Source organism: Carya illinoinensis, chromosome 11 (genome assembly GCF_018687715.1).
Source record: "Carya illinoinensis cultivar Pawnee chromosome 11, C.illinoinensisPawnee_v1, whole genome shotgun sequence".
In the NCBI taxonomy this organism is placed as follows: domain Eukaryota; kingdom Viridiplantae; phylum Streptophyta; class Magnoliopsida; order Fagales; family Juglandaceae; genus Carya; species Carya illinoinensis.
Genome location: NC_056762.1, coordinates 7,835,418 through 7,907,506, shown reverse-complemented (window position 1 = coordinate 7,907,506; position 72,089 = coordinate 7,835,418). Strand labels below are relative to the sequence as shown.

General features: G+C 34.2%; 5 protein-coding genes and 1 long non-coding RNA gene across 9 annotated transcripts; 1 reads left to right on the top strand and 5 right to left on the bottom strand.

The window, feature by feature from the left end:
* Positions 1-4,911: 4,911 nt before the first annotated feature.
* LOC122280893 lies at positions 4,912-6,382 on the bottom strand. The gene is made up of 2 exons (XR_006230079.1): positions 5,949-6,382; positions 4,912-5,295 (listed from the first exon to the last, which is right to left on the bottom strand). It is a non-coding gene; the product is annotated as an uncharacterized LOC122280893 (long non-coding RNA).
* Positions 6,383-19,673: 13,291 nt separating this feature from the next.
* LOC122282180 (amino-acid permease BAT1 homolog) lies at positions 19,674-23,531 on the bottom strand. The gene is made up of 7 exons (XM_043094134.1): positions 23,407-23,531; positions 21,936-22,011; positions 21,721-21,815; positions 21,308-21,568; positions 20,378-20,396; positions 20,056-20,275; positions 19,674-19,948 (listed from the first exon to the last, which is right to left on the bottom strand). Exons 1-7 carry the CDS (start codon positions 23,529-23,531, stop codon positions 19,689-19,691), a joined length of 1,056 nt encoding a protein of 351 aa, XP_042950068.1. The 3' UTR covers positions 19,674-19,688.
* Positions 23,532-39,060: 15,529 nt separating this feature from the next.
* LOC122281552 (RINT1-like protein MAG2) lies at positions 39,061-46,792 on the bottom strand. Its single transcript, XM_043093139.1, has 4 exons — positions 46,365-46,792; positions 45,901-46,008; positions 41,647-41,750; positions 39,061-41,502 (listed from the first exon to the last, which is right to left on the bottom strand). The coding sequence occupies exons 1-4, from the start codon at positions 46,660-46,662 to the stop codon at positions 39,598-39,600; spliced, it is 2,415 nt and encodes an 804-aa protein (XP_042949073.1). The 5' UTR covers positions 46,663-46,792; the 3' UTR covers positions 39,061-39,597.
* Positions 46,793-48,839: 2,047 nt separating this feature from the next.
* Positions 48,840-49,403, bottom strand: LOC122282179. The gene has a single exon (XM_043094133.1). The coding sequence runs from the start codon at positions 49,401-49,403 to the stop codon at positions 48,840-48,842; it is 564 nt and encodes a 187-aa protein (XP_042950067.1).
* Positions 49,404-54,104: 4,701 nt separating this feature from the next.
* Positions 54,105-56,847, bottom strand: LOC122280747 (F-box/kelch-repeat protein At1g74510-like). Of its 4 annotated transcripts, none has more exons than XM_043091756.1 (2): positions 56,674-56,847; positions 54,105-55,825 (listed from the first exon to the last, which is right to left on the bottom strand). In XM_043091756.1, exon 2 carries the CDS (start codon positions 55,778-55,780, stop codon positions 54,431-54,433), a length of 1,350 nt encoding a protein of 449 aa, XP_042947690.1. In that variant the 5' UTR covers positions 55,781-55,825; positions 56,674-56,847; the 3' UTR covers positions 54,105-54,430. The 4 variants fall into 4 exon arrangements, with proteins under 4 accessions (XP_042947690.1, XP_042947688.1, XP_042947689.1 ...); XM_043091754.1 differs by having other exon boundaries at positions 54,105-55,829; positions 56,674-56,846; XM_043091755.1 differs by lacking the exon at positions 56,674-56,847 and adding an exon at positions 56,470-56,662 and having other exon boundaries at positions 54,105-55,829.
* Positions 56,848-67,139: 10,292 nt separating this feature from the next.
* Positions 67,140-67,750, top strand: LOC122282178 (60S ribosomal protein L14-1-like). The gene has a single exon (XM_043094132.1). It carries the CDS (start codon positions 67,140-67,142, stop codon positions 67,521-67,523), a length of 384 nt encoding a protein of 127 aa, XP_042950066.1. The 3' UTR covers positions 67,524-67,750.
* The last annotated feature ends 4,339 nt before the right edge of the window (positions 67,751-72,089 follow it).

Genomic DNA, 72,089 nt, shown 5'->3' with positions numbered 1-72,089 from the left:
GAGACAACGAAGTGTATAGCTAGGATTTTGTTTATATATATATATATGATACTGTGACTTCTATTATGTATATCTATTCATATCAATTAAGGGCGAGGCTAATGGTTGAAACATGGGTAGCCCAAGACTTGCCTGGCACTAGCGCCTCCGGCTTTCAAATGGGAGAATTAATGCCCACCCCAATGGTATGCGGGTGAAGGCCCCTGCCTGCACAAGGCTAGGGCTGGAAGGAACGGTTAGGCGGGTCAGATACGGGGCTCGCCCAATAGCCCTACGTACTCTCCATCGCATAGTAGGTCAAGGTGTTAAGTCATCGTTACCTCTTTGTCTTGCTTAACTTATCATTTATCATCTGTTTATATCATTTATCATCTTTCCATATAATCATGATTTCATCACATCCTTATCTTCATAACAATCACGATTCATCTCATTACATCATTATCCGTACTCATCATCATGATCATCTTTTAATATCATTTATCATATCATCATCTCATCATATAATCATGTTCTCATCACATTCTAATATTCATAACACTCATGACCCATCTCATTAAGTCATTTTCGATGCTCAACATTGTCTCATCATGATCTCATCTCATCCTCATCTTCATAACCATCATCCATCTCATTACATCATTATCATATTCATTGTCATCTCATAATTTTTTTAATATCATCTCGATCTTATCACATCCTCATCGTCATATTCCCTCATGATCCTTTTCATTGCATCGTTGTCCATACTCATCATCATCTCTTCATCTTTCCATATCATCATGATCTCATCACATCGTCATCTTCATAACAATCATGATCCATCTTGTTACATCATTATCCATAATCTTTAACATCTCATCATCTTTTTATTTTATTATTATCGAGACAATACTCATTAGTTTTATCATAGGCATAAATGAAATTTTTACATTGTTTGTATTTGTTAGAGAAAATTAATTCATTTTTTGGTTTTATATCATAACTGTTAGTGATATTTGTCGTTGTTGTATATTAATATTTTGCTAATTTATTAATATTTGTAAAAGATTTTGTGATGGCTGGTTATTAAGAGACAAAATTATCTTGAAGTTGTTATAAATTTATAGGTTTGATGTACTATTTTATTACTTTTATCCAATAGATATATATACATTTATAAAATCTTAAAATTAGTATTATAAAATTTTTATATTGTCATTCACATTGTCTATTATTACCATTACTTGTGCTGTTTACCTTGCTAACCATAAGTATATATGAATTATGTTGCCTCTTACATTCTTGTGCAGATGGAAGAACTTGAGGAAAGGTGATTATGTTTTTTTTATTATATCGTACAAAAATTAAAAAGAGAAATAGGCATAAGGGTTTTAGTACCATTTTACAAAAGCATCAAGTCTTGTCTAACACCAAAACAATCATACAAAATAAAGTTATAAATCTTACAAATCCAACAAATAAATGCGAAAACAAACTTATACCTGAGAAAAATCTCACAAACCCAACCAAAAACCAATTTGATCTTACACAATTACAAATCAACTTAAATAAATAAATAAAAAATCAAGTAATAATCGTACAAATTTGTGCACAAGCCCACATATCACAAGTCATAAAGTGATGTGTGGATAGACTTTCAACCTATAGATCTTTATAGCCCAGGGTCAAGATGGTCGCAGTTGTGGGCCAATAAACTCGCAAATCCATAACCCTTTGTCACAGTCGTGGTCTCTGAGTTTAGAAGTCGGCTTAAAGAATGACGAGAAGAAAATGGCAAGATAAAGGAGAAGAGACTATAGAGAGAAAAGAGCATGGTGGCCACTAGGCTTGAAAGCCTGAAATGAACGAAGGGAAGAAGAGCACAATAATTAGGAATGAGAGAAATGCTAGGGGAAACAAACAATGGTATGTATAGTTAGGATTTTGTTTATATATTATTATCAGTAGTTTATTATCTCATCATTTTTTTTTTTCATATCATCTTGATCTCAGCACATCCTCATCTTCACAACCATCAAGATCCTTCTCATTGCATCACTGTCCGTACTCATCATCATCTTATCATCTTTCTATATCATCATGATCTCATCAAATCATCATCTTCATAACAACCACAATCCATCTTGTTACATCATTATTCATAATCTTTATTATCTCATCATCTTTTCGTTTTATTATTATCAAAACCATACTCATTAGTTTTATCATAGTTATTACTATAATGCCTTTATAAATGAAACTTGTACATTGTTTTTATTTGTTAGAGAAACTTAATTAATTTTTTCTTTTTATTTGTTTTAGAAAGGGTTGTTGCTCGACATAGGATGTGGAGAGTTGTTGTGGTTGATGAGAGATTGTTGCCCTGCCACAGGATGCAGCATGCTGTTTGTTGCCAAGGAACACGTTGCCGATGAAGGTGGTGGTCAAGAACTCACTATGGCCAAGAAACTAACTGTGGCTTAGCAACAAGTATGGTGTGGTGATGTGTTGCTCGAAGTGGGTGGCCTAGTGAGATGATGCCTGCTATGGGCAATCGGGGAAAGAGAGTGCCTTTCCAGGGATTGAGAGTGCTGGTGATTTAGGTGGTGGCCGATAACAGTCCCACCAGGTTGCAGATGCTCGGCTTGAGGCTTCTTTGGATTCGCTGTGACCAACTGCTCATTTTTCTTTCTATTTTTCATGAGTCTCGTCTATGTATTTTAAATCTCTAACTTGTGTTTTAAAGTTAGCAAGTGATTTTAAATGGAGCCTAATATTTTAAAGTCTTTAAAATATTTTAAATGTCCAAAATTATTTTAAAGAGGGGTATTTTTGGTATTATTGAACCAAACATAATTTTAAAGTAAGCCTTTTATATTTAAAGCCCCAAAAATAATACAGTTTTAGGAAATCATTTTATTTAAATGATTTTATTTCTTTAAGAATACTATGTAATATTCAATATTTTATATTATGTTAAAAGCTTTGTTATTTAGATGGATTTATTTCTCTTAAAAATATTTAGTGAACTCCATTATTTTAATTATGGTGAAAAATATTGCTTTGTAATTTTAATAAAACAAAGTTTGAGTTTTAATAAAAACAAAATATTTCTATTACTTAGTTAATTATTTTTAAGTGTTTAAATCCCCACCGTTGGATTACATCTGGGGACCCTTAGATGTAGAACTAGAATTTAATCCCAAAAATTGCTAAGATCTCTTTTGGTCATACCCCAGGTTTAAACGGCTTGCCTTAATAAAACTTGTGAACTAAAGTCTTGGGACCTTTGCATGCTGGCACCTTAGTAGGATTACGGTGAAGAGTTGCTTCATCCAGAATCAACAGCAATGGCTCAAACTGAATATGCCGCAACAAGTGGGGCTCTTATGGTCATGCCCATAAAATAAGAACATTTACCAGAAAATAAAGCCAAAAATTAATCAACTTAAAGGGTTAGTAAATTTCTTCTGGTATATCCCTCAAGAAGGATTCGGCTTGCCTCCAGTTTCATAATAACAGGATATCTCCTGTTAAAACTTGAACGACCATCATTCTATATTGGCAAGTAAAATCTAACCATGCTGAAAATATACTTACAATTTTAATAAAAATAAATTTAAAGAGACCATTGTAATGTTATTTATATGTTTGTATATAAATATTAAAAAAATATATAAATATATTTGATACTAGTTACTATGTTTAATTGATAAATAGATATTTTTTTTATTATTATAAGTGTGTTTAATAATTAAATAAATAATTCTTTTTTAATTTTTTGGTTAAAAAAATTATAGTTGATGCAATGTGTTGGGCGTAAAGTTATTGAGGGCCAGCGTGGGGGACAAAACTTCTTTATTTTTAATATTAATATTTTTGCAAGTGCCAGCATAGAAGACATTGATATATTTTTGTTTTTCTACTATTTATAATAAATAATATAGTTATATATCAACACATAAATAATGTAGCAAAAACAAGAATCTTTAAAATTTATTTGCAGTAAAATTTTGACAAAAATTAACAAATAAAAAATAAATAAAACATGTGCCATCTTCAACACAGTATTAGCACCCTCTTGTTTGTTTAGAAGAAGCAATAATATCTGTTGGATCTACTAACAGGAGATGTCCTGTTACTATGAAACTAGAGGCAAGCCAGATCCTCTCAAGAAAACCTTGATTAACTTTGGAAACGTTTCCTGGCCTAGAGATTCACCTTTGTCGCCAACCCTAATCCATCTCTTTGTTTTGGGTTATCAGAATTAATAGAGTAATGCTACATATAGTCGTGGAATTGCAAACGCTGCGCAATTGCTTTGAAAAAGAGTGGAGTTTACGATTAAAAAGTTAGTTTTTTTTTTTCATGTGAGTCCCATATTAATTCATTTTTTTCAAAGCGACTGTACGCCGCTTGCACAACCACGACTGCAAATATCATTTCTCTAATTCATTAATATCAACTACTATCATCGTTTACATATATACATGATATATATATTATGACTTTTTTTTTTATACTTAATTAACACAATTATTTACCAAAAAGTATTTCCAATCCTCTTTGAAAGCTCCCATGATAAAATAGATTTAGTAATTTAGTTAATTAAGTGACCAGTATTATTAAGAAAGAGTTCTTAAATATTTGTTTTTTGCGCGCGCACATACTAGATGGCTAGGTAATTAATTATCCTAAACTTCTAACTTTAGCAGCTACTGAATGATAAAGAAATTATGAATTAATAATTAATTAAGACTATAATATATATATATATATATATATATATTTATATGCATGTGGGTGATCAGTACTGGCTGCTATTAATTATATCGCGCTACTATTAATTAATCTCAGCATTAATGTAATTATGTAAGACAAAACATCATATACGACTAGCTACCTACCTACCATATCACCAAGAAAAAATAAACAAAAACATCAAACGTTGTCTTACATATATATTTCTCAATTATTCTAATCAAACGCATGTTGGTAATTTCATGTAATGCATCACGATCATGTCCAACTGGGTTCATGCATGAAAATACTTATTAGCAAGAGAATACATATTGGTTTCCTTGTACAACTGCATGGAGTACTCCTCCTGAACAAGCAAAATAGACTAGAGAGAGAGAGAGAGAGAGAGGAGCTTTAGTGTTGCAAAAGTCTTCTAATAAAATCTACATCAACATCACCAGTGGTGTCCAGCGAATGCAGCTGTCGAGAGAGTCTTTCACTCAGGTCATCAGCCTCTTTTTGTAAGCTCTTGATATGAGTACAAATTTCATTCAAAATCTTAGAGGCTGATACCTACTCCAAATAGACATGAGATATAATCGGTTAGCATTATATATAGGTTCTAAATTATAATATTTTTTACGCAATAATTCTACAAGCATCAATGTTTGTAAGCATATTAATTCAAGCTAGCCAGCACAGATATATGTGACGAAAATCTTAGAGAGAGAGAGAGAGAGAGAAGCTGGTCACAGTTTCAGTCTTTTTTTTTTTTTTAAAAAAAAAGAGAAAGAAAAAGATTTAATGGTTACACATGACAAGAGGCCGGGAATTGTCAGCAACATCGCTAGTAGTACAGCTTAGTACTCTAGTCATTTGAAGACATGACATGATGAATATTTGATAGACAAGCTACCTATCTATTTGTCTGCATGACAATATTTCATGATCTGCATGCAGCCATCTTATAAAACCACAATTTTAGGCAGCTTGCGTTTTATTCAAATTTGAGAAAAGAAAGAACTTTAATTTGCAGATATTCTTTTTTATTTACCCAACCAACAACCTACTATTTATTCCTTAATTACTCATCTTTTAGTCGTGCTAGCTACTACGTAAATATGATCGTAATGGACATGCTCATGAATTTATAAACTCGATCGAAGAGATAAACAAATTGTAAGGAATGATAGCAAAACTACTAATTAAGAGAACCTAGTCTATACCGTTTCTTTGTTCCTTTGATTAGGCTGAGTAGGAAGCAATGACTGTAGTTTAAAAACCAGATTTTCAATGATCTCTTCATCTGCAACATTAATCGAAGTTCTTGATCTTCGGCTGGACATGATGACTGAAGTTCTCGCTCTGCAGCTTGCTTTCTCGCACTCCCCTACAGTGATCAAGTAGTACTGCTATGGCCTGAGGTGGAAGTAATGAAGATCGGGGAGGGAGAGGCAGTTTAAAAAGGGAGTGAGAGATGAAGTTTGGACAAAAACCAAAGTAGCTGGAAAAAGACATTAGTGGTTTTGATATGCAAATCAGGGCTCATCTGGTCCCACTTTGTCTGCACTACAAGGGCCACACCATTAACGGTGGAAAACTTTGGCGAATTACATTTGAAAATAACCTTTATATCCTCGGAAAGACGTGTCGACTATGTTTTGGCAGCTAGGTTGGTACTAGCCGTATATTATTATTAGGCATAAACATGCTTACGCACAACCGAAAGAAACTTCATTCCAATATTAATGTTTGTTTGATGGGAAGCTCTTGGGACGACGTTGGGGCCATCCTCCAGTACGGGTTCCTCTCTGTCTGATTGCGTCTCATTTTATTTTCTAAAATCATGTTTTATTTCTTTTGTCTTTTGGCGTCTCATTGTGCATGGACTAGGGTTCACATGCAACTCCCACGCACCTCATGCTTTAAATTAAATAGGGTTTGATTTTTGAGAGGAGGTGTAAAATTTAAGTGCTTGCTAGAGATCAGCTTTTAGTTTCATTATGATCGATCAGCTGCTTCTGTAAGATTTAGAAACTATTTAAAAAGATATGTAGAAGTTGACGAAAGGGTGAAAAATTCCAAAAAACGCTAGCTGCAAGGGCACCTCAGACTTCGACGTTGAATATCGTAATTGCGTGTGGATCATGATGAACAAAAAGGTAGCATCCATCTTAAAATTAAGTAGCGACCTTAAGTCATCACAACGACACATGATCTTGAACTGAAATTTCTTTTCTCTTTAAGTTTCTGCATAAATAACAGCCAGAGATTCTTCAGGATAGGAGTAGTACTCTTTCCTGATAATTATATAGGTTTTTTCCCCTTAGGTTCCTGGTTGTAGAATCCATGAAAAAAAAATGAAGGCGGCGCACATGATGAAGGAGCTAGCTAGGCTTAGCATGTTTAGATACCAAAATGTTTGGAAATATTTGAGAAGTGTAAGAATTTGTTAATTTGAGATTAGGTTTTTGAAATGGAATAAAAAAAAAGTTGAATAAAAATATTTTTAAAATAACTATTGTATTTGAGTTTGTGAAAGGGAATAGATAAAGTTTAAAAAAATATTTTTTTCATATTATTTTTATTTTAAAATTTGTTAAAATTATATTAATTTTTGTGTTTGAGTAATTATTAGATGAATACCCTAAATTGAAATAGAAAAGTTTTTTTTTTTATATTCGAGTAATATTTAGAAAAGAAATCATAAAAAATGTTAGAAATCTTAAGACTCGTTTGGATGTTGAGAAGATATTTTATTTTAATATATAAACATCATTTAAATATAAATACTTTTTAATTTAAAATTTTTATTTTTTTTATCTGATCATTTAATTTTATCTTTATAATATTTTTATTCAATATTTTTTCTCTTATTTTTTAAATTATTTTTATTTAAAAAGTTTCACTATTATTATCGTCATATTTTGTCATCCTATTGATCATCTCTTCTTAACGTCCAAACGAGTATGTGTTAGCTCTGAATGTGATAACATGATAACTAAACATATTCTTATGATATTTTTAAAGTTAGCATTGAACATGACAAGGGTACGTCCAATAATAATAATAATAATTATATATAAAAAAATAAAACTTTCCATATAAAATGAAACTGCGGACACATCCAAATTGGCAATAGAAATAACCTGGCTCTACTCAATATATATATTGGAGAACACCGTGACATCATGCCGTCCTCAGCAGAAATATTTAGTATTAATTAGTACTACAATTTTTTAAATTTCTTATATTTAGAAAAATGTCATGTACTGCTCGGTCACAGAGAGAGAGAGAGAGAGATAAAAGCGGAGAAAGAAAGAAAAAATCAAAAGGATCTGAAGTCATTCAGCTCTCTTTGTCGGTAAAAGGCACGCATTTTGGAACTTAAAAGCCGATGTGACAACTCAGATACAAGAAGTCGAATGACAATACTAAACACAACACGCGCATGCAAGATGGCTGAAAATGAGGAGGTGAGAGATCAGGGACCGGGGGGAGGAGTGACCTTTCAAGCCAAAGCCGACTGAAGCCAATAATTAGGGTCTTTGGCCTTATTCAACATCCCTCTGTCTGTGATTTTTCAATCCTTCAATCCGGACCCTAAATTTCCGGTCCCAAAGCCTATTGTCTGCCGTTAGTGACGTGCGTACGTCCTCTGCAACTGGTAAACTGGCATGCAATTATCGGCCTAATTTTTGCAGGGCCCCCTAGTTAGCTAGCTACTAGCCTCCCTCCCTGAACATGCACGTTGGCCTGGCTACTAGCTAGAGTTACTACATTAGTAACTGACAAACTGTCCTTTTCAATTTTTCATTGAGTAGTACGTACCCCACAATTAAAATGAAGATTTACTTACGGCTTTGTTATATACCGTCGGTAAATATAATTGATGTGTAATTGAATGTACAGAATAAATAAAAAAAATTAAATTTTTTTTTATATTAGATTTATATAAATAAAAAAAAGTTATAAAAATATTTTTTTTTTTCATATAAATCTCGTATTAATTCATTTTTTTACAGCTGACTACACGCCGACTACATCTGCCGACTGTAAAAAATATTTCTCTTTACTTATCCTTCCAAGTGATTAGGAAGTATAGCTAATAACGAGTGCACGCTGTAAGAAACTATAAATTTAACGGGATAAAAACAGATACTACAAAAAAAAAAAATTGAATTTTTGTGATTAAAATTTAATGATTAAAAGAATTACTTTTTACAAAAAATCGTAAAAAATAATTCTTTTAATCATAATTTTTTTTTTTTTTATAATGAGAGAGGCCAACTTCTTCTTCTTCTCCTTCTTTTAAATTTTAAATTTTTAGTTTTATTTAAGTAATCTTTATTTTATTATACTAAAAAGATGATATATGAAGAGAAAGTAGAGTTTTCCAATAAACATCTCAAAATAATAAATAACAGTACATTATTATAAAAAAAAATAAAGAGACCAACTTAAGCTCTCCCTCTTCTTCATTTGATTTAAGTAATATACTATAAATTAAGAAATTACAACTTTACAAGAATAAATATAGAAATATACAAAATGAAAATAAAACTTTTTAACATGATACAAGAGAAAGAAAAAATCAAGGAAACATTAATCATGCTGGTTCGGTAGGAGATTGAGTTTGAGTTGTTGCTATAGGTTTGGAATGTCCAGGAGTATCAACTATAAGTATGGAATGTCCAAAAATAGTTGGTCTAATACCCCTCTTAAAAGTGATGGGGATTAAAAATACCATTAGTTTGGACTGTAAGAAAGTAAACCGAGCAGAAGTTTGGCCCTTGGTGAAAATATTGACAATCTAATCTTGTGTAGAAATATGCTTCACTTGAATGTCTTTGTTGATGACTTTTTCTCTGATGAAGTGGTAGTCGACTTCAACATATTTGGTGCGAGCATCAAACACCGGATTGGATACTAAAGCAATGGCTCCAATATTGTCATACCAAATAGTTGGAGTGGAAGGTAGGAGTACACCAAGTTCCTTCATAAGCATATGTATCCAGTAGAGTTCAGTAGTTGCAATGGCCAAACTACGGTAGTCTGCTCTTGTGCTACTCTTGGATACGATGGGTTGTTTCTTGGCGGTCTAGGTGATGAGAGTTTGACCAAAAAATATGCCATATCCAATTGTGCTACGACGGTCATCCTAATTGCCGGCCCAATCAGAGTCACAGTAAGCTTGTAAGTATATAGCACAAATTGAAAAGTAGAATTTGTAGTTAATACTATCCTTAAGGTAGCGAAGCACACGTTTAACAGCAATCCAATGGGGTTCACGAGGATTGTGCATAAATTGGCAAATTTGATTGATAGCATATGCGATGTCAAGGCGCGAGATTGTACAATACTGAAGGGTCCTATGTACACAGCAATATTCAATGGGATCAGACAAGAGTTCACCATTTGTGGAAGAGAGTTTCGGTCTAGAGGTTATTGGACAGTTAAGAGGTTTAGCACCCACCATTTTTGTGCTGTCAAGCAAATCAGTTATATACAGGGTTTGGCGTAGGTGTAACCCATGTTGATCATGGCTAGCCTAGACACCTAGAAAAAAACTCAGCTCACCCAGATCTTTAACAAAAAAATGAATCATTGAGAGATAAAATAAATGAATCAATAACATTCTTGGCTAGAACCAATGATTAGGATGTCATCAACGTAAACCAACACATATAATTTCACTGAATCAGTAGCATAGATAAAAAGGGAATAATCAGCAATAGACTCAATAAAACAATACTCCAATAGTGATTGTGATAGATTGCGAAACCATGTATGTGGTGCTTATTTGAGGCTGTACAAAGACTTATGCAATCTGCACACATAATCTGAGTAATTCTCATCAACAAAACCTTGAGGTAGATTCATAAATACTTCTTCATCCAAGAACCCATGCAAAAAGGCATTAGAAATATCTAATTGACGTGTATTCCAGTTAAAAGAGACTGCTAAAGCAATAACCATGCAAACTGTGGTATGTTTCACTACTGGTGAAAATATTTTGGCACAGTCAATTCCATATTGTTGATCAAAACTCTTTGCAACTAGACGCATTTTATAACGCTCGATGCTACCATCAGAGAGCCTTTTGATCTTAAATACCCATTTATTTCAAACACTATACTTACCAGGCGGATGAGGGCAGAGTGACCAAGTCCCATTGACCATTAATGCGTCAAATTTAGAACCCATTGCAGCACACCATTAGGGAGAAGAAGCAGATTGTGTGTAGGTGGAAGGCTCAGCATCGGTGATCACCGTGGAAAGTACCTACAGGGGATGCCGAGTTGAGTATATAGCAGTAAAATCTGGAAATATTTAGGGTTTGGAGTTTCCGATCATGGGGTGAGTTGTGACTCGGTATGGGTTAAGATTTTGGCTGTTGGATAGGGTTGAGTCTGACATAATCGAATGTGGGATTGAAACCATTGTAGGAGGATTGGTTGGGGAGACAGGGTACTAACTGGGAATTGAGATTTTTGGAATTTTTGGTTGAGGATTAAAAAGTTGAGGATTAGGAGATGAATCTAGAATTTCTAGGTAAGGGACAGTGGAGTCGGCTTTAGAGTTGGAAGAGATCTACGTGGTTAATGGTGGAATTGAGAACAAAGAAGGAGACATACCTAGGGAAACTATACTCGGCGTGGCAGGAGAAGAGAAGTGTACATGCAAAAGTTGGTTAGGATTAGATAACTAAACGATAAGGTTTATCTTATCATTATATTTGTAATTTTTGGATAAATGTAAAATAATTATTGACTTTATCTCTAAATAATATTGAGTTTATCTAAAAGCCTTAGAGGTTGTTTAGATAAGTTATTTAGGTAAAATTTGCATCCATAAGGATCTGCATTTATCCAGAACAAAAGTTGAACAAAAATTAGTCACTGCAGTTAAGAGTTATAGCGAAATGTCAGCAATCCGTGAGGAGACGTCCTTGTAACAAATTTTATTTGTCAACAGAATTTTACTTCGACTAGAACTCTTTCCAGTTTGTTTATTTAAGAGATTCTATTGATTAAGATTTGTAGAGATTCAGATCTACATATTTTTTAGAACACTTTCTAGTGCATATTTTGGGGAGAGAATTTCTAGTGAATTTTCATATTTGTGATCTCTCTTTGAGTGTGATTGTACTTCAAGTATGAATGATTATTGATTAGATTTAAGCCATTGGAGTTTCAGGAGAGAAGTCAATAGTTTAAATATCGTTAGAGGTTCTAACTGCTACCACAGTAGAAGATAAATTGGTCATTTGTCTATACAAGTAAGAGAGTCAAGTTACAAAATTTTTGTAATTGAGAGTTTCTTAGAATTGACTTTTAAACAATAAGATAGACTTTCTTGAGTTTGGCTGTCCCGTAAAATTTTACTTTTAAAAGGTTTTTTAAAGGGTTTTTCTTTATAACCAATCGTTGTGTTATGCAAATTTACTTATTTTCTTTAAGTATTTGATTCATTCAATAATCATAATATTGAGATCTAACCAATTTGTTCAAGAAAATTAGTAGACAATTTCGTAATTTTATAGAGGTACGTTGGAAATTTTAATTGACATAAGAGCGTAGTTCACTCATTCGAGTGTAATCCATGCTCTTGTATATCATGCTAACGTCATTATATGTTCCACCACTCTTCGATGGAAAAAATTATGCTTATTGGAAAGTTTATATGTGGGCTTTCCTCAAGTCTTTGGATGAATGTGTATAGCATTCGGTTGAATGAGGATGGACTAAACCTATGACATCCATAGATGCTTGGATGAAAGATGAAATAAGCAATTACAATTGGAATAACAAAGGACTTAACGCCATTTTCATGGTAGTATCTCCTGAAAAATTTAAAAGAATCTCTATGTGTGAGATTGCTAAAGAATTTTGGGATATTGAGGAAAGTAAGGATTTAGATATAATAAAAGTTGAAGAGCTGGTTGGTTCCTTATAAACATATAAATCCTCACTTTCTCAAATAAGAAAATGTAAGTCCATTGCTTTTAAAACAGTAAAAGAGGATTAAGATGATTTTTCTGATGAACAAAATTTTAAAAATGAGGATATAGATCTCATAGTAAGAAAGTTCAAAAAATTCATGTTTAGTAAAAAGTCTAGGGGAAAGAAAAAAAAATGTAAAGAATTTTTTGCAAAGAAAAATTATTCTGAAAAATAGAATAAAGAAAAAATTGATAATAGTGATAAAGGAAAGTATTATGAATGTTTTGGTTATGGTCACCTAAGAATTGAATGTCCAACTTTTAAGAAAAGTAAAGGAAAAACTTTGAATATCACACTTAGTGACAGTTCAAATTCTGAAAGTTCAAACTCATCATCTAATGATGAAAAAACTTTTATAATTTTTTCTACTATTGTGAATAGTTTTCCTGAGATTACACTAATAAAATCTGAAAGAGGTTGTAATTACAGTAATTCGGATGTATTACTTGTTGATGTTAACCAAGAAGTAAGTTTACATAAAGCATACAATTATGTGTGTGAAGAAGTGATCAAATTAAAGAAACTCAACAAGAAACTGTACAATATATTTAATACTATGGAGAATAAGAAAAACAATATTTTTGAGACATTGAAAATTTATGGTGTTGAAGTATTAAGATTAAAATATCAAAAGGCTGTGCTAGAATAAGAATTAGAAAAGTTTTAGATGTGCAAACAAAAAACAGTAATATAGAAATTAGATGAGATGTTGAGTATTCAGAAATTGAGTTGCCTCAAAGTCAAATATTTTTGGAAAATCTCGTGGAAAATCAACATAAAAAAAAAAAAAAAAGCTTATTCGAGGTAAGTTTATTCTTACTTGTCATCATTGTGGTGTTGTTGGTCATATATGGCCATACTGCTTTAACTAGAATAAAGTGAAGAAAATTGAAAGTGAAAGAAACCTAAAAAGGAAATAGAAGAGTATAGAGAATCAAGTCAACAAATCAACTTCTTAAGTCTCAAACTTGGTGAACTAATAGATTTTTACTTTTAAAATAAAGAAAAAATCATATAAAGTGGTGCTGATGAAAAAAATAGACTAAAATTTAAAGCAAAATGAGTGGTAAAAAAAGATGTCATGTCACATTAATTGATAGGACCTTTTGCATGTTCTTGCATTCATTGCATATCATTAATCTAGGACATACATGTTATTTTTTTTTTTTTTTATTTTGCTTATGTTTCTCTTTTTCAATTTTTGAAAAAAAAAAACATATACATACTATTTTTTCTGATTTGGTTTAAAATTTTTCTTTAAGGAAAGTGCATGCTTGATATGTCAAAATTGAGCACTTGTGTTCTCACTTAAAAAATTCTTGAACCTATGCATCTCTCTACTTTGTGCAATTCATTTTGTGCATACTAACCCTATAAATTATGTTGATAAAGTTCATTTACAAAACACTGTGAGGAACTTATATGTATGCATATTATAATTAAAGTTTATATTGATGCTCACCATAGAGAGAGTTCATGCCTTGAATTGACTAAAACTAGTTGAACCTAATACATTAATAAAGAGTTCTCCCCTTACCAAAAACAAGGAGTTGATCCATATAGAAAAAGTCAATGTTAAATCATTACGAAAAAAGACTAATACTCTACACGGATCTATTTCCTTAAGTCCTTATAGAAAGAATTGTTGCTCTAATTATTGTGAAAAAAGATGAGTAACAAAAATAGACATAAAAAAATGGGGTTGTTCAAATTAGTTTTGGAGGAGATGCTCATGTATCTAGGCCCTAGTATAAAGTTTAACTTTTGAGGTGAGTGGCCCTAGTATAAAGTTTAACTTTTGAGGTGAGTGACAAACTCTTGGAAGCATCTATGAGAAGAAAATACTCATGAATAATATTATCAAAAATATATTGAAAGAAAAAAAATAAAGAGTTGCTACCTTATATAAGTTTGCTCACTTACACACTCACATGAACTTTAACATTGATGGTCTTATGAGGAGTGAACATCCATGACGATTGTTGCAAATAAGAGGGTGTATTCTATTGAATTTGTTTTATGAGTTACATTATGTTTGAACTAAGATGCATCTAAGTATGTTACTTATCTCATTCTTTATATATATAAGAAAAAGATTAATTTTTTAGTTTTTATTTTTTATTTTTTTATTGACTTATTATTTTATTTAAAATAAAATAATTAAAGTGATCAAAATATAAAATATATTTTGTGATTGAGTTAGTGTTGGATATTTTTGATTCTGAAGTAGAAGTCTGGGCCTTGGTTTTTGGTTTATTAGCATAAGTCCCGGTGGGACTCTAAGGTACAAAGCAAATGCATGGTTTAAGTGACTTAAGTCACAAAGACACGTCCAACTCCTCGACATAATTGCTCATTCACTTGTACGGGTATTTATCTAAACACACAACACTCCTCATACATGTGCCCTAGCCCTTCTTATCTCATCCATATCTCATTCGATTTTCTTGGAAGAAATACTCAATTCTGAGTTTGTTGACTAAAGATTCTCAATCATGGTAAGATTTTAAGTTTATTCAAATCATTCTCTCCTTCTAGTTCTAGGTTTCAACACATATATATAGAGATTGAGATTTTGGTTATTGTTTTGTGATGTTGGGGCTAGAATATCTTGAATACATGAATATTTGTTCATATAAGATTATTTTATGAATATATTGAGGATGAGTTTTGAGTGGGTTTTTGACATTTATCATTCGGTTTTCATGGTATGCCAACTAGGTGTTTGATCTTTTTTGTCTTAACTAAGTTGTCTCAAGCATTTGCTCATTGTTTGACATATATTCATGTTCATAGATCATGTGCATTTAATCAATAAAAAGTTAAGACACATGAGAGTTGTTCATCATGTCTTTCATCTCGGCACACATAAATAATATTTATTCTCTTATGAGTCTTGTTAGATTCGTGATAAAAAGGGAGAGTATTGAAAGAGCAAATTGAAATATGTTAGAAATATTTTGGTGTTATGAAATTTAGGGAGAGTTTCAGTAAGTGTGTTGTTGAGGGGAAGTTTAATGAACTTGCTTAAATGGATTTGTTGAAGGGGAGTTGAATGATATTTATTTATTTTCACTGGACATAAGTTTTTATTCGTGATTATTTGCTTGTTATTTATGCTATGTTTCTTGGTTTGCTGCTTGTGTTTTTGACAGGTTTTATATTATATTCATCAAGTTGGTTTTGTCACCAATCCGTCAAAGAGAGAGATTGTAAAGTTAAAAATTGGTTAGAATTATATGACTAAATGATAAGATTTATTTTAGCATTATATTTGTAATTTTTAGATGAATGTAAAATAATTATTGACTTTATCTCTAAACAATATTATGTTTATCTAGGAGTCTTAGATGTTGTTTAGATAACTAATTGAAGTAAAATTCAAGTCCATAAGGTTTTGCATTTATCCAAAACATAAGCTGAACAGAAATTAGTCATTGCAGTGAAGAGTTATCGCGAAATTTAAGAAATTCGTAAGGAGACGTCATCGTGATAGATTCTATCCGTCAGTAGAATTCTACTTCAACTAGAACTCTTTCTTGATTATTTATTTAAGAGATCCTATTGGTTAGAATCTGCAAGAATTTGGATTTACATATTTTTTAGAGCACTTTTCTATTGCATATTTTGGTGAGAAAATTTCTTAATGAATTTTCATATTTGTGATTTCTCTTTGAGTGTGATCGTGCTTCAAGTGTGAATGATCATTAATTGGATTTCAGTCATTGGAGTTCCAGGAGGGAAATCAATAGTTTGAATATCGCTAGAGATTCTGGTTGCTACTGCAATAGAAGACAAATTGATAATTTGTTTAGACAAGTAAGAGAGTCAAGTTAAAAAGATTTTATAATTGAGAATTACTTGTAATTAATTTTTAAATAATAAGATTGACTTTCTTAGGTTTGGCTGCCCCGTATGATTTTATTTTTAAAGAGTTCTTTAAAGAGTTTTCCTTCATAACCAATTATTGTGTTATACAAGTTTACATATTTTTTTAAGTATTTGATATTTGTTGTTTAATAATCATAATATTGAGATCTAACCAATTTGTTCAAGGAAATTAGAAAACAATTTCGTGATTTTACAAGAGTACGTTGGAAATTTCAAAAAGACTCCACGTTTCATAGGAAAGTCTTGTTCATTAAAAAGGACATTATGCGACACATCGACATGGCCAGTGTTGTACTCAAGACATCTATACCCACGTTGTTGGCTAGCATAGCCTATAAAGATGTGCTCTTTAATGTGGAAAGAGAGTTTGTGAGTTTCATAGGGTTTGAGTAAAGGAAAACATGCAGAGCCAAAAATTTTAAAATGTGTATATTTGAGACCGTTTTATGAAGCATATAGAAGGGTGTCAAATGATGTAAGACTTTGGTTGGAAGGCAATTTATAAGATAAAGAGATGTGAGGAAAGCATCGGGCTAATATGTATTGGGTAGGTGGGACCGAGCTAGAAGAGTTAACCTGATTTCAACAATATGATGATGTTTTTGTTCGACGATCCCATTTTGTTGGGAGTTATGAAGGCACGTTAATCGATAAAATATGCCATATTCTTGTAAAAAATATTTAAAGACAGTGGAGATAAATTCACCACCGTTATCGTTTTATAATTGTTGAATTTTACAAGAAAATACATTTTCCATGAGAGTTTTGAATTGTTTGAAAATTTCTAAAACCTCATTTTTAAATTTAATGAGATATAACCAAGTGAAACGAGAAAAATAGTCAATAAAAAGAACATGATATTTGGATCTACCAACCGAATACACAGGAGATGTCCATACATCTGAATGAATAAGTGCTAAAGGACGATTTGTTTGACTAGTTGAGTCACTATAGGGTAATTGTTTGGATTTCCCTAAAGGACATGACAAACAAAATCCTAACCCACAGGTCCCAGGATCGAACTTGGCTCTGATACCATGTAAGAAACTATGAACTTAATGGGATAAAAACAGAGAGGCCAACTTAAGCTCTCCTTATTCTTCATTTGATTTAAATAATACAGTCTACATTAAGACATTACAGCTTTACAAGAATAAATATGAAAATGTACAAAATGGAAATAAGACATTTTAGCATGATACAAGAGAAATAACAAATAAAGGAAACATTGAGCATGCTGGTTCTGGAGGACATTGAGTTGCTGCTACAAGTTTGGAATATCTAAGAGTATCGGCTACAAATAAAGGAATAGTTGGTCTAACACACAAGTTACTTGTTTGTGTGAAGTGAATTATTTAATCAATCGAACGCTTTTCAAGAAAAAAACAATTATAGTCATATACATGTTTATAAAAAAGCATGACTTTCATCACCTTGCTTATCAGCTGAGACAATGTTAGTCAGGTTCAATTTTTGGCTTGGCAAGCAGTGGTAGTATTTCACACTCAAATCCCAATTAAATAGTCTAAAATGTTCTTGCTTTCACTTCACTCGTTGCATGTCTAAAGAATGTTTTCAAAATCACAATCTTGAGTGGCCTATATACATGCACATGCGGTCACTACAAGAAATTAGCCCTTTTGCAGCGCTTAAAATCGTTGCAAATACATTCAAAAAACGCTGTAATTGATCAATTGCAGCGTTATTACCCTCCTTGCATGTTCGACAGTATAAAAGTGATATTTTTGATCAATAGCAACGTTATTGAAAAAACGCTGCAAAAGACTTCATTTGCAGCGTTTTTAAACCGCTGCAAACTCACTAATTTAACGCTGCAAAAGGCCACCCCATGTGACTGCCATGGTGCTGCATTTGATCAATTACAGCGAAATTTATCCTTGCTATATCATTAAATTTCGTTGCAATAGCCCCCAACAACAGCAGTGCTACATTTGGTTCGTTGCTTTTGCCATTTTTTGCAACACTTAAAATCGCTGCAATTGATTTATAAGCGCTGCAATTTATGTACGTCAAAAACAACATACCATTCTAGCGTTGCTTTTGATACTTTTTGCAAGGACTAAAATCGCTACAAATTTCCATAAAAATGCTGCAAATGTGCCATCTCAGAAGCAGCGCTTGCTTTTTTGTTGCATTTAACATTTTTTGCAAGGACTAAAATCACTGCAAAAAATAAAAAGCGTTGCAAATGCCCAAAAGCAACGCTTGCTTCCTTTGTTGCATTTTGTATTTTTTTCAAGGACTAAAATCACTGAAACTGATGATTTGCAACGAATTTTGGCCTAGTTGCAACGACTAAAAATCGCTGCAAATACTTAATTACAAAATTAAAAAAAAAATAATTACTACTGAAACATACAGTTTCAGTAATTAATTAATCTGTATTAGAAGCAAAGTTAGTATATCAGCTAGGATTTAATTCCCTTTACTTAATAATACAAAGGGTACATAGAAAATAACAACAAAGTACCCAAGGATGTAGAGAACTTGGAAGGCATGAAAGTTATTGTTTAAAAAACAGATAAATTCACTGCAGATTGTAGTAAATATTGATGGGTGGAAGCTCTTCTAATATTCTAATGGGATGAGATAACCAATAGTGTCAAATGTCAAATATTATTTGACCCTGTCAGTGGCAGCTTCTTACTGCATGGGAGTTTTAAGTGATCTGCATAGTATATATTTAATATATACTAGTTTTGTTTTCCTTGCCAGTTAACTCATTCATTGGACTTAACTTTGTTTTTGAGTTTGAGTCCCCACAAGCATTAATATTCATTCAAATTAACAGGCATTAATATTCATTCAAATTAACAGGCATGAAAAGAGATTATGTAAGGAAAAACAAACAAACAAACAAACAAACAAAAAAACAGAGAGAAAATCTTGGTTGTTGTGTAAATACCTTATGATACATGCCAAATAGAGTATATCACAAGAAGATATAAGACAACATTGACTCCAACAAATCAATAAATATATCTATTAGGAAATAACATCTGGAGTTCCCTTGATATGGTGTGAACAAAGCAGTGCATTATATTTATATTATATTGAGGAGATGAAAGGGGCAAAAAGAGGAAAAAGAAGAAAAAAGAAAAAAGAATAAAGAAAAAAGAAACTCACCATATGAGCAGAGGCATCATACCCAGTAAGCGTGTACTGACTCATTAGAAGGCCCAGAATGAATATGTATAATTTATTATTGATTCCATCACCATTATCGGTGTTGAAGTAAGTGAAAACGAACTTGGCACTAGCCCTTTCCGTTGCAACACAGGGAATGAGAATCATAAGAACAAATACACCTAAATATACCAAGAAACATAAGAGGTCCAAAAAAAAGATTGCCCCAAATAATAACATGGGGAAAAACTAGAAAAAGAAAAGGAAAATTCTGGTAAACACTTCATACCTACAATGTTCCATCCTGCAGCTAACTGTCCAAATAAAGATAACCAAGAGATTGGAAGACTGTTAATGATAGCATGTAGGAGTAAAATCCCCCCGTGGAAACCTATAACAACATATTTAGATGCCTCATATCCACCTCCATTCTTCCCACCTGTGCTAAGTAGAATGATCACTTGAATCAGCTGTGCAAGTGAAAAATCTACACTTGTTGTAACAGCCCACTGCAAATGAAAAAGTATCTAAAGTGGTTAACAACATCCAAAACAAACTCAATCTCCCTGTACATTTTGAAGGACATGAAACTCCAGGATACTCAGTAATACCTGACCAACAATGTTGAACCTGCATAAACATAAAAATCATGTACCGTGCATCAGGTGTTGCAGCAAGAAACTTATCCATATTTTATGATTAATTTGAGATGCTGCTTAAGCAATATATCTAAAGTTTTAGGCTCAGTGACAAGAAGAAAATGAAACTGGACATTACACTCATTGGTTCTTAGAACAATGGAACTCAATCTAATATGAGCTGGTAAAAAAAAAATGTTCTTCAATGTAATTCATTCCACAAAATCTTACATGTCAAAGAACTACTTTCATCAACGTTTCCCACTAACAACTTCTTTATTGGTGGGTTTTCCCAATTGTAGTCTAATTTTATAAGGAAAAATAAAACCAGAACATACCCTCTGCACTCCCTCTAGAAAAAGAAAAAGCAAAAGCAAAACAAAACAAAACAAAAAAGAAAGGAAAAGTCTCAAAGTTTGGACTTTGTATTCCTAAGTTTGATTACAGATCCTCAGAAACAGCGATTTATAGCAATTTTGCTTATCACAGACATTGAACACTGTAACAAGAACCTAATTACCGATTATGAAAAAGGGTGGCAATAGCAAGCAACCAGAGTAACAAATTCTGCTGTCCGCTGTGATTGAAGCTTTAGCACATTCTCTAAAGAAACAGCAAATTCCTTTAAGCACTAAAGGTTCCAAGAACACAATTCTTAAATGCCAAGCAATGCTCGAGTTTCTCAGCAAGTAATTACTTACAGTTCTAAAAGTCAACCCACTGCAATGAGGTGTCAGATAGCAAGAGAGGCAATAAAAAAATCAGATAAAAGCAATCAAGGTGTGAATAAATTATTTTTTTTCTATTTTTTCGATGAATGTTGTGGTTCAATGTTTATAGGTCAAACTATCGAAGTAATTGAAAATTGAACTTCCTGAGAAAACTAGCTAGGAAAAAGATTACCAGCCAGTTAACCATAAGGCAAAAGGTGCCCAGCTTGGGCCAGCAAGCTTAGCACTCCAATAGTAGAGTCCACCAGAGGTTGGGAAAGAGGAACAAATCTTAGCCATGGAAAACCCAACAAACATGGTGAAAGTCCCGGCTATTAACCAGCCATAAGCCAAAGACACTGGCCCACCAAACTTTAACCCAGTGTTGTAAAGGGCGGTTACACCAGTAAGCACAGAGATGATAGAAAATGAAAACGCAAAGTTGGAAATCACCCTGCAATTCCCAACAAACACCCTTAAACCAAAAAACCACAACAAAAAACACGTCAACCCATTCGACCCATTTCATATTCTGCTATGAATTGGGGATCAAACGGCAAAACCAAGCAAAAGAATATAGAGAAGGTTGCAGTCGAGAATATTTACGAGAGATCACGCTTGAGCTCTTGTTTGTAACCGAGCTCATGGAGACGGGTATGCCCTGAATCAACCAAGACGTTTCCATTTTCAAGATCCAATTTCTACACGTAGCCAAAATGTAGAAGAACTAGTAAAAAATGGTGAAAGAAAATTGCTACTTTCATATGCAAATATCTAGCAAAAGGTCTACAAAGAAAAAGCTCCCATTTTTTTAAAGCAACGAGCTCGGATGAAGGGGGAGAGAGAGAGCAATGAGTAGAATCAATACCTATGGTGCCGAAAGGTATACCCAAGTAACTGGTTCAACAATGTCAACTACCGATTCAAACAGAAATCGGTGTCCCAAATCACTCCGACAGAAATCAGACACACACAGAGCGGGATGGGGAGGAAACGGGAACCGTAGCTGCCGCGGAAGGGAAATGAAGTGGTGCACGTTCTAGGGTCCCGTTGTCGTAGTCGACGATGGAGCTAGATTTCCAGCCATGTGTATTTCTGTTAATCGGTCACCTGGGCACTGAAGGTAGGAGAAATGGGCAAGAGGCTCGAAGTGGAGATGGTACTCGCGTGGTAACAGAGTGATTTCGGGGGGAAAATGAAAATCTTCAAAGGCTTTGGTGCCCAAAGCCTATTGCAACGATATTACTCTGCTGCAATAAGTTTTTAATTATTCCAAGGCATGTTTTCGCTGCTATAGATTATTATTTCGCTGCAAAAAGTTTAATGAAGCGCCCCGCTTCATTAAACCGTATGTCGATGTGAAAAATTTGCAAGGGAAAATATTTCGCTGCCAAAGTATATCTATTGCAGCGATTTTAATTGCAACAAAATAAAAAACGCTGCAAAAGCCCTAATTTCTTGTAGTGGGTTGTGTGCATAGCTCCTTATGTCATTGTCTTCCAAGTTTCATTAGTAGAGTAAATTAAAAAGGGCATGACATGTTTTGATTTAGCATGGAGTATTAAAAAGAACTATGTATGTTAGTTCATTTTAAGGTCATTTGGACTCAAGCAAACTAGCCAGGGGATTCGAAAACAATAAGATATCGCTGCATGCACAACATGTGGTGATTGTCAGTCATGACAATAACATGTCATAGATGGGTACATAGGGGTTGATGTGGTCTGCCCTTGGCATAGGCAAGACCAACGACTTAAGTTTTCAGTGTCGAGTCTGTTCCAAAAAAAAAAAAAGTTTGTAGTGTCAGGTAATATGCATGCCCAGTGTCACCTTTGTATGTAAGAACATGGCTATAATTAAGATTGTAACTATTACGGTTACAAAAGAATCCACAAGATCCTTCTCAAATCATGCTAGTAATATTGTATCTCTTATCAAAACTCAAACCTGTGATTCTAGGCAATCCCTTGATTATAGCAATAGCTATAGATGGATATGTTGACTTTTTATGTAAATTCTTTTGCTGTAATATTCTATAAATGATGATGAGCACCACTAGTAAAACACACGGTGGTTTTTAAAACCTTCTCATGGTATCAATAGTCTTCTAGGATTTACCTCCATCAATCCCAATGGCCTCTCACACCCCGTCTCCTACTCCATCTTTCAAGACCATGGTCCACCTCTTGACCATCAGGTTATCCTCCTCCAACTATCTCCTCTGGCGTAGTCAAGTGCTACTGTTGGTACAGTGTCAAAATCTTCTTGGCTATATTGATGGCTCCATCATACCTCCCTCTGCCACTATCGATTTTGGTGACTCTACGACTGCCAATCCAAAATTTGCTGAATGGCAGTAGACCGATCAACTTCCTCAGTCTTCTACTTGCTTCGTTGATGAAAGAAGCCTTGTCCATTGTTGTCGGTCTAACCTCCTCGCATGCAATCTGGTCTACTCTAGAAACCAATTTTAATCATCGTTGTAGATGCCAGGAGCTACATTTGAAAGATGAATTGTAGCACATGAAGAAAGACGCTCGCACTGTTGTTGAATATTCCCATGAGTTCAAATCTGTTTATGATCAGCTTGCTGCCATGGGCCGTTCGATGAATTATCTCAACAAAATACACTGGTATTTGTGTGGAATTGGCTCTACTTTCTCAACTTTTTCCACTACTCAGTTATCTCTTTCACCTCTCCCTTCTTTTACTGATAATGTTCCCCTAGCGGAGAGTTATGAGAATTTTGTTAAATCCTTGGAGTTGCCTTCCACAGGATCTACTTCTAACGCCTTCACTGTCTCTCGAAATAACAAATCTGTTTTTGGCAGTGGAGCTAGTCGTGCTTCTCATGGGGGTCATGGCCGCAGTGGCGGTCGTTATCAATGCAATTGTCCTATTTGTTGTCAGATTTTCTGTGGGGAAGGGCATTACTCCACTTCCTGTCGTGACCGCTACTCCCCTTCCTCAAATGCTGCCAACCTTGTGGAGGCTTTCACCTCATGCTCCCTCACTGATAATAAGGATTCCAACGGGTATACGGATATCGGTGCCACTACGCACATGACTAATGATGCTACTCAACTGGATAAGTTTGACATGTATATTGGTAAGGATCGTGTTATTGTTAGTAATGGTGCCTCTCTTCCCATTTCCCACACCGGTACCATCTCTTCCACCTTTTCCCTTACTTTAAAAGATGTCTTAGTTGTGCCTGGTTTAACCCAAAATCTGATTTCTATTAGTAAACTTACTTCCGATTTTCCATTCTCTATCACCTTTACTAATGACTCCATTCTCCAAAGGTACTGTGGATCGTCTTAAGGCTCGTCTTGTTGCAAAATACTACACACAACAACCAGGCCTAGACTTTTTTGATACTTTTAGGCTTGTTGTCAAGGTTTCCATAGTCAGTTTTCTTTATCCTTGGTTGTCTCTAATAATTGGTCTCTTCGGAAACTTGACATTAAAAATGCATTTTTAATGGTCTTTTGTAAGAGGAGGTTTATATGGATCAACCGACTAATATGTTGATTCTCAATACCCCACACATGTTTGTTGGCTTCGCCGGGCTCTCTATGGTCTCAAGTAAGCTCCACGTGCTTGGTTTCATCACTTTAGCTCCTTTCTTTTGGTTGTTAGCTTCATTTGTAGTCGTGCCGACTCATCTTTATTTGTTCTCTCCAAGGGTGCTGACTTAATCTATTTATTACTCTATGTTGACAACATGGTCATGACCGGCAGCAATTTGGCCCTCCTTGATGGATTTATTAGCAAGCTAACTCGTAAATTTGCCTCCAAGAACCTTGGATCTTTGAACTATTTTTTGGGCTTGGAAGCCCATCACACTATTACTGGTCTTTTTCTTAGCCAAGTCAAGTATGCTCATGGGATCTTACAACATGCAAAGTTGGTTGATTCCAAACCAAGTACTCCCATGGTGGTCGCTCAACATCTCTCCATGGCTGGTCCAGATTTTGATGATCCATCCCTCTATCAGTCGCTTGTAGGTGCTCTTCAATGTCACACAATTACTTGTCCGGATATTGCTCACGTTGTCAATGATGTTGTCAGTTCATACATGAGCCATCTATTTCTCATTTTCAAGCTGTTAAACAGATACTCCGCTATGTTAAGGGGACTCTTCGATTTAGTTTATCTTTCACTCCGTCTTCTTCTTGAGAACTCCTTGTTTATTCTGATGTCGATTGAGTTGAGTGTCCAAATATGCTCCGTTCTATTTCTAGATATGCCATTTATTTCGGTGGCAATTTGGTGTCCTAGAATTTTAAGAAGTAACCCACGGTTTCCCGGTAGCTGTGAATCTATAATATCGGGCATTGGCCATTACTACCATTGAGGTTAAGTGGTTGCGGCATCTTCTTTGGGATCTTCATGTGTCTCCTCCATCTCCTCTAGTCATGGTTTGTAATAATCAAAGTTTCATTTTTCTTAATGTTAATCTGACTTCTCATAAATGTTCCAAGCACATTGATTTAAATTATCATCTTATGAGAGAATTGACTAGTGGCCTCCGAAGACCTCAAAAACCGCTATGTCCTTACTCACAAATTGCCGACTTATTTACCAAAAGTCTCAGCTGACTTACCTTCACCTTTTTTCGTTCCAAGTTTCACATCTTTGATTAGACACTAGGCTTGCGGGGGTATTAGTAATTACAGTTACAGAAGAATCCAGATTCTCCTCAAATCATGCTTGCAATATTGTATCTCTTATCAAAACTCAATTCCAATACTCTAGGCAATCTCTTGGTAATAAATAAAAGTAATACATTATTAGATGGATACGGTGATTTTATAGGTAAATTATTTTATTAGAATATTTTGTAAATGATGATGAGCACAACCAGTAAAACATACATGATTTTTTAAAACATTCTCAGTAACTTTCGTATAAATATATATATATATATATTACATATATTTATATAAATGTTATGTGAAGTTTCCATCAACAGTAAGTACTAAAATGATGAGACGTACGATTCAGAAACGTGATGACAATGATGAGGGCCAAGAGCTAGGTAGCTAGCTAGCTCGGATTTTCATCGGTCTTGCAAGTTGCAGCATGGGTTAGCTAGGATTGCTGGATAAAACAAGCTGTCTTGATCTGATCCGAGTCATCCGACTGAATCGAATCCTGCTGAATCGGAGTGATCTCTAAGAAATATGCAGTACCCGACAGAAATTCAATTCCCTCCCTAAATTTTAATTAATTTTCTTTTAAAATTTTTCATAGAAAATAAAAAGGAAAACGACAAAAACCAGCATGATCAAGTGGGCGTACGTTTAGACCCATGATAATATATAGAACCACCACTTCGTGGGGTCACCCGTGGCTATGCTAGCTGGTATCCTTTGAACACAGCCATGCATGCGCCCCTTAAGTATATAGAAAAAATATATATTTTTGTTCTGTTCCAAGAAGTTTATTGTTTTAGTTTCTTTAAAATATGTAGATTATTTTATGTATTAATGTCTCTTAAATTATGTAATAATAGATTGAACCATTAATGTATCATATAATATTTAATGTTAGAACTCTCGTCCATATCCTAAATAAATTAAGGAGGAGACGATATATAATATATAGTAGGAAATCCCAAAGACTATTTTTCTTTGTGGGTTATTCAAGATTATTGCTTTCGATTTTACTTACAATCTTACTCCTTATCTCTACACCTTCCACTATGTCTTCGTTGGAAAGCGACAGATGGGCAGATCAGGGCGATGATGTGGGTACAACAACAGATCGAAGAAGAAATAGATTAGTAAATTAAAAGAGAGGAGACTAGACGGTCCACGGAGAAGCAAATTAAGAAGAAACCGAGGCAAAACACGAGAAAATCATAAAGATGATCAGTGGTGGAATCAGGGGTCGGGGCCAAATTTTATTGTGTGTGACACATTAACATTAAGATTAAAAAAACATAAAAACATAAATATAATTAAATTAGATCTCGATAATTTGTAATATATACATAAAAATAAAATTATAAAAATACAACAACTTAATATATGTTTTAGTTTTTTGACCATAATGTTTCATGAAATAATATTTATTACTTATTATTTTTGTAGTGAAATATTTAGAAGTTATTACTTCATAGAAACTATCAGTGATATTTTATAATATCATCTTTCATTCTAGTATGTAATCTAGTTTAGTAAGTTTCATGAAATTTCTTGATATTTTTGTATTACATTAAGCATATAATACTATAATAAAGACATTAAATAAGTTTTTTCTTATTCAATGAAGTCTAGAGGATAAAATCTATCAACTATTTTCTATATAGATCACCAACTTTAAATGATTTTTCTTGTATTTTCATTTTATATTCCATATTAAGAAATTAATCTAATATTGTATAATAAACAAGTACTTTAAGATCTATATTAATAAGTTTATTATTTCTCTTAAACTTAATTTTGATTTAATTTTAGTGAGACGACACTTTTGAAAATAAATAATATGTAGAAATTATACAAAATTTTAGATCTATAAGGAAAAAAATGGAGAGACATTATATAATTTCTATCCACATATATTTGAATTTTATAAAATTTTGCAGAACATATAAACATTATAAATATTTTTGGGGGTTATTTTCTATATTTCTAAAATAATGATTAAAAACTAGGGTAAATTTTAATTTTTCAAAAAACTTTTAAAAAACGTAGTGATCCGCCACTGACGAGGATTGGGGGAGATTCAAAACTCTTCCCTGTCCCAGGACTCACCAGGATCTTCAACTTACACCGGCAACTTCCACTCTCTAACAGAGAGTGGAAGATCTTACACGTACAAGCTGGGAGTAGGGAGATGATCTTGTGGGTGAGACAGGAGGAAGGACATATAAAAAAATAAAAACTAATTTATTTTACTCGTAATACCATATATATAGTACGGCCCTAGTTTGATAAATATTAATCCAAGATTTATAATAAGAGCTCTTTCTCATTTTTTTTTTCCCACTTGACTTGAAATTGATCGAGGTCATTGTGTTTCTAATAGTTAATACATTGATATATAATTGAAAGGACCATAACATCCATATTTTCAACTAAATGAATAACATCAATTCTAATTGAATTTAAGAAAGATCATCCTTATCTTCAAAGGGTTCAAATTTCTTTGTTAAATATTACTTAATTAATGTCATAACCAATGTCGATTTGAATCTTGAAAAACAGTGTGAGTACTATATATGTTAAGGACTTGTTTTGCACCCCGTCATTAACCACCGGTTACCTGAGACAAGAAAGTTTGATGGCCCAGAGTGCCCGAAAATACCTCACATGCCTAAGTTAGTTTATACCCCAGAGAGAGAGAGAGAGAGAGATAGAGTAGATGTCCTCGAATGATACTTGTACCAAGGCTTTTAGGCTTCCCTCTTCTGGTGGGGTCACTGTTCTCCTTGTGCCTAGGGTATCTACCTCTGATATGGACAACAACATGTTGTCGCATTTAGCATGGCAACCTCTGTCATGGAGTCTTGACCCATGTTGAGCCTTTGTGCTTGGGAGTAACATCTTGTCATAAGAAGAGGCATTCCATTGCCACGTTGGGTGGTGACGAAAGAGATCATGCTGCGAGGGCAAGGAGACTCAAAGACTGAGGGAAACGTGCGGTTGCTTGAAGTTTGAGTAGGGGACTTCTTGCCCATCCGTAAAGCAGTTGTGACACGCTCCTCCATCACAGGTTGCCCAAGTCCCAGTCAGAGGAGACTATTGATTCGGATGATTTTGATGTTATTATAGCATAAGCAGACACTGATCTAGTGGTGGCATTGGACTTCGAGTTTATGGCGCCAAATGCTCAGCTCGTTTTTCCATCCTTGGATCTCCCTTCTAACCCACCTCGCAACCAAGGGCCGAAAATGGCTCTAGACCAGGACTAGGATTTAGAGATGGTGTTCTTTGAAACCATACTCAATTTGACTCTCGGGTTTCTCAAGGCCCAACTCTCGCAAAACACCTTGAAGAGGAAGCTTACACAACTGTTGGTTCGGGTGATATTGCTCATTTTTGAGGCACCTTCCATAGTCTTTAGCAGTGAGTGCGCCTTCCTAGAAGTGGTGCCACTGTCTTTTCTTTTCTTGTATGACCCTTTCTTGGTTTTCGACTCTTTCTAATGGGTCCTTTCTCCTGTGGCCTTTTTGTCCCCTTTCTCTGACCACTCTACTTTAAATCTTCTCGGGGAGGTGAAAGCTTAAAGAGTGTTCTCGACATTGAAAATATCGTCTACTTAGTCCATGGATTCTCGCAACGTTGTATGGGTCCTTCTAGCCAATTTGGCCATGAACCGGCTCCTTGGCCAAATGCTGCCTATGAGTCCTGCTAACAAAATCTTCTCATCCTGGTCATCTGTCATCAGGCTCTCCTTATTGAACTGGGAGAGATAAGATTTCAAGCTTTCATCTTCCCACTATTTCATGGTCAGGAGATAGGTGGTTGGACACCTTCTCCTCCTGCTAACCATGAATTGGGTAATGAATTACTTGCCCAGATCCACAAAACTGTCAATGGTGCTTGGCTATAGAGATCTGAACCATCCCCTTGCCATCACTCTAAGCGTTAGGGGAAAAGCTCAACATGCAATTCCCATAAAAAAACCATGGAGCATCATGTGAGCACTAAACGATTCAAGATGTTAGACTGTGTCTTTGGATATGTCATACATCTTGATCTGTGAAACTTTTGAGTTTCAGCTGGACTACCATAACCTCTGCGTTGTAAGGGAGATTCGTGCTGCTTAGCAACTAGTCGATTGAGAAAGATGCTCCTATATATCTTTTTGGCCATCTCTTTATAGTTTACCATGAGGCTACGAAGCTCAATGTGCATATTTTTCTTTACCTCTTCGTTAGCAGTGACCCCTCTTGTGTTGTGCAGCTCTGCCTCGATTTGCTCATTCTTGCTCGTGCTAGCACCTTCCTCTAATCTCATATTCCTCTACTTTAGGATCTCATTCTCTCAATGGAGATTCTCTAATTCTGATGCCATCCTTTTCATTCGCTCCTCCATTTATGCAAACCTTCTCTCTATGTTGGTCAAGGTAGCTTCCTGTTCATGGGTTGCTTGGGACCGAGTCACAGGAGGCATATGAAAGGCACGCTAGTGTTACTTAGGAAGTCCCACAAACAATGCCAATTGTTAAATATGTGTTTCGCATCCTGCCATTCTCTGCCAGTCACATAAGACAAGAAAACTTAATGGCCCAGAGTGTTAGAAAACACCTTTGATGCCTGTATTGAGACTATTATATTTCTCTCTTCTAGTGGGGTCATTGTTCTCCTTGCACCTGGGGTGTCTACCTAATGGGCCCCAATGCAGACCAAGTCTTAAGGATCAATTACAAAATCAAGAGTTGAGAAGGGTAAGGAAGCTATGCAATGATTGATGCAATCTACTTGGGTAGAGCCTAGTAAAAGCCCAATATTCAAGATGGGTTTGAAAGAATAAGATCCAGTTTTCATCTATGTGATATGTTATAGAAGACATGACTTGGACCTATTGTTATTGAAGGTCACAAACTTATTTATTTCATTAAAAGGAATTAAAATGTGTAGACATATTTATAAACTTTGTTTTGGGGCTACCTAGGACAAAAATGGATAGAGATTTTATTTTTGTGGTTGTGGATATATTTAGCAAAATGGGATATTTTATTCCATGTTATAAAACTGATGATGCTAAAAACATAGCTGACTTGTTTTCAAGGAGATAGTGCGACTCCATGGTGTGCCCATGGGTATTGTTTCTGATAGGGATGTTAAATTCCTTAGCTATTTTTGAAAGGTGTTGTGGGGGAAATTAAGTACTAAGCTCTTATTTTCCACTATTTGTCACCCACAGACTGATGGTCAGACTGAAGTAGTTAATAGGACTTTAACTCAACTTTTATGCACTGTTGTTCATAAAAATTTAAAGACTTGGGGTGATTGTTTGTCATTTATACAGTTTGCATATAATACGACCATGCATACTACTACTCCATATTATCCTTTTGAAGTTATTTATGGTTTTAATCCATTTACTCGTTTAGATTTGATGCTTTTGCTTATTGATAATAGGAGTAATTCGGATAGACTTTTCCAAATTCATAAGAAGAGTAATGATAATTCATATCGAGTCAATCTTCCAGGTAAGTATGATGTTTCTTCTACTTTCAATATTTCTAATCTTTTTTTCTTTGATTTAGGTGGAGATTCGAGGTTGAATCTTTTTGAGGAGATAGGGAATGATCGGCCCCAAGGCGGACCAAATGTTAAGGATCAATTACAAAATCGAGAGTTGAGAAGAGCAAGGATGCTATGCAATGATTGGTGCAATTTACTTGGGTAGAGCCTAGCAAGAGCCAAATATTCAAGATGAGTTTGAGAGAAGAAGATCCAGTTTTCATCCATGTGATATGCTATGAAAAACGCGACTTGGACCTATTAAAGGCCACGGACCTATTTATTTCATTAAAAGGGGTTATTTTATTAGTCATACGAATAATTGGGTTTGGGGGATGTCTAGCTCACATGACTTATTTCTAATGAATTAGGATTTTTGGGAAGACCTTGTATTTTGGCCAAGGGCATATTTGAAAAGTTATTATTTTAAGTGAACTAGGGTTTTAGAAGTACTGTAGTGCGATACTATTCACGCTACAGTTCCGCGGTACTATTCACTTAGAGTTTTGGAAATTCTTATTTAAACCAGTTATAGCCTCATTTGAGAAGGTTAGACAATATTGAATTTTCATTGTGAATTGAGTTTACTCCTCTTGTTCTTGGTTGAATTTTGAACTTATCAAAGGTAAATCACAACCTTTGTAGTATTCCTCCTTATAATCCGGGTTTTTGAGACGGGTTCTTCAATGGGTCTAGATTTTAATATAATCTATATTATTGAAACGAGTTCTCAACGGGTCTTGATTCTCCATTCATAGACTTGAGTTTGGTTTTCATGGATTGGTTTTCCAATATTGTTGTTGGGTCTTAAAGTGAGTTGATTGGAGTTTACATCACTACCTTTGCTTTGAACAGCATGCTATCGCATTTAATGTGGCAACCTTTGTCAAGGCATCTTGACTCACCCCAAGCCTTTGTGCATGTGTCTTATTCGTCAAAAGCTGTCTAAGAGGAAGCTTTAGAGTTCTATGCTTTGTCGCCTCTATGCCTAGGGGCGGCATTGTGTTGCATTTAATGTGGCACTCCCTGTCAGATTTGAGATCTCAACTAGTATTTAGTCATTTAATGCGGCATGGCTGGAGACACGCCCAGGTAGGGGCTGTTTCGTATTTTCTGTGTTAGCTTGGGCTTTTTTCTTGCCATATATCAAGTCTTTTAACATTGAGCTTTTAGCTCTAATAATCGAATTGGGTCCAGCCCAAGAAGGGAGGAATACGTCCTTTCAGTATACTCATAATATATATGTTTTACTCATCTGTAGGTAATTAGAATATTCTCCCAGCTTTCTAGTTAATAAGAACATACATTAATTGCATACTTAATTAGTATAATGTAAGGTCTGTGACTCTTGTGGGTGTTGGATTTCATTAGAGACTCGATGGAGTTGAAGTTGAAAAGTCTCTGCCTCCTGTTGGTAGGGGTGTAACGAATTTGATTCAGTCCAATTTTGGACATTTTGTAGAACATTATGGTTATTCACTAGTTTTGAAAATTTTAGAGCCGATTAACCACTGAAATCGAAACTTCTGATTTTCCCATTTTTTCGGTTTTATTGATAAACAAAATTATACTCGAACAAAACTTTAACAAGTGAATGACCCATATCCCTCATTTTATAATTTTTGGCTTAAAAGTTGTAAAATTAAAATTTATATGCTAATATCAAAATTCAACTGTTATATTAAAAATAGAAGATTAATTTATGTTATATCATAAATGAAATTTTATATTAAACTTTCAAGATTAATTTTATATTATATCAAAAGTTATATTAGTTTTATGTTATAAGCTTAATAGACATGAATAATAAGATTAGAATTCTCTGTTATATTAATTAAAAATTTAGCATATAATATGTATAATATAATATAAATAATTATATAAATAATATTTTATATATACTATAAAAAATTAAAAATATATATATACCAATCCATTTTGATTCAAACCAATTTTTAAAATACTTGTTTAGAACCAATTTCGGTTCTTAAGAACTAGTTACGAACCAGACCGGTTACAAATCAGACCGAATACACCGGTTTGGTCTAGTTTAACCGGTTTATTGTTTTATTTTTACACCCGTACCTGTTGAAATGCAAGGTTGCGTCTAAATTGTAACACATTTTTTGAAGGAGAAATATAGGCATGATATGTCTGACTTCATGTTTTCTATTGTCTTGACACATTTTTTGAATGTATTGTGTCATGTTCCACTCATAGGATAGCTTGTGGCCACCCTACGTGAGAAGTGAATCCCTCCTAATTCTTCCCTTTTCAAGGCCCTCTCTCGTGGGTGACACCACCTTTCCTCCTCCTGTAAGTGTATCTTAATGTTTTTCCTCTCTTAAGAAGACCCAACCTGGCTTGGCCCAGCCCTACCCGTAATTATTGTTGGCTAAAATTATGTAATTAATTACCTTAAAAAGAATTAGGTAGTGAATGGTGTGTGCTTTGTGGGTAGATTGTGTGTACGTAAAGAGAGGTGCATGGTGTTCTAATTAATCCATCCTCGTACATTATTCTCATCCTATCACATAATTGTTATAAACTGACTTAATAATAGTCGTCATAATTGACCGTCTTTAGCTATCATAATTGACGGCTATGAGCGGTCAATTATGACTGCCTATAGCCGTCATAATTGATTGTCCTTAGCCATCAATTATGATGTAATTGACGGCCAAGACCTCATTTGTACTTCTATATATATGGGTATTCTTCAAGATTTTCAATATTGAATAACAAGCATCTCTCTCTCACGTTCAAGATCTCTCTCTCTCTCTCTCTCTCTCTCTCTCTCTCTCCATTAGTTTTATAACACGTTATCAGCACGAGGTTCTATTGATTCTGAAGCTAGTGGTCTTCTACTTCAAGTAAGTTTTTCAATATATTATTTGCAATCCCCAAGGTGAGCATTAAAGATTATATTCCTTATTATTACTTGATAAAATTTCATATTTATTCACATAAATTACATCTTAGTTATATCTATGGTGAATTAAAATTTTCCTAATTTATATTTCAGTTATATCTGTGGTCAATTTTTATTCTCATAGTTTATATACAAGTTCTATTTATTTTTTATACTTGTTATGAATTATTGATGATAAGATTTATCTTGGAATAGAAATTGAGCATACCTGAAGGATCGCCCTAAACCAATAACTTTATTAAAAATCTCATAATAAAAGATCTATTGATTCTGTGAGATAGTTCAAAGGAGTGATACATGTACCAAAAACTTATTATGATTAATGCACTTGAAGTTGCGCAATTGAAATTGTGTAGAGAAAAGCTACTAAAGAATATATGTTGAAAATGAATGCCTCGAATGTGCTCTTGAAGTAGCAATATCGAGTGCGAAAGTTCACAAGATATTCTAAACTTATATCTTGTCTTCTAGTGGTTGAGAAAAATAATAAATTTTTGTTAAGAAATCATTAGTCACTTCCTTCTAGTTCCACATCATTTCTTGAAATGAATGATATTAGATTTATATTATTTTCAGAAGCGATTAGTGCATTTTTTTCAAAGAAACCAAGAGCTTGGACATTATAATAAATATCTTTATAGTACTTCTATGATTTTGGGATAGAAGCTCGTATTGAAAAAACAAATAGCTTTCTTTTTGAGATTATATTATACAACTATTGAATCAAATATTATGATACATTAAAAGTAATATAATTCAAAGTATTTGTATGCTTTTCATGATTATCTTGATCATCTGAAATCAATTACGATAAGTCGAATAATTTTCATATAAATGTCTATAAAAGAACCAGAAAATTCTTTTATTATAAAGTCTTCTCGCCATGAGCAGAAAGAAATATTTGCTAGACGTAAATAAAATGAAATAATTTGACGTTATTTTGATTATCATAAGTGAACTGGAAGTTCGGATGATAATTGATTTATGGATGCAATAAAATAAAAATGTCTCATATTCTAGCTACTAAAATCCCAACGAGGATTGAAATCCTCATTGGAAAATTAAGAAATCTAGCAGTCTAATGAACATAAGACATGTATAAAAGCATGAGAGATCTATTGATACAAAAGATAAAGCATTCCGAAAGAGAAAAATACAAAGAAAAGAAATTGGTACTCCTAAAGAAGCCATATCCATAAAACAAGCAATAGGATACATCCAGACTTTCTGTACAAAATTGTCTAATAATAAAAACTCGTGAAGAGTATAATCTTCCTTAAAAGATTTTTCATGAAATTTCTTCCCTTGAAGAGGGATAGGTACCTGAAAATAACGAAATCTCGATACATTTCATGAGTATTGGAGAAATTCTGGATAGAAATAAAACTATTGTTGACAACATATTTTCATATAAGATAGCACTTGAAATTACCAGTAGTAATGAAGAAAGTGAGCCAAAAATCATCGAAGAATATACTGACATAAAAATATTGGCTAAAATAGAAAGAAACAATTCCTACAGAATTGATATTACTAATAAAATGTGATACATAGGGATTCATAGTCCAAACACTTAAGAGGTGATGCTTGTTGAATATCAGTGGGTATTTGTATGAAGAAAATGAAAATGTGATATATAAATCACGAGTAAGTAAGTTTCTCGTAGAAATAATATTGATATGCTTTTGAAGTGGATGAAATTATATTAAGGTTTTTATTAGCTTGATAGTTACCGAGAGTTTGGGTATGTATGATTAACTGCATATTTATATGGATTACTAGATATGAAATGCATGAAGCATATAGTCCTGAAGTACTTATCATATCAAGTTTTACAAATCTTTATATGATCTAAAACAATCCAAACGCACATGGAACAAGATATTTTTTATATATTTTCAGTATCTATATTAGTTTTTATTGCAGTTTATATAGAAGATTTAAATGTCATTGAAGTTCCAGAAGAGCTCATGAAAACTGCACATATTTGAAATATAAATCAGAAACCCTTTCAGCTTCAAGTGGGAGATGAATGAAATTATTAATTTTGTAATACCATCTCTTAAATGCAATTAGTATTTCAAATTCATATTACAGTTTTGTAAAAATGGTGCATGATTAAAGGAGAAATAAAATGGAGCACACAGAACATCTACCAGAAGATAGAAACACAACGTGAATATTTATGAAATATTATTTTATTATCTCAAAACAAAATTACAGAAATTTGAGGCTCTTTGCCTCAGTCTTGAAACGATATTGCTCTTCAAAAATTTGCATGGCTTCCCTATCTAAATGAGTAGGCAATCGAAAAGAAGAGTCAAACAAGGATTTTAAATTCCTATTCTCTTGCTTTATTGCTTCTACCTTCATGTTGGACTCCAGAAAAAGTCACTGAAGGATAGAAATTTTCTCGTTGAGTTTGTCAACCTCACAAGTTTTAGATTGTAGTCGCTGAGAAAATGCGACAATGGTAGATGAGCATCGGGTACCAAGACTCACAAGCTAGTAGATAGCATCATTATCTGACTTATTAGTCAAATCATTATTGTATTGCATTATAGCACTTACAGTAGAAGCAGAAACATCTGGTGAATAAGATGTAGAATATCTCATATATTGGTCACGAGAATATTGTTGGGCCATTGCAGAGTAAGAATACAGACTAATTACAGAAAAGTAAAGAAGATGGGATGCGAATGAAGATGAGCTGAATATTTATTTTATAGAGAAAATTATGAAAACAAGACAAAATTATATATATTGATAGAGGATACGCTAAACATAGATATCCTACAGTTATTTACTAGGTCATGAAATTAAAAGCAGCTTGCCCCTACTCTCTTAGAAGTTTTACTTTTTTAGATTTCCACTGTGAGATTAAATGCAGCTTGTCCTTATTCTCTAAGTATTTGGACTTCTTCAAATATCCGTTGCTGCTGATCCTGAAGATCACGGGCATATTATTTTAGCGCCTTATTCTCCTTCTTTAGTTTCTTGTTCTTACGACTCTTCGCAAAGAGCTTCTAACTTAATTAAGATATTTTATTATTGAGTTGGTTGACCTCATTCACTTTAGCTAATAACCTCCGAGACATGGTCATAACAGAGATAAAATATTGACCACTAAGAAATCTTGATTATAAAACGATATCAGAATAAATCATTCCAGAAAAATAAATCTATGTTCCTATCATAAGAACAACATCCTCAGGTGAGTAAAAGGAAGGACAAAACATCTCTATTATTTCACAGCATCTCTCGTGAAGCATCTCTCTACAAAAGATAAAAGATGTAGCATTATAGCCTTGTGGCACCTGACAGTTTCAAAAGAGCTGTAAAATCCCGCAGTGCTAGTCTAGTCTAAAAAGGTGTTCACCATTTTTGTTGAATATAGAGGTTGGCGACTTAATTTTGATGATTTCTCCACTAACTATGTTATTTACAAGAATTCCAAAAAAGCACAACTCCAGAAGAGTAGTAGATTTAAATGTTAAAAGGATTTTGAATCAATATAGCGAATTTGTTTACCAAAACATTATCAACTGTATCATTTATAGAGTTGGTACACAATATGGAGATGCATCAACGTAAAGACTTTTCACTATAAAGTTTTGAAACTCTTTTATATGGACAAAACTCATCCCCTGAGTATTCCAATGGTTGTTCGATCACTTGATGTGCAGAAAAACCCATTTCATCCTTGTGAAGACAACGAAAAAATTATTGGTCCTGAAGTACCTTATTTAAGTGCAATTGAAGCCCTGATGTATCTTACAAATTGTACTCGGTTTGATATTGCATTTTCAGTTAATTTACTTGCAAGATATAGTTTTGCACCAATTTAAAGACATTGAAATGATATTAAACATGTCATTCGTTACCTCCAATGTACGATTGATATGAGATTATTTTATCAACATGGATCAAGTCCACAATTAGTTGAATATGCAGATGCAAGTTATCTTTCAAATCTACACAAGAAGATCATTGCAATTCGTGAGGAGAAATGTGAAATTAATGTCAAGAAGATACGGTCAAGTGATGATCTGACAGATTTATTCACTAAAGCATTACCAACTGCAACATTTAAGAAGATTGTGCAGAACATTGGAATGCGGAAACTTGAAAATCTATAATCATTCACTTTTCAGGATGAGTAATGTTTTGAAGACTTGTACTGATTGTACTCTTTTTTCTTCGCTAAGGATTTTTTTTATTAAATTTTCCTTTACAAGGTTTTAATAAGGCAATCTTTAAGCGCTTAGCGGTACACATGAATACTGTACTATTTTTCCTTCGCCATTAGGTTTTTTCCCACATGATTTTTTCTTGATAAGATTTTAACGAGACATATTTTTTATATGTAGTCATCCAAAGGGAGAGTGTTATAAACTGACTTATATGACCACCTTTGGCCGTCATAATTGACCGTCCTTAACTGTCAATTATGACGACCAACACCTCTTTTGTACTCATATATATAAGTATCTTTTCAAGGTTTTCAATATTGAATAACAAGTACCTCTCTCTCTCTCTCTCTCTTCATTAGTTTCATAACAATAATGACATTAGTAATATTTATAATTTATTACACTTCAGCTGATTATTTATACAACGTCTCAAACTAACTAATGGTCTCATTTCAGTTAAGAATAAGATCAATCTCAGCCAACAAGGTAAAGGTTTGTATTATCCGAATTGGTAATAACAGCTGAAAATTAATATTCAGATTTTCAGGATTCATAATTTTCCTTTCCTTTTTCCACCTTTTCTTTTCTCCCGAACACAATCATACGCGATCACACACTTAAACAAAATCACAAAATACATCAAATCCAATATCCCTTGAATTTTGGGTATGATACATTCATTCTTTGGCTAGTCCCTTGAATGATTCATTAAATTCCTGTTACTGGAAGAACAAACACTTCGTACAGACATCCAAACATGTCCCTTCGTGAATGATTAAACCGCCAAAAAGGTAAATTCGTTGTCCATTTCAACTCCTATAACGAATGAGAATTATAAATAATAATAAACAGAGAGGTTTTAATTCCTCCAACTACATTTACCATATCATTAACAACACTAACAAAGGTGTATCGTGCAGAGGATGCTTGCCTGCAATTCAAGAACACGAGATGCTGTAGCCATGAGTTGTAACAAGTCTTCCTAGTGAAACTTGAAATTATCGTTCCATAAAAATGAAATTAGTCAGTCCAGAGCAATGTACATTGCAAAATCCTCCCCATCGTTTCTCTAAACCTGTGATAAGCTTGGCATTGTTCCTTCGAGTTTTCTGTCTTCTTGAGAGAACACAAAAAGGACTTTACCTCTAAAGCTTTCAATTTGGGAATACTCTACTCCTCAGTATCTTTACTATCTCGGTTGCACTCAAATGCCTAATCCCATTATCCTTCATCCATTTCTCTCCTCCGACCAGACTCACTTGGAGCTGCTTCTTGCCCATCTTCAACGACTTTAAGCCCTCAGTTACTTTTGGGAAGAAGCCTTCTGGTCTTAAACACCAAGCTCCAAACACCCCGAATAAAACCTGCAAGTCGTTATCAAATCTCTCAACACCACCATCATAAAACTTCACGTTGCTCATAAGAATACCATTAAAAATCAATCGATCCACCCCTGCAGCCAAACTTCTCCAGACCCCAACAAAATCTACACCATTCAAATCTTTTTCTAGTACTGAAACTTTTCCTTGCAAATAATCTAGAGCCCCAACTAAAGACTTGGATGCCGTCCATGTCTCTTCACCCTTTTCCTGCCATTGCCTCCTGTTCTTTATATAATCTCTGCAACGAGCATCAAATCCCCTCAAAATAACAACAGAAAGCTTCTCAACCCACTCAGCTATAAACCTCTCCAACTTTCCAATCTCCTCGTCAAAAATACCACTTGCAGGACCTTCACCATCATTATTCTCAGATACTGATATCCCTGGTTGATCACCCTTATCTGATCCCATCTCCAGAAAAAATATATCCTCACTCCATTCCTTTAAAATGGATTCAAAGTAATGAGCAGCATTAATGGACTTTGCAACTTTAATCATGGCATCATCATCTGTTAAGGCAGTCAGTCCTTCAGCTTCTTGGCATCTGAGAAGGACGCAATCCAGAAATTTTTGGATCAAAGGTGTGCCTGCTAATTTGAGAAACCTTGATCTCAAAGTAGTGCTAGGCAATGATCGGCATCGCTCGACCACAGATGATAGGTGCTTAAGAAAGGCACTGGAAACTGCAGGAGACTTGAAATCTTCAGGACCAGATACAAGAACTGCCCCCTGAACTTTCATTCTCCAAATTTTCTCATCAGCAATCTCAGGTTTTATCTTATCTAGGGCATCACTAAGCTCTATTTCTGCCCATAAATCAAGCCAGTCAGGTCGATCGCAAAATACAGACAGACAAGAAATCTTCTGCAGGTTCCCATCTTCCTCAAAGGAAACCAATATTCCAGAATGCTCTACCAACGACCTGACTCGTTTATCAAAAGATATCATCAAATCAACAAGATGCAGCATTGATGCCCTTGCCTGAGAGCGACTATTAGTGACAGTCTCTTCCTCCAGTTGGCCAAGATATACAGGAAATATTTCTTTAGCCAAGTATGTTGATAAGGAGATAACCATTGCTGATACCCATTCTTCTCTGCAACTATACCCAGATAGCATTGCTTCATCAACCAGTGGTTGCAATAACTCATCCATAGAGTCAACATAGTCCCTGGTGATCTTATACACAAGGGCAAAAATGAATTCTGGTTTATCGATCCATTTTGAGAAATGGCGTTGGGATGCCAATGAAATAGGATTTACAAGCTCTTCAATAGCCCAAAGTGGCTGGTGCAGAGCCACTTCCTTGTAATAACCCTCTAGCTGCCTAGATTTTCTTCGTCTCTGCAACTCCTGTAGGCTGCACAAGGAAAGAAAGTTCTCACAGTACTTGTCTTTCAAATCCCCTTGCATTGTAAAAAGAGGATTTCGGACTTCTGTTGATTTCCTTGTATCTAGGTTGGACGAGATCGAAGTGGAAAGAGGTGGTGGCCATCCAAGGGAAGCAAGAAGGGCCCGATGGTCTGCAATTGCTTGGGGTCTTAAAATGGCTAGGGCTCGATCTACCCTGTGATCAACTGATGAAACAAGACGTGCCCATTTAGGGCGTGTCTTTGTAACAAAAGTTAAGATATCTTCTGTCAGTTTCAGAGTTTTAATAGCGAGCAGACGTGTTTCCTGCAACAATTGAGATTATGAGAAGAAATCTAATAATTTTAAAGAAAATATATATTTGGAGAATCATGTTTTTCTCAAAATTAAAGATAAAAAGACGATGACGGCGAAACATCATTTGGTTTTGAACAGAGAAAGTGTGCTTACCTCTGAGTTCTGGGTCATAGAATGCTTTCTGAGGTTTTTGTTCATAGTAGAAGAGACGGCATCTTCAATATCACCAACCAAATTGTCAAGCTTTAACGCCGTCTCTGAAAAATAGAATAGAACTTTGAGCAAAATGCAACATTTTGATCAGACAATATAATCACATTGGCACTTCATAGAATCTGGTAACTTGTGAGGAGAATTGAAACCTCCGTGAAAAAGAAAATACGAGAGAGAGAGAGAGAGAGAGAGAGAGAGAGAGAACAAAAACTTCATCATATCAAAGAAAACAGAACATGGAGATAAAGAAATCTATGCAGTGCAGGTGCAAGAAAGATGGAAAACTAAAGGAAATATTTACAAACTACAATATACTTTTGACAACCAGAGAAAATAATGAAGAATATGAAAGTTGCAGGATAGCATCCTATAGCAATGGTAGATGTAAATAGGGGTGAGTTTGGTCCGGTCTGGGGAGATTTTGTGGACCGGACCGGACCTATTCGGTCCAGGGTTTTCCCACCCTAGACCGGACAGAACTCCCTAAGGGTTGGGACGGTCCGGTCGGTCCATTCGGGTTGACCTTCTTTTTTTTTTTTTTTTTTTTTTTTTTTTTTTTTTTTATCCTATGACATTTTTGTTTAATACTTATGTAATTATATTGTGATATATTTAATATATATAGTATACTATTATATATATTAATATATATTAGTAATATGCTAATACTATTAGTCTATTTGTATATAGTAAATTAGTAATAGTTATTAACTTATTTACTATAACTGATAATCCACTAGTACTAATACTATAACTAATAACTATATGTAATATACTAGTATTACCATATCTCTTCAAACACCACACATTTATTAATACTCTATGTCATACTATATTAAATAATAGTAATATTCTTATTACTAATACTCTATGTAGTTTTATTAAATACTATATTACTAATACTCTATGTAGTTATAGTGATTCAATACTAACATATTACATATTAAGTTAACTATACTAATACATTATAAATTTATACATATATGGTATATTATAATTTATACCATAACTCTTATAATATGTTAATATATTAATATATACTAGTACTATATATTATAGTTAATAGTTATACATTAAACAGTATAATAATACATTGATACTAAATATATATAGTTATAGACATATAATGATTTAGTTATTATGAATTTACGATTAGTATAACTATATAATAGTATTTGTATTATACTATTAGTGATTTAGTATAGCTATATTATATTAGTAATGTTAGTTATGTTGAATCAATCAGTTAGTATAACTATTTTCTACATTATTAGTATTAATAATATTAGTATTAGTTATAGCCATATAGCCTATATTAGACTTAAGAGTCCTGGACTATATAATAGACTAATAGTATTAATAGTATAGCTATATATTAATATTAGTTATACTGTTATAGTGATTAAGTATATTATAATTTTTATATTATAATTTATACTATAACTCTTATAATATGTTAATATATTAATATATAGTAGTACTATATATTATAGTTATACATTAAAGAATATAATAATACATTCATACTAAATATATATAGTTATACTTATAGTGATTTAGCTATAACTATATTAGTATTAGTATGACTTATAATATTTAATATAACTATATAGTCTATATTAGTATAAGTATAACTATAGTATATTATAATATTAGACTATTAGTATTAGTATAAATATTAGTATTAGTATATAATTATAAATATTAGTATTAGTTAAAAATTATATAATTAATTTATAATATTATTTATATAAATTATATATTTTTATTTATTTTCATTCCGTCCGGTCCGGGGTGGAAAACCCCTGGACCGGGACCAGACCGAACTCATTTAGTCCTCCCAAAATGGGACCGATTGGATCCAGTCCGGTCCAAAAATGGCCGGTTCGGTCGGTTTGGCCAGTTCGGACCGGCCGATTCTCACCCCTAGATGTAAACATTCAGAGCAGATGAAATCTAAAGACATTAATATGCTTTTCAAGAGAGAAGAGAAGGAAGACAAATGCTGTGCCAGATCTAGCAAGGCGTAGAAATGTACAATATGTTGGAAAACTATCTTATGCTCAAGACAAGCTGCAAGCATTTGTCACATTTAAACTGTCCTTGACAGGTTCAGATAAAGCAGGAATAGAGGTTTGAAGAATAAAATGTGTTTTCGGGAGACATCTTTCTTTAAGTATGATAGCCCACTAGAAGAGTTTATAGCCAGCCATGCAACCTACCATAACACCAATTATATATCAGCAGGGCGTCAAGGCACTAGGGTCAGATTTTGGTTTGATTTATGGTGTGGGTGTTTGGAAATTTACTAGAAAGGGCTGGGAGGATCTTGTTTTTGCAATTTCAGATTTATGGTGGGTTGAGGCACTAGGTTCAGATTTTGGATTGATGTCTAGTGCAGTGAGGTTGCTCTTAAGGAGGGTTTTCCTTCTCTTTTCATAATAGCATTGTGTAAGGAAGCTTCAGTTGCTGATCATATGGACACTTCAAATGGCCTGTTGCAGTGAAATGTGCCATTTATAAGAGTAGTTCAAGATTGGGAAGTGGGAGATATTTCTGACTTATACAGCATCCTGTACGCATTGACTTTGGAGCATGGTGTAGAGGACAAACTGTTGTGATTCTTCCCGGGAACAAGAACTTCTCAGCAAGACCCTTTTATAATGCTTTGACTTCTCAATCTTCTACTGTTTTCCTTGGATGCATATTTGAAAAAGAAAAGTGTCTCTAAAAGTTGCTTTTTTCAGTTGGTTGGCCTCTCATGGAAAAATTCTGACCATAGACAAGCTGATTTTCATAATGGATTGGTGTTTTATGTGAAAAAGGAATTGAGAATCAACAGACCATCTTCTTCTCCATTGTGACAGGGCGAAGGCTCTTTGGGATGATATATTTGTAAGGCTGGATATTGCATGGGTGATGCCTACGAGGGTGGTGGATCTCTTGGCTTGTTGGAGTGGAGTACAAGGATCGTCAAGTAGCGGAGGTTTGGAAGATGGAGCCTGTATGTCTTATGTGGTGTATATGGAACAGGAGGAATGGACGATGCTTTGAAAATAGTGAATGTTCTTTGGGGGGTATTAAGAGTTTTCTTTTATCAATCTTTGTTACTTTGGGATAGGGCCATTGTATTAGAGGGGGCTAATTTTAATGACTTGTATGCTTCTTTCTTTGCTAGTACACTGTAATTAGGTATATTTATCTTGTATACTACCTGTGTGCCGGGATTTTGCCTAATTATGAGGATTAATAAATTTTTCTTATACAAAAAAATATATCAGCAGGGTGTGAAAGAACATTCATCCCATCCACGGCTCAAACCAGTAAAACATACTTAAATACCTTTCACGAAATGTAAATTGGTTTTATAAATTGCAAATTCTCTTTTGCAATGACAAACACTTGAGCAGACGATAAGAGCATGCATGGGCAAAAAAATATCTTGCCTCAAAGTTGCATCCATTATCTGTTTGTTGTGGTATGCTGAAAAACAAAACGTTTGGTGAAATGTGCACTGACCATGTTTCTAGTTTTTACACAGGTGGGTTCCAATGACCTTGGAAATGGAAAGGCAGTGTCAGAATTTGGTTTCAAAGGTTGGAGATGTTTGGAGAGGGATTTCAAAATGAGAAAAAATAACCACAAAGAATCAAAAGCAACGGAATGCACTTGTTTTAAATCACTTTTACAGTAGATAAAATTCCCAAATCATTGGATGGATAGAAGATATTATGTAGTTCAAAACAATAACTTATCAAATTGATAAAAATAAATAAATAAAAAATAAAATAACTTATTATAGTTTATGACCATCCTGATATGAAGTGGGGAAAAAAGAAAGCCTCAGTATAATCGCATAAAGTTGGGACCTTCATTCAACAACAATACTGATATACAACTTACTTTCAGTGCTACTGAAAATAAGAAGAATCAAGAACTTAAAAAGACAACTAGAGAACCCAACTATTTGGCTTCTTTTACAAGACAAGCAACTCAAAATGGAAAATCAAATACAATCTGAAATCAAAATCATAAACATTAGAAGAAAGTGTTTGGGATCAGGGAATTGGAGTTAAATGGAGTAATTCCAAAGGCAAATTCATTGCTACCAAAAGTGGCATCAAAGTTATAAAACGTCCCAACTTTCATATCTAAAAGCAATTTTTGCCAAAAAAAATAAAAATACACACTCACCTGCATACATTCGAACAGTCTCCACCCTTGCCACCTCCTTAGCCAATGCCGGCAGCTCTTCCCCCAATATCTGCTCCGCCCTCTCGTTTCCCTCTCCTGCTCTTCCATCTACACTCAAGTTTCAGTTTTTTTCTCAATCACAAATTTGAACGAATTCCTCAATAGTAATCACTCAGCAGCACATACAGTCGCAAAAATCAATATATACGCATACAGAAATTTGCATCTGTAGAAATGAATCCGGGCATATGTACATATACATGTTTACTCACTATAATTCTTTATATATTGAGTTAGTAATTCATTCAACGAAAATTCTATAATTAAGAGGAATTACATTTGGGTTTGCGTGAGTATATATATACATTTACTTAATTCGAATATGAGCATTGTTCAGAATACATACGTGCGTGTGTATATATAAATATATGATCATGCATACATGCAAAGGAATCGAATAGAACCTGATATCGAGCCATGGGAGCGAGTGGACGATCTGAGAGCGATCAATTTGGTATTGATGTCGTTGAAAAAACCGTCGAATCGGTTGGAAAAGGCAGCGTATGCAACAAGACTCGCTCCTAGCCTCCGGTTGAGGTCGGTTAAAGTCCGATCCAAATCGGAGCACTGAGTGTGGAGCTCCGAGACGAGACGCGGAGCATCGTTAAGATTCTCCTTGGTGCCAAACTTATCGTCGAGGAAAGAGAGCACCGAGGAGGAGAGGTCCGAGGCTGGCGGGAGAGTCTGGACCGAGTAGTCCATGGTCTAAGCCTTTGGGGATCTGGTGCGGGTCGGAAATTTCAAAGCCATGAATGAGGGCAATTTGGGATTTTGATACGATTGTGGGAGATAAGAGTCGTCTTGCTCTTTTTTTTTTTGAGACTGCTTGACATAACATAAAATTCTCGATTAATCTTATAAAGGAATAGTCTAGTATGTAAGTTTTATATATATATATATATATATATTTTTAAAAAGGATAGAGTCTATATTAAAAAAAATATTTTTTGATATGAATTTTTTATTTATTTATTTATTTTAAATAAAATGTACGAAATTTACACATCTTTATTTTTTTGAATCATTAAACAATACCTTTCATTCATTCATCATAATATTGTGCAAAACAGCAACTGTCTACAATCAATCATCACTAACTCAATGTTCTACATTAATACATGGCTTTTCTCTTATAATTAGACTTGCAATCTTTGCAGATCCCTCTTCAATCCAGCACCATTCACCTTCTATTCTCAAGGCTCTCTTAGCCAGTTCATGAGCCACACTATTGCCTTCTCTACATATGAACTTCACAGACCAGTCAAGTTGATTCAATAGCCTGCCACGCATGTCTTTAAACATCTGCTCCATCCATGCATATGCTTCCTTCTCTTCTGTTATCCCTTTGATTACTCTTTCAGCATCTCCTTCGTACACTACATTTCTTATATCAAGTTCCACTACTAGTTCTATAGCTCTTCATAGAACAATAGCTTCAGCCATATCAGAAGTGCCACTAAACAGCTTTGAAGCACTAAAGGAAAATAGAATCTCTCCCATATGATTTCTTGCTACTATACACAACCTTAATTTGTGTTCAATCTTATCTATAGCTTCATCAAAGTTTAGCTTAGATACTCCCTCATCAGGTGGCTTCCACTTAGTATCCTTCCTCCTTTTGGTGTTGGACTCCTTTATTTGATGCATCTCAGCTCGAAATGCTTAAAAACACCTGAGCTTGGAAATTGCATCAGTGAAAACTCTGCTTGGGTTGTCAAACTTTCCTTCAAAAACCAAATTATTCCTTCTGGTCCATAAGCCTCTCAAGATCATGGCAGCCTCTTCTACTTTCCTCTTCTGCAATCTTTCCTGCATATCAGTCCAGACATTGAAGAAATCCTTCTCTTCATAGATCCACTTATGAAGGCCACTCTCACCTTCTACCCACACATCAGATGCAATTGGGCACGACCACACACATGACCAACAGTTTCATCATTCATGCAACAAGTTTGACAAGTAGCATCTTCAAGAATTCTCCTTTGGACTAAGTTATGTCTTGTTGGCAAGAAGTTGTTTAAAGCCTTCCACATAAACTATTTAGTAGAATTAGGAGTTCGGTTTGGTAAATAAAAATTTTCATCTCAAACTCAAAATTATCATCTCATCATTACAACTTTCCTAAATCCCCATATAAAATATAATAAATAATTTAAATTTTTCTTAACTTTTTCAAATTCTAAAATAATAATAATATTAAAATATAATATTTTAATATTTCATCTTAAACTCAAAATTTTTATCTCACTTACCAAGCAGAACCATCCTCCATACTTCTTCCCAAAATTTTTTCTAAGCTTGTCTATTTTAACACTCACCAAACCTAGCTCTTTCCATGTCATCACACAAGTGATATGCACTTCTCACAGAAAACTTGTCACCCTTAGTGTAACCCCACAAGATTTTATCTTCCTCACCATACCAACTTAATAGTATGATACAAATTTGAGCAGCTTCATATCTACTAAACACTTCACCAATCAACTTCTCATTCCAGAAATGAATAGAATAAGAGAGCTCACCTTAGAGTCAGCCTCTAATTGATTGACTAGTGATCTTACTTTAAACTCTGCTGTATTGGGAAGCCACTTGTCAATCCAAATAGAAATACTCTTACCACTACCCACTCTCCACATAATTCCTACTTTTACCAGGGCTTGTGCAGACAATAAACTCATCCACATATATGAAGGTTTATAGTCAATCCTAACCTCAATGAATTGGCTTTTCCTATAATACTTTTCCTTAAAGATCTTTGCTACCAATGATTCAACATTCATTTGCAACATCCACCCTTGCTTGGCAAGCATAGCCTTATTAAATATATCAATGTCCCTGAACTCCATCTCACCCTCCTTCTTGTTGTCACCCATTTTATCTCACCTTTTCCAATGGATGCCTTTGCCCTCTTTATTACTATTCCACCAAAACCTTGCAATTATGGAGTTGATCTCACTACTTAGCTTCCTTGAAAATCTAAACACATTCATGGTATAAGTAGGAATAGACTGTAGGACTGCCTTAATCAAGACCTCTCGACCAGCACTTGACAAAAAGGAATTTTTCCAGCTGCTAATCTTCCTCCACACCCTCTCCTTAATACCTCTAAAAGTTTCATACTTTGATCTTCCAATCAAAGTTGGAAGGCCAAGGTATTTGGCATAATCCCCATAGGAAACATCTCCAACTTCTTGCAAAATTTCCCTCTGAACTGATGCTCTTATATTAGAACTAAAAAGGATGGTTGTCTTCTGCCTATTTAGCATTTGGCTTGAGGACACTTCATACAGCTTCAGTATTTCATGTATAGCCATCCACTCCTCTCTACTTGCTTTGCTGAAAATCACATAATCATCAGTAAAGAGAAGATGATTAATACTTGTCCCTCCTCTTGTAGCAGCTATACCCTTAATTCTTCCACTGGCTACAGCTTGACTTAGCATAGAATTGAGCCATTCTGCACATAAAATAAAAGGTCTTGCCTTAATCTTCTCGTTGGAATGAAACTCACTCCCACCTTTCCATTATTAACAACAAAATATGAAACTGATTCCATACAAGCCAATATCAATTGGATCCATTGTTCACAAAAACCCAGCCTTTCCATAATCAAATTCAAAAATGACCACTCGATTCTATCATAATCTTTAGACGTATCAAGCTTTAGTGCCATGCTTCCTCCCCTTCCCTTTTGTCTTGCTTTCATGGTATGTAGGATCTCATAGGCCACTATCACGTTGTCAATTATTGATTTGTCTGGGACAAAAGCACTTTGCAGACTAGAAATTATATGAGGTAAAACATGCTTAAGTCTATTTACTAAGACTTTGCTATAATCTTGTACAATACATTACATAAAGAAATAGGTCTAAAGTCATTAATAGAAAGTGGAGCATCTACTTTTGGAATCAAAACAACAATAAGAATACTAATGTATAAATTATTATCAAAATATGTGTTAGTTCTTTCTATAGTAATACTTTGTACTTAAAGAAGTTACTTATACAAAGTAAATTATTTAATAGTTATTATTGAGAGACTTGATAAATTCATAGTGCACTATTTTTTGATTTTCTATCGTTCAAACGGTAGAGATGCACATTTTCTCATATTTTCATAAATGATACAATATGTTACTCAAGGGTTTACTTGGAAAATGAATGATCATGTTGAGGAGAGGAGCTCTAATTGGGGGCATCTCAAAGGAAGGGCAAAGATGGTCTCTTTCTAAAACCAAAAGTTATATCATAGAATGTAAGGGTCTGAACTAGAGTAACAAGCGACTCCAAATTAGAAACTTATTTCGTCAATGGAAGGGTGGTGTTATTTGTTTACAAGATGTAAGAGAGAATAACATGCATTATGCATGAATCATGTTTTACTTAGATAGGCATTTACAGAAGAAGGAGAACAGAGTTTTACAGTTTCACCACTAGCTATACAAGAAACGAAAATGGAAACTATATAATTGGTAAATATAAAAACCTACAAACGTGCTCTTTACATCAGTACTAAAATAATGTATTGCCAGTATAAGAGCATTGACATTTTGGCTAATTTGAGCAAAAGTAGTCTGCATTGGAGTAGTCAAAACGTCATGGCTTGAGTTTTGATCTACAGTAATTTCAAAACTTTTTTCAAATTTGGCCAACTACTATTTATCTCTAAAACAATATTTTACTCTAAAAATATTTTCAAATGTGTTTGTTGGATAATTAGGTTGTGAAAAAAATAGTTGGGAAACAACAATTTTAAGTACAAATTAAATTATTAATTAATATATGGAGTGTATTTACAAAATATATTAAAAAAATTAAATTAAAAAAATATTATTAAAATATATAATATTATATTATTATTTTGACTTTGAGATAGATAGTCCAATGTGAATTAATATCTCTATTGGTTTTAGTTTTAACCAAAATCTCAACTTTTAGTCAAATTTTGGACTTGCCAATGCTCTAGGAGAGAGAGTGATCTTAGTGGCTTTTCATGGGGAGAGATATTAGGAGAGAATCATGGAGATATGTCTCTTCATTCCCTCTCAAGCTCAAGGCGGGATTGGCCTGATACAGAGCTTGCTTCAGTTTGGTGTAAACTTGGAACTAAACAAAGATTTTGTGAAAATGTCAACAACTTGATCCTGGTTAGAAACATGCGCAAGTTTGATAATGCCACAAGCAACTTGTTCATGAACAAATTGAACATCTATTTCAATGTGCTTTGTCCGATGGTGGAACATTGGTTTTTTACTTTTTAGCAATATTGAGAACACTCTTATTATCACAGTGAAGAGTAGGGCACAATACCAAGTAGCCATGAATCTCAAGCATGTGCATATACCACATAAACTATGTTGTGGTTGAGGCAAGGGCTCGACATTTAGCTTCAACGGTGGATCAAGATAACATAGTTTGATTGTTTGCCTCCCAAGATAGAAGATTTCACCCATAAAAATTGCAAAGCTTGTAATCGATCTACGATCATCATGAGAGCATGTCCAATTTGTATCACAGAAGCTAGTGATAGCTGATATGGGGCTTTTGACAAAATGGAGACCAAGATTGAGAGTGCCCTTCAAATACCAAAAAATCCTTTTTACAACTACCAAATGTGATTCACAAGAAGCTTGCATAAACTAGCAAACAAAATGCACAACGTAAGCAACATTGGGCCTAGTTAACATGAAGTACTGAAGAGAGCCAACCATTGATCTATGAGAGAAACACCATTAGTTGTAGAGAGTTGGATGCCACATGCTAGAGTGGAGACAGGCTTTGCTCCATCAAGACTGAATTTATGAATCAAGGATAGTAGACAACAGGTTTGACTGAGAGTAAGAGTGGAGCTATTTCGTGTGACTTGTAGCCCAAGAAAATAATGCAAAGCTCCAAGATCTATCAGGTGAAACACTTGTGACATATGAGATAGAAAAATATTGATGGAAGAAACTGAAGAACCAATTATAACAATGTCGTGCGCATATATGAAGAGAAGAATAATATATGGGCCTTGATGAAGGAAAAATAGGGAAGTATCATTCGGACACCTTTGAAAACCCATTTGTTGATATAGGAGCTAAGTTTTATGTACCATGCCCGAGATGCTTGTTTGAGACTATATAAAGCCATGTGAATGCAACAGATATGATCAAGATGTATAGGATCCTTAAAGCTAGATGGTTGAGTGAGAAAAACTTGTTCCTATAAATCACCATGTAAGAAGGTATTACTCACATCAAGTTGCTTTCACAGTCAATCTTGAGAAAGTGCCAAGGTTAAAATCAAACGAATAGTATAATGCTTTACAACATGACAGAAAGTCTCATCATAATCAAGTTTTAAGGTTGTGTTTGGCCACTTAAAATTTTCATCTCAAACTCAAAATTCTCATTTCATCATTACAACTTTCTCAAATCCCAATACAAAATATAATAAATAATTCAACCTTTTCTTAACTTTTTCAAATCCCAAAACAATAATAATATTAAAATATAATATTTTAATATTTTATCTTAAAACTTAAAACTTTCATCTAAAAATTCTTAATGGCTAAGCAGAACTCTGGAGTTGAGTGAATCCTCATGCAATAAGGAGGGCTTTATAGTGTTCGATATAACCATCAGCCCGTGTCTTGATCTTGAAGACCCATTTGATACTCTCCAAGTTCATGTCCATATTTTTGGGAACTCAAGTCCATGTATGGTCGGCATTGAGGGCATCAAATTCAAATTTCATAGCCTGCTTCCAAATGGGATTCTTGACTAGGGCCTACTTATATGTAAAAAATAACCTTCAGGCCTCCGTTTACCATCCTGATTTCTGGTAACCATTGGGTGGGTCCGAGTTGATTCAAGTCATGAGGAGTTTTGAAGTGCCAATATGTGGCTCTACCAAAGATTCACTCACTCTATTATGCAGCTAAGCAGGGCCAATGACTGTTGTAGAGTGTCCCAAAATCTACTTCTTAAAAGGGTGTTTGATACTTTTATTGCATTATGCTGCTACAGTTAAGAATCTAACTCTTCATCTGGGCCACAAAAAAGAAAAAAACAGAAAGGTAATTTGATTAAGATGGTATGGTAATAGAATCAATTGGACACCCTTGGATCTAGTGAATGTTTGGGATTTCAATGTGTGATGGATGACATAAGAGACGCATCATTAGGAGTTTTGCTCAAGCTAATAAACAAATCATGTGTACCATTTACACAAGCTAGCGTCTTAGCCTGAGTCTAAGGTGTAGCTGTGGTAAAGTAAAATAATTCTCAGCTTGAAAAATTATCAATGTTTGCACTTCATTTAAAGCAAAAACTCACCTAGATGGACACTACTCTTTGCATATATCTTCTAACTTTACAAAAAAAATTACACCCCCCTCCCATTCTGTCAATCTACGTAGAAGCCTTGACATGTATATATATATATATATAAATGTATAGAGCATTCAGATTCAAAGTTAATTTTGCGCATTTGATAATTCTAGTCTAGACATGGGGCTAAAACATAGTTTTTTTTTAATAGAAAATAGACTTCATTTCATTCATGAAACCCAAATATCAGTATGTGATATTTCTCAACTTATATATTTTTGTGTTGTCACAAAATTGTGCAAAATAGATCATAAACTCGGTTATCTCTTTATTTCCTTGTATTGAAGAGTTCTTCAAGGAAGCAAAATTGAAAGATCTCTAAGTGATAGCAGCATAAACTGACAATTGAACTAGGAATTGATAATTAAGCACACTTTTCACCAGAACGATGACACTGAGGATTATTAAGAATCTAAGACAAATAACTAAGTTCACATATTCTCATCAAATTAAATTTTTTGTATAAGTGATGATTTCAAATAGTATCAGAGTAAAGGTTCTAAGTTCGAACTCTGACTTTTTACTCTACCATATTTAATTAAATATTTCACATGTCAAGTCCGCTTATTGAGAAGCCTGACCCACATGTGAGGGTTGAGGAGTGTTAAAAACATAATACAAATAATATTAAATCTTCATCTTCTCATTAACTTAAACTTAGTACATATCCACTGCAAAAACCATTATATCTATATTTTTCTCTTACCTAAAACAACCCTAACTGCACTCCTCCTATCCCTGAATATTGCTTTAATAAAGGTTATGCAAATAGTAATCACAACCTGAAACATGTACCAAGACTTTAGATTATTCATGCGTGTCTGCTCTACATGAAGATGCCAATCTTTGAAAAGCTCTCACGATAGCTAAAACGCAAAGGGAAAGTAGTGAAGAAATTATTTATAAAAAACAGAAAGTACTGGGCCTCCAGACCTCCTTTTAAGAAAGTACCCATGACTCTTTATAAATAGAAACCTGATCATATTTCTCCATAAAAAAGTAGGGTCGAGATTAGCATGCATTCAACGAGCTGGAATCCCATCTCCTTAAATTTAAAAGCGAAGACTGTAAATTCCTACTCCACACAGCACAGATACCTCAGCATCCCATCACGGTGCAATTATACACAAAACTGCCGGAGCGCTTTTGGACCAACAGATCCCAGTGTGGTGGGCCTTCATCAGGGATCCAAGAGTTAAGCTCAATGACCCCTCCTCCTAAACCCCTAGGCCCACCAATGACAATTAACCTATCTCCACAAGCCCTAAATGCTAATCCCCAACCATTCATCGAGACAGCCTGGTCGGGCAATCTCCCAATCGAGACCCACAAGTTTCTATCTTTTTTGTATCTCCTCACCTCCTTTTGAGCATAATCTGCTGCATACAGAACATTATTTACAACAGCAACCAGAGGAGGCGCCTCAGCCACAGCAGCAGGTGCCTCAGTCACCTCAACCCCTCCATTACACCCAGGAAACATGTCAGGTATCACTGTCCATGTCCTTGTAGTCATGTCATAAACCTCGCCACATGTAAGAGATCTTGAGGTTCCCACTCCCATTCCACCAATGACATAAAATTTGTTGTCCATAAATACCCCAGAACACATTTTTCTTGCTTTATTCATGCTTGGAAGAGTCACCCATGTTCCTGTCTCTGAATTATAAAGCTCAGCTGAATTTAGAATATTGCCAAGTGGGTCACAACCTCCAGCTAGAATTGCGACTTCCCCAAGACTGGCAGAACCGAACAAGCACCTGGGGTTATTCATCCTCATGCCGGATGACCATGTGTTTGTCAAAATGTCGTATCTATAGATAACATGGGACGTTATCTCCTTTCCAAAGACAAGAAGTTCGGTACCAACGGCCAAAGACTCCTTGTCAGCACACATGAAGCAATTATTGTCAGGCATTTGAGGTAGATTCATCCAACGACGGTGAATTGGATCAAATGCCTTCCATTCAAGGAGGTTGCAAGAAAAGTAAACCCAATGCTCTACAATACCCATTTCCCGTCTCAGTCTATATAGCTCACCACTCCGAATTAGAGATCGAAAGTTTTGATTCACTGAGGCGATTGAACCATAATCAGATCTAGAGCAACGAAGAAGACAGTTAATTGAGATATCCCTACCAAGTTGGTGGATAAGAGAACACGTATCTGAACGGGCCCCTGTGTGGTTTTGATAATGATCGTGATCATCTGGTTGGTTTGTCTGGATAACAAAGATATTAGGAAAGTCCTTTACTAGCTGTCTCGATCCTTGATCAAGAGCATCTTGTACCTTGCACGACTTTCTGAGGGGAATTTCTCCATGATCTTCCAATCGATGCTTACTGTTTGAGAGCTCAATCACGCGAAAAGCATTATAAATCCACTTGCTCTCTTGCTCACACGAGCTAGGCAAGTTCCTTGACACGAGATAGGATGGACCCTCCAACATGTTGCTGAAAACTTCCAATCCGATCGACCAAAATAGAGCCTAATTCTTTCTTCAAAACCAAAATCAAATGTCACTAAATCAGTCAATAGAAGGGGAGATAAATCATATTCCTTATTTACTGTACACACAAAAACACCCATACGCAAGATATATATGTTATCTTGAAGCAAATCAACAAACCATGTGTATCCATTAATGTGCATGAAGAAAAATATTCAGCAATAAAACTAGAAAATATCACACGAAAATAATCAAATGGCACAAACCCTTGAGCAATCTATATCAGTCTGACAGCTTCCAATTACACAAGGAGCTAGGAGAAGAAGAAGATGCATGCACTTAACCCTGTGAACCATCTTCAATCTAAATTTGGCACCATAAAAACCGCATGCATGCAATGTATTAAAAATCGGAAACATATATATTCCTATCGAAGTGAGAATGGTCTAGAGAAGCAAAACAGTCAGAATTTAAGGTAAACTAAAGTCTAACATAGATATAGAATAATCCAGCTCTGAAAGTGAGAATTACCCATGTCAGATCCTAGGCTAATATATACCAAAATGGAAATTAAAAGGAAAAAAAAGTAGAAAAAATTCATAATCAATTATATGCCAAGCTAGCTGCATGTACTTAGAAAACGCTATATTCAATTTACAAAAATCTGTAAGCATGACTTTTGAATTCACCTCGCGTAGATAAACTCAAAAGACCAGATCCATTTAGAATTTCCATTTGCTGATAACCCATAAATTCCTTTCCCGGCCGTTTGCCCGCCAGAGATTTTGTAAATGATAAACACCCGAACAAGTTCAAAATCTTTATATTACCAAAAAAACAAACAAAAAAAAAATTCCAAGGAAAGAGAGAGAGAGAGAGAGTGAGAGGCTTACGACTTGGCCGATAGAAAAGGTTAGTTCTCCTTCTCTTCCTCCTCCTAATTCGTGTTGCTCTCCGGTCCTCTCTCTATAAATCACAACACGGCCAATTGCTCTCTTTCGCTCAAATTCTGTGTCCCACTCTCTTTTGGCTCCGTTTATATTCGTTGAATAGAGAGAGAGAGAGAGTATCGTAGTTTATAGACTTACATACGTACATAAATATATATATATTCCTTTATTTTAGTTTGAGAATGTTGTTTATTAATTTCGTTTTGTCGTTTATATCCCGTTTTGTCCTCTTGCATAGATATCAATACTTTTCGTGGCTATATATAATATTTATTTTGCATTGTCCATCATGAAGGTATACGAAGATTATATATATATTATATAGCTTGAAACTGTCTTTTTTTCCTTCCAATACCTAACCTAGCATCCAAACACTGTAATAAAAATGATAGCACATGAGCATGCAAGCTGGAAAGGCCAGAGCACACTGTTCTCGTCTGTTACTGTTCTTCAAGAATTGTTTATGTTTAATGTATGACTTATAATTAATACTGCATATTCGGTTTCCGTGATTGGGCAGTTTTATTTCTCGTACATTTATTTTTTTCCCTCAAAAGCAAATGCCAATATAAACTAATTGATATTAAATATACCTTTGCGATCATATTGGTCAGTACTGATTGGAAAGAGATAGGGAAGAAGACGTGGAATCAGCGTGATCAGAGGGTTTTTATTGGTATTATAATCTAAAGATACATTTTTAAAGACATTGTTATTGCTTGTCATCATCATACTGACTTACTTTGCTTTAATTTTATGATGTAGAATATTATAGAAATTAATAATATGGCTATTAGGTATGTCCATTAAATATATATATATATTTTTATTTTTTTAAATGGTTAAAGAAGAGACTAAATATATTAATAAATTTATATATATATTTTTTTATTTTTTTCTTAATGATTAAAGATGTTTAAAAAATGATTAAAGAAAAAAAATTCATTTGTATTAATATGCATATTTAATAGACACATGATTTAGTATTTACTCTATCACTACTGTCGGTAGAATATATATGATTTTAATTATGAAATGTTCAACAAATAAACGAAAAGTCATTAATTAAGAATGAAAAAGCCTCCTTTGATCTTTGTGCAGCTGCTGATCAAGCAATATTGGCTAGGGAGAAAATGAAATTGCCTGACAAAAAGTCAAAATGAAAGTTTCATGTTTCCTGATTATCTGATTTAGAGTTAAAGGAAAAAAAAAAAAAAAAACAAACGTCAGTATATATATATGTAGGTATATTTTCCTGCATGTGGATTATTTTTCACCATTTCAGTTCCAAAATTCCCTTGCCTATCAAGATTAAGGTTGGGTTTAGATGTTGGGTTGAATTAAATTGAGTTGAGTTGAATAAAATATTGTTAGAATATTAATTTTAAATATTATGAATGTGTTGAGATTTAAAAATTTTAAATTTTTTATTATATTTTATATAGAAATTTGAAAAAATATGTAAAAATTTAAAAAATATATAATGATGAGATAAAGTGAGTTGATGAAGATTTGTTAACTAAACGGAACCTAAATGTCCCAAATGAATTTTTAGAATATTTAATGGTGAACATCTCGATGGAGATCCTAGATCTTATTAATCTATTGATATTGTATTTTTTTTTTTTTTTATATATATAATAGGGGTGGAGTTTTTGAACTCAAGTTTTTTATTTGAAAAATCTGGCCATATGCCATTAAGCCAGACTCTTGACCATAAATATTATATTTGAAACGGCAATACATGAACAATATTCACATTGTACATCCTTTAATTCCGATATTCCATGGTGAAATACAACTAAAAAATGCACAAAACGGGTGGTTTTCCTTAAGTTTAGTGGGTGGGTGCCTGTGTCGTCTTCTAATTCTCTTCTTTTCATTCATTATATATATAATATAATCTCTTCAATTAGTCTTTTTGCTCTTCATCTTTCTGGGCGTTATGATTGGTACTTCACTTACACTAACGAATATATATAAGACGTTGCACTCTATCATGATCATGTGCATGCTAGCTAGTCATCATGATCATGACCAAGATGTCTTCTAGTTTGCTTTGTTCAATTCTGCACGAGAGAAATGACATTGCACTGCCACAACAAGATCATCTATTTGCAGTAAGACTGTTTATTGACACGCCCAAAATCATTAATATTAAATATAATAAAAAAATAAAAATAAAAACCCGACAAAGTATTGCATGTAATTAATAGATAAACTGAAATGCTAATGAATATTGTAAATTTAGTCTCTATATATCTTCTTAATTAATTTAGGGCTGAAAAGATACATATATATATATAACATGATATGTATGTGGCGGTGCATGTGTGATTGTTTAATGTATACTCATGACCCATGTATATATATATATATATAAATCCTTTTCTCGATCTCTTGATCATCTCTTGAACCAATGAATTCGATCCGACACAAGGAATAATCTTGTGCTAAATTATTCATGCATGATGTAATTCGTGTTAGTGATGAATTAGAAAAAGGATGGAAGTAGCTAGATCAGTAGCTAGGAATCAGCCTAATACCAAAGATATTGTTCGATCCAGCTACCTCTTAGTACTCTAAAAACTCTCAATATTGTATGTATTAATATATATACATTGTAACTACATGGCATGGATGGTAATAATCATGATGTTAAGTCTTGATAGCGAAAGAAATTAATCATGGCTTTATCAAGGCGAATATATATATGGAAACAAAAGACTACCATCAAGAATAAAAGCTTTTTGCATCTCTCTCTCTCTCTCTCTCTCTCTCTCTCTCTCTCTCATCTCCATATTAATATTGCAGTAACTGGAATCTTCATTCGTAGGGTTGGTCTTTTTTCTCTTTACGGGCCGGCCTTGGTAATTAATATATAAATATATATGGTATTTTTGCTGGTAAAAATGATCAGTAAAATTGGAAAACATGAACTAAATGGATATACATGACCGTACGCACACAGAGCACCAAAAAACAAAAAAAGGAGGAAGAAGAAATTTATAAGAGACCTCAGTCGCATGAAGTGGAAGTCCTAGCTAGCTAGTAGTAGTTTTTGAGTTCCCTATAAATTAAGTGAATAACTACAACTAGAAATTAAATAGAATATTACAATATTTTAATGGATTCTCTATAAACATATATATATATATATATATATGCATCCGATCGATCAATAGTACCCCATCATTGTCAATAAATAGAATCAGAAACTGAAAGGAAAAAGAAAAAAAAAAAAAAAAACCCATGCATCATTGTGTCGAGGAACCGGATTCGGGCAGGGCATACACGCACCTAATTGCAAAGGTACGGCACTACTACTACACAAGCTAAGCTGCTAGCCATGCATGGTCATGTCTTGTTGATTAATCTGCATGCATGTCTGCCCTAATACTTTCTGTTTCTTCATGAATTTTAATCTGATCCTTATAATGATCAACAAATATATACCTGACAGAGCAGGCTGGACTTGGAAAAATAGCCTACTTTTTCTGGGGTTTCACGGACGTACGATCGATATATAATGCATGCCAAAACTTGTAATCATAATCGCTAATTAAGCCACGTGTATATATAATCAACAAATTGCTTCATTTCCGACAGCTCCAATAGCCCGAAAAAATATATGGTTTCGCCGATATTAGTTATTACCCGCTATTTTCTAGTCGCCACGAAATAGCCGCTATTAAAGAGCCAAGTAAAATATTTTCCGACTACTTTTATAATAGCCAGAAATACAACTTATTTCTGACAATAATAATAGCCGCAAATAAATAAAATGTTGTCGCAATAACTTTTGCCAATATCCATCATAAATAGCCAAAAATAATTTTCGGCTATATTTTAGCCGGAAATATTTATTAGCGTCTAAATTTTTTAAGCCGCAAATGGATCTCCGCTAGTTTTTTAGTCTCCCAACTGTTTTCTGGCTATATATTTTAGCCGGAAATTTATATTTGCAGCTACATTTTATAGCCGCAAATAGTTGCAGCTAGGTTGGCTTGGCCATTTTTTTTTTTCGGCTATATGTTTATCGTCGGAAAAAATTATTTGCGACTATTTTTGTAGGCGGAAATAGTGAAGTTTTGCTGTTGTTAAATTTATTCCGGCGAAATATTGTCGCCGGAAATGTTTGGAAGCAGTCCCTGTTTAATTTGTACATTCATATGTTGTTTTTTCGTGAATACTTGCTTGTTAATAAACAAAGCAAGTTAATAAGTTAAAAAATACTATATATAGAGAAATTCATTTTTGCTTGAAACATCATTCATATAACCTCAAAGTACATATTAAAAGTTTAACCACTGCACTGCCATTGTATTAAGTTTTACATATAACCATCCAACATATCACAATGTAACAAAAATTTACAAGTGAAAGTTTTTCTATATGGGTTTAGCTAGTTGTTCCATCAATCTTTGACAGCTTATGAAATGTTTTTGCTCTATTTCTTGATATCTTGGTTCAATCCTGTGAGAAACAAGAACAAAAAATAGGTCATGAGCTTTTAGAGATGTCATCAAACACAAGCTAGCTAGCATGCACAACCAGATAGAATGCAAAATGCAATAAATCAAAGTATTCAACAATGTTGTTATTTTTCTCGTACATGTTTTCTATACCAACTATGTGAAGAATTTTCTAATCAGATTTTTTAACAATGTAGCAATAAATTTCCCCATGCATAGTTTTTATAAAAAGAAATGTAACATAGAATGCAGTATATTCTGCTACCTAATTGATTTCAATCATCACATATGTATCACAAGATAATCATGGGTCTAAAAAACGTTCAGTTCCAAATCAGATAGATAGTCATACTGAGTTATTTAATTGAATCTTCGGATCAAGAACCATTATTCAGCTCATAGCATTCCTGAGATAACATGGGATTTAAAAGGTTGGATGCTTCATGTGTTCTTTACTGATTGGTGGTTGCTAGTGCAAGTTTGGCTTGTCTCCTTTTGCATCAAGTGGACATTGAACAATCCCTTCTAAAAAACTGCTTTGACTTGGTCTAAGTTGAATCATCCGTTATGTTTTATATGTTGCAACTATTTGATGCTTCTGACTCGGACAAGAGAATGATTAAAAGCAAAGAAAAGCAAGCAGAAGACTACACTCCTAAGTTTGAAGTATTTGTTGGTCAACGGCCATGTCTGAACACTGGTCAGTATAAGAGGGCTTCGAGAACTCTTCATTTTTCTTTTGACCGGGTTGGGGTTGGGTTGGGTTGGGTTAGGTGGGTGGGGTTTTCAATTTATCAGGGGAGTTTTTTTTTTTAACAATGTAGCAACAAATTTCTCTAGTGCCAGGAAATTCTCCATATAACACTAGGAGTTTTGATCTTTCTATTTCGACAAGTAATGTCATTGATATTAAGAAATTACACATATATAGCAAACACCATAGTCACGAAAACATCTCCATCTTCCAGAAATTGTTTTATGATTTTTGAGATGGTCATTTCCAACAATACCAATACCTCAATTTCTGCAATTCAGAAAAGAAAAACTTGAGCACCTAATTGAGCTACTCAAGATTACAAGTATCATTTTTCCACATTTAATATCAACATTAATTATAATCGAAAGACAACCTATTCAAGTTTTCACTTGAACTAAACCATATATACAATGAAGACAGTTGGGAATAATTCATCTGATTTCTAATCTGAAAATGAGCATAAATTATTTAATCATCGCATGACTAAAATGGAAAAGTTTAGCTCGAAAACAGCTTGGGTTTGAACCGATTCAGAAGTTAGGAAAAATTTGGATGGTGACTGATTATTAATCAGCTATATTCTGATATTAGCCGGAAATTAATTCTTAAATACTTATTCAAATTGTAGTGGTTAGCTTGTTGTTGTTCAGAACTAACACCCACACATATAAATAAAACTATATCTAATCCTGTGTAGGGAGACACCATTCTTTAACACTAAGACTTCCTTCTTACATGTTCTAGCACACAATTCTTTGAAGAAAGTGCTTAGCTCGAAAAGTGTCAATCGTACATCTTGGCGTAAGTATCCAGAAATTGCAACAGGAAGTAATCTTTGCATGAAAATATGGCAATCATGACTTTTCATCTCTGAGATTTTGCAGTCACTTACACTAACACATCTAGCAATGTTTGAAGCGAAGCCATCCGGAAACTTCACACCGTGCAACCAATTACAAAAACCAGTCCGCTCAGCTCCATACAACGTATAACATGCTTGTGGCATACTAATGCGTTGTCCATCCTGAATAAGGTGTAACTCCTCCCTTATATTAAGAGTGGAAAGGTCACGACGTGCATTAGGATGATTTTTAGTTTTGCTAGAGATATTCATCAAAGTTCCCAAGATGTTGTCACATATGTTCTTCTCAATGTGCATTACATCTAGATTATGTCTAATCTTTATAGTCGACCAATATGGCAATTGAAAGAAGATACTTTTCTTGGTCCAATTGAACTCCTCTGTGGTACACTTTCTTTTCTTTATGGCTTTGCCAAAATTTGCATCAGGAATACTTTGGAGTTGAATGAGTATATTTTCTTCTGAATACATTGTAGGTGGGTCATGATGCTCTGCACTGCCATTAAAAATACTCTTTTTCTTTCTCCAGATGTGGCCCGGTGGCAAGAATCGGCGATGACCCATGTAACAATGCTTTCGGCTATATGGCAACCACGTCGAATCTGTTTCTTCCTTGCATGATGGACATGCCATCTTCCCCTTAGTACTTCACCCGGAGAGGTTTCCATAAGCAGGGAAGTCGTTGATTGTCCATAGCAATGCTGCATACAATTTGAAAGTCTCTTTGGCCTTTGCATCGTATGTATCAACACCATTATCCCATAGATCAATCAATTCATCTATCAAAGGCTGAAGATAAACATCGATTTCATTTCCTGGTGATCTTGGTCCAGGAATCAAGAGTGAAGTGATAAAAAATGGATCCTTCATGCACAACCACGGAGGTAAGTTGTAAGGGACAAGAATCACTGGCCATACACTATAAGGCTTAGCCAAATTATTAAATGGGTTGAAACCATCGCTAGCTAAACCAAGCCTGACATTTCTTGGATCTTCTGCGAACCAAGCATGCTCTTGATCAAATGCCGTCCACACCTCAGAGTCAGCAGGATGACTTAGAATATCTTGCTGAATGACACGCTGATCCTTGTGCCACCGCATATCAACTGATGTTTTTTGTGACATAAACAATCTCTGCAACCTTGGCTTCAACGGAAAATGTCTTAAAACCTTTTGAGGAATTTGCCTCTTCTTAGTGTTGCTGAATTTCCACCTTGAAAGTTTACATTTCGGGCACTTATCTTTATCCACATTTTCCCTCCAATAAAGTATGCAGTCATTCGGACAAACATGTATCTTGGTGTAAGTAAAGCCCAACCCTTTTTCCAAGTTACGTGATTCTTGATATGAATTTGGCAAAAGGGCATTGGGAAAAGTTGACTTCAACAAGTGTAAAAGCATGTTGAACGACTTTACACTCCAACCACCAAGTGTTTTAATGTGCAGCAACTTGACAGTGAATGATAGTTTAGAATACTTTGTACAACCTTCATAAAGAGGACGCCGGGAATCAGCCAACAACTGGTCAAAAGTCCGATCAGAAAAAGTATCGACCGATGTGGAACCCGTAGCATGGAATGAATCGCTTATGGGAACATCAGGAAATCCCCTAGCCCGAATATCTTGTAACATAACATCAACGTCATCAATGAAGTCATCCTCTTCATCAGGATCATGTACATTATCATCATCATCACTTATGATTAAATCTTCTTGTTCACCATGAAAAATCCATGTCGTGTAATTCTTGTCAATACCTTTAATAAACAAGTGTCTCTCTACTTGGGTTATTGGTAGGAAGTAATTATTTGAACATCTGACACATGGGCAACGAATTTCCTCACCCTCAGCTAAAGTTTGGGCCAAGGTAAGGAACTCCTTCACTCCTTTAGCATATTCTCTAGATCCAAATCTATCAGTGATTTACATCCAACTCTTGTCCATCTAGAAATAAGTAGAGGTGCAAGAGTTGTTTAATAAGGAATGACCACATGCACAATGCCACGTAAATCATAGGTTAAGTCAGTTTGTAAGAACAATAAAAAAAAAAAAAACGTGGGAAGAGGAAAAAGTGGGAGAGATAGAAATAGAACAATATACTTGTACTGCATTCTCTTGATCTAAAGATTTCTCCTACAAATTAGTTGGAATCAGCCAACGGGGTGATTCTTTTTTGTGACTGTTGGATTCTGATCACAGTAAACTCCATTTCAGAAAAATCCAACATGGCAAGTAGTATTGTTGAAACATATTACTGAGAAAGGGAAATAAAATATTAATCTGAATATATAGTAAGTTGGCCCATGTGCATACAAAAAATCGTTATAAATGGGTTTTCCATGCATGAATATATAGTCAAGATTCAATTAATTTATCTAGTGCCAGCAGTCACAGCAAGCATATGAATATCAGAAGACTAAATGAAAGAGCACCCTGATTTTCAGAAAGGATGCCCAAATGATTTACAAAGAAAAATTTAGAAGAAGATTATATAAATTCAAAGCAGAAAATTAGGGATAATCAGAACAATATCAAGAGTGTATTAAAGGAGAGCAAAATCAAGTGTATAATCAGGGATATAAGAAATGGAAGATGTTTGAAGAGACTAAAGACTTCCACAAGCAGAAAAAAAACAAAAGGATCTGAACCAAATGCAAAAATAATATCTAGATAAAAGGCTTAAAAGCTAAACACATTTTTAAACACTAGGAGGAAAAAGTATAAGCTACTACCCATTCAGTAGAATTAGGGGAATTTACCCATCTGTCCAACTTATGATCTTTTACATATAGCTCAATTATGTAAAGCTACTCACCCCACCAATGTCGATGAGTACTAAAAACAGGACACCCAAAGTAATTTAGCCTTTTGACCTACTGCATGGTTAAAAGCCTAGCTACACAGGAACAAGTAGCTATCTATCAGGTATTAATAATTACGAGAGAAGTCTAATTAATTAATCATACCTTTTCTCATTTCTTGTCTCATATTCAACATATATTCCTGATCAGTTTCTGCATATACGAAGTTGGAAACAACCGAGATAGATCATAGCCAGCTATTCTTGCAAAATTTGTTATAGAGGCATTTATATATATATATATAAATATTGTCCTAGCACGCTTACCTTGGATTAATACAAGTACTTAATTGGTCTAACACATATTTTAAATATTATTATTAAATAATTACATGTAGGTAGCTTCTGAAACTTGAAAGATTTAGTACTTGTACGTATAGAACTCTTCAATCTATTTGAACTTTAATTTCTAATTTATATTTACTTGGGGTTTGAAATATTTAATTAATCGCTTGAAATAAGGAATGTTATCCCTTGATCATCAAGCGGCCACTGTGTAAATTTGAGTGAAAGTTAGTCAAATATGTACATATATAGCCAAAATTAGTCTCAAACAAGGATGCATGCAGTACTACTTACGTGTGTCATAATTAAACTATCTATAGTTAGTTAGTTATATATAGATATAACAGATTATGATAGAACTAATTATGAAGTTCATTGTGAAGAGGAACTAATTATGATAGAAGAAGCACCTCAAAAAGTGTGATTTTCCAATATGGACGATGTTAGGATGTTCTCTAAATATGCCCCTTAACCCCATCTGATCTAGTGTATTTTATAAGTTGATATGAAAAAATATGCAAAAAAATTCACTAGTTTGTACTCTCCCAAACCAGGCCAACTGGATGAACGGGCATAGTTTGCAACTTTGCATTGTTTGGACAAGTATGTTGTACACTTTGAAAAACAAAAACATATATATATATATATAGATTAATACAGAAGTTATTTTCGACAAGTATTGGTAGATTATTGTAGGTCTGTCCAGTTTTTTTTTTTTTTTGGTTCACATCTTCCTTTGTACCTTGACTAGAAAATAATAGTTTCTAGTCATCGTGTTTGTATATCTATATTTGAAGTAGCATGCTTCCAGTTTCCGAACTCTACAGGTTATATTATTAGTCTATAGGACTATATTCATGCTACTTTGAATTTAAGTTTTTATTATCATTAATTATATTAATTGATGACACATATTTTAAATACAACCAGCATACACATGAGGATCCAGGGGATTAGAGTATGTGTAGAAATTAAAACTATTCACAGATCCTTTATCATTGAATAAGCCAAAAGCCAAAATCACGAGAGGTACATTTTAAAATCACGAGAGGTACATTTCAAGAGATCAATGGGTGTCATTTTGGCCTTGTTGTCAACTTCAGCACCACATTTAATTAATTCCCTCCATGGGTTTTATAAGAGGGCTTTTTGCTTTTCCTGCTGGGTGAAATGATCGGGAGGGTCGCCCTTGTCAACTACAGCGAAGACTATGGCAAACTCGTTGTCATCGTCGATGTCATCAACCAGAACCGAGCTCTCGTGGATGCCCCTGATATGGAAAGATCCCAAATGAATTTCAAGAGGCTCTCTCTCACTGACCTTAAAATTGACATTAAGAGGGTTCCTAAGAAGAAGGAATTGCTTGATGCTATGGAAAAAGCTGATGTTAAGAAAAAGTGGGAGAATAGTTCCTGGGGCAGAAAGTTAATTGTTCAGAAGAGGAGGGCTTCTCTAACTGACTTTGATAGGTTCAAACTTATGTTGGCAAAGATTAAGAGGGCTGGACTGGTAAGGCAAGAGCTCACAAAATTGAAAAAGGAGAATGCTTCCTAAGCATAGTTTTTATATCTGTTTCCTAATTTTGTTATGAATTTTCTGCTGTTGTATGTTTGGATGGTGAGATTGTTTCAATGAAATCAGAGTTTCAAAGCAGCTTGAGTTTTTATATATTTCCGACAAGACTTAATTGATAGTCAGTTTTATTGGTAGACCTTTTCTTATCTGGATGTTCATGTTACTCAATATTTTAATCTTAGTGTGGGTATTCATCCTCTTTTCTTTAAAAAAAAAAAAAAAATCTATTAGTAATGGAATAATATGTTGGTGAGTGTTTCAAATCAAATCAAGTTATATGTGAAGAATCAATTGGTTTGGTATTTTGAGGAATAAAGCAACTGATGTTAAGAGGTATAACTACTGAATAAGTAAACTACATTCCTTCAATTCTCAATGTGTCCATGATATCAAGACTAGGCGCAATCCAATCCAACCCAAGTCAAGTTTAAACCTCAACTAATGAAAAACCTAATGCACACCCAACCCAACCCAACTAAGCCAAATTCAGGCTAATAATCACAAATCTTTGTATCTCTGCCCGTAGGAATCCAAGGTGATGTCTTTAGCCCAGACTACCTTTCTACAGATCCCATCATGGAGTAAAACAACCCTAATATATTTACTGATCCGAGTAGAGTGCCCCTGATACAGTTTCAATGTTGGGCTTAAATGCTTTTGCTATATATTGGAACGAATTAAAATACCCATACAACAAATAAAATTAGAGAGAAACACTCATTATTAAAAGCAAACCATCCAACTAGAAATCTTTAGAACCATTGACAACCAAATATCTTCACAACCATAAAGCAACCGAAAGGGAGGAAGAGATACAACACCGTGGGTCTCAGCTTATTTACCATTTTTTCCCCTTTTATAAGCAAACTAGACAATCCATATGGCTAAATAACGAGAGGTATATTTTAAAATCAAAGACCAAAACGTAAAACAACTAAACTAGATACATCTATCAACCCCAAAATTACAAGCGATACGACCGATTGATTCGGGTGTTCAGAAACCAATGAGTTACAGAGAGAGATAGAGAGCGAGAGAAAGTGATGGAGCATAAAAGAAACTCACCGGCGAGAAGACGGCGGCGAGACGACGGCGAGAATGCGGTGGCGAGACGATGGCGAGAAGACGGTTCGGCTACCAATGAACCAAAACCCCCGTGCAGACAGAAAGAGAGAGAGAGAGCGAGAAAGAGAGGGAAAATGGGTCCGCATGGAAAAATAAGAGGCGGGAGGAGCAAGTGTAGAAAATCTATTAAAAGGCACCTATTAAGTCGCCTTAATAATACAAAAAGTCGCCGTAACAAAGCTTTTTTAACGGCGGAAACTTTGTTATGACAATTTTGTTTTATAGAACGGGGTATTTGCGGCTATATTATTTGCGGCGAACAAAAACAGCCGGAAATAACGACTTTTTGCGGCTACTTTTATTATTGACACAAAAGATTTACCAAAATTTAAAAATCGGCTTTTTGCAACCATAATTCTATCGCCGGAAATAAAAATAGCCGCAAAAAGTCCTTTTTCTTATAGTGTGATATATATATCTAGGTGTGGGTGTATGGAGGATTGGTTGATTCTTTGTGATAGGGGTGAACTAAAAACTGCCAAACCGACCTCCATTGACAGAAACCGACTATCGGGTGTTGGAATTGGCCGACATTGGCGAAGAACCGGTCAGCGGTCAAGTGAAATACATAGGAACTGATGTCAGCCAATTTGGTTTCGGTTCTTCTATACAAAAAATTGTTGAATCAGCTGACTGGTTCATATATATATATATATTATACATATATAGAAACGACGCCGTTTCACTTAAATAAGTGAAAAGGCGCCGTCTTAGGGCCTGGAAGCTAAAAATATATATAATAGAACTAAGCTAAACAACGCTATTTCAAAATAAATTAATAACCCCCCCCCCCCCACCCCTTTTCTTCTTTCCAGTGTCATCCTCTTCCTCAGTTGCTCTCTATAACTTTATTCTTCTTCCATGGCAGACGATAGCATGACACGGATGCCTTCTTCTTCAATTTCTCCTCCTACACAGAAGACGCTGATGGTAAATCAAATACTGCACAGATACACGTCGAGACATATATGATCGGTTTTCTCTCTCCAAACCCACGGTTTCGGTCGGTGGTGTTGGCTCATGGTAGACATTAGTGGTGTCTCGGTTTGGCGCCAAAACCAATGCCGAACAATTGGTGTATAGCCCTACTTTATGATCAGTTGCTGCATTATTTGCTAGACAGGACATATTTTGTGAATATAAATGTTCTAACTTAAATGCTCCATTATGAGTGACGTGACATGACATGACATTCCTCAGATCAGCCAAGCTGCCAGTCTTCTATTGGCCTGATGGGTTCATGATTGATCAAGTAACGTACCCTCAAGTTGAAGTCATGAAGAGTTTTAAACCATCCCATGCAAATTCCACATCAATTGTTTTCCTCAGCTATATGTCTGCTTGCTAGCTTGCTACAGTCTATATAGTGCTTGATGCAGGAGGATTTGAGTCAAATGATCCTAAGTTGTCAGATAGTGCGTTGATGAAGCTGAAATACCTTATGTTGGCAAATTAATACAAAGATGATAAGTAATCATGATCTTTTCCTAATTAGGGTAATTTTGGATGCGTTTCAGTATTTTTATCATAACTTTGGTTACAGAAGCTCTTTTCAGTACACACGTCTTGGTCACCTAGTTTTGCTTGGTGTACATATTTTCTGAGGCCAAAATCCACCAAATCCCTATTTTTAGTTATTTTTTTTTCTTTTATGGTAATATTTCATTTATTGTTCAGGAAATGATTCTGAACCCAATTTGGACAAGATTTTTGACAAATTACTTCTTTTATTATGTATTTAATTTTGGCATGATTATTGGGATCTTTGTTTTTTTTTTTTTTTTGGTAAAATTTTGATAAGGACGATTTTAAGCTATACAGCCCGGCTTGTGGGCTGATTTTTTACATTCTTGGATTTGATAATTTTAAATTGAACATTAGATGTGTTTTTCACTATTTTTGAGCGATTCTCTTATGTGCCTCCTTAAATTATCTGTTGAAACTAGCCTGTAGAATAATTGTTATTCTATCTGGCGTCAGTGCTATTTATTTATTTAAAATAAGACCTCCAATTTTATTGATAATTCCGTTTTATAAAAGATAAATATCTTTTTACAAAGAGAGAAAAGCTTTGGAATTACATAAATTTCAAAATCAAAACCCTTACAAAAAATCATTCATCCTAATAAACTATTCCGTACAATAATTGCTCCAAACTATCTAGCATAATAGGAAAGTATAAAACTGGTGTCTATGAGCACTATCATTGGATTGGCTATTTCAAAAGTTAAAATTTGGCTAATATGTTACTTTTTTACTTTTGATTAATCACTTAAAACTTGAACTCCACGTTGGATTAACTATTGCATTTTCTATAATAATAAAATATTATTAATTTTTAATGTAATTTTTTTTTTCATTTTCATAATCTCCAACAATCATCTTCATGTTTCATATTCACAATCTAGCAATATATACAATTAGCATATCTAGTTGAGCAACAAATTGTGCTATTTTCATTTTCATTTTCACAATCCAACAATATAGTTGCTGTCCAAAATTTATCATAAACACATTTTGCTCACATGTAACATTCTGCCCACAAATAACATTCTACCGACATATGACATTATCACAAATTATCCATTATTGATTCTTCACATTTTGCCCACATATAATATTAGCATATAGTTGCATGCTACCCACATATTATCACAAAAAATATATGAGCATACAGTGCCTGCCCATTACCCAACTATAACACAAAATACATTATACTCACTTATAACACAAGATACATTCAGGCCACATATAACACACGTGCTATGGCAAATAAATCCTGTGAGACAAAAAGAAAAATACATATGCTTCAATTGCAAGGACATATTGTAAGGGTCAAATGCCAGCCGATTTTGAGTCAAATTAGTCATTTTATGCATTTCACTGACATTTGGCTAAGCTAATACTAGTGCTCTAAAACTTCTAGTTCTATATATTTAAAGTTTGACAAACCAGATTTATCAGTAACAAAGAGTCCATACAGTTGTCGAGACAATAGTGAAGTAGAAGAAAAGGATAAAGTAATATATGTTGCTCCAAAATTATCTAAACCATCGGCCATTCCATTGCATTCTCTATATATATATATGCTTCACATCAAAATTTAAAAATTTGTTAAAGTCAAGTATATATTTCCAAAGATCCACATACCTACAAGGCCGGAGGGCTTTTCTTATTTTTATACCAATTAACTACGATCAAAATATCTGATTCAACATTGAGGTCATAAAAACCCAGTTGGTAACATAAAGATAGGCCAATTTTAATTGTAGAAAGTTCTGAAAAAGCATTTGTACCGATCCCCAAATAAATGGAAAATCCATCTATGAATTGACCATAGTGATTACAAAAGATGCCACCACAACCAGCAAATTTGGGGTTGTCCTTTGAGGCTCCATCAATGTTGAGTTTTATTATACC

What these genes read in the sequence shown, in the direction of transcription:
- LOC122282180 (XM_043094134.1), bottom strand. Translation starts at nt 23,531, where the DNA reads ATGGACAAGGCTTCTTTCATCAACGAAGCAAGTAGAAGACTGAGGAAG. An exon ending in ATCGATAGTGGCAGAGGGAG is followed by an intron (nt 22,012 to 23,406) that starts GTATGATGGAGC and finishes TTGTTGAACCAG; the next exon opens with TTACTTGGGTATACCTTTCG. An exon ending in TGCAGGATGGAACATTGTAG is followed by an intron (nt 19,949 to 20,055) that starts GTATGAAGTGTT and finishes TGGTATATTTAG; the next exon opens with GTGTATTTGTTCTTATGATT.
- LOC122281552 (XM_043093139.1), bottom strand. Translation starts at nt 46,662, where the DNA reads ATGGACTACTCGGTCCAGACTCTCCCGCCAGCCTCGGACCTCTCCTCC. An exon ending in GACTGTTCGAATGTATGCAG is followed by an intron (nt 41,751 to 45,900) that starts GTGAGTGTGTAT and finishes TCTATTTTTCAG; the next exon opens with AGACGGCGTTAAAGCTTGAC. An exon ending in CTATGACCCAGAACTCAGAG is followed by an intron (nt 41,503 to 41,646) that starts GTAAGCACACTT and finishes CAATTGTTGCAG; the next exon opens with GAAACACGTCTGCTCGCTAT.
- LOC122282179 (XM_043094133.1), bottom strand. Translation starts at nt 49,403, where the DNA reads ATGCTAAGTCAAGCTGTAGCCAGTGGAAGAATTAAGGGTATAGCTGCT.
- LOC122280747 (XM_043091756.1), bottom strand. Translation starts at nt 55,780, where the DNA reads ATGTTGGAGGGTCCATCCTATCTCGTGTCAAGGAACTTGCCTAGCTCG.
- LOC122282178 (XM_043094132.1), top strand. Translation starts at nt 67,140, where the DNA reads ATGATCGGGAGGGTCGCCCTTGTCAACTACAGCGAAGACTATGGCAAA.